The 72,089-nt window shown below is 42.7% G+C and overlaps 1 long non-coding RNA gene across 1 annotated transcript; it reads right to left on the reverse strand.

The window, feature by feature from the left end:
- Positions 1–21,510: 21,510 nt before the first annotated feature.
- On the reverse strand, positions 21,511–48,853 carry LOC310703263. The gene is made up of 4 exons (XR_014524046.1): positions 48,591–48,853; positions 37,618–37,797; positions 22,446–22,678; positions 21,511–21,808 (listed from the first exon to the last, which is right to left on the reverse strand). It is a non-coding gene; the product is annotated as an uncharacterized lncRNA (long non-coding RNA).
- Positions 48,854–72,089: the final 23,236 nt, after the last annotated feature.

A 72,089-nucleotide genomic window follows, 5' to 3' on the forward strand; every position in this document is an offset into this window, starting at 1 on the left:
TAGGCAAAGTGGAAACTGCTAAGGCCCAAATGTTACTTATGACTATATAAACCAAGGGTGGGGAATCCCAAGCTCTCCGATATTGTTGCCAGCATGGGCAGGGGTTGGGGGTGATGGGAGTTGTAGTCCAATAATATTGGGGGTGCATAGGTTCCCCATCCCTGTTTTATGGTGAGATTGGTCTGTGCTTGAACAGAATGTGTGATGTGATCACATTAATATTTCTTTGCGCCTTCCAAGTAGTTGCCAATGAATTTATACCAAGCAACTCATCTACAACATGTTGACATGCAGGGAGGATACAGGATGACATAACTTGTGTGTCCAGGGCTTGCTGCCTGAATTGAAGGACAAAATGGCACCCCAACCCCCAATTCCACATACAAAAACTGCTTTAATGTTGCTGGGGAAAAGGGATCCTCCAGGCTACTTACAGACTGCAAGGAAGACCATGTGGTGCACACAGTTCAGCCCTCCAACACTTTGCTTGCTGTTCTGCACCCCCAGAATCCATCGTCCGAGGCTGCCTAAGGGCCAGCCCCCCAACTGAGGTTTGGGCCTATGGTGAGGCAGGTAATGGTTGCAATTTAGAAACTGAGAGCCATAGCATGAGGAGGCAAGCCTAGGTATGCTTATTAGGAAAGTAAGTCAGAGGGATTTCTTACGAGAAAACATGTTTAGGAGTGTGGAGCTGCCAATGGGCTTAGAATGGTAAAAAAAAAAGCATATTAAAATGCTATATAATTGGCAGATGGTTATACATATAAAACATTGCAGCCTTGAAATGTGTCGATACAGAAAATGTCAGATGAAATTAAGTACAATTTTCAATAGGTTTTGTTTACTTGGAGTTACAGAGTTACTTTGCTGTAAATACCGGAAATACCTGCGTGGTATGGAAAAGGTGTGTGTGTGTGTGATTTACACACACACACACACACACACACACACACACACCTTTACTTAATGCAAAGGTTTCATCTCACAGTAAAATTCACTTGGATACACACACACACACACACACCAGAAAACACACTGCCCTGTATATGAACATTTTTTCTTCTTTGGGAAAAAATTCTTTCTGACATACAGTTAAATATAAGTGATATGATAGCACACAACATGAACATAACAAGGTATGAGCAGAAGGGATTTGCTTTTGACTACTTAAGAAATAGGCTTACCAATTCACAAATTTATTATAAGATTAGCCCTTAATACCTGATAATCACCTTCGTCAAGGAAAATTTCATCTCTGTAGAAGGCAAATGAAATGTCGAGATGGGCCTTGAGCCTCGCTACACATGGGCTGCTAAGACATCCAATATTTCTTTTAGTGATTGAGAGAAAAAAAGAAAGAAGTGTCATTTAAATAAGCAGGGTGCCATGTATAACTCAGCTTAACTTTATCCGGCACTGGAACCGGATAGGCGTGGCAAATGTCAAATGTCTGAAGATTATCATTGCTGAATTTACATAGACCAGGACAAACACTGAAGGACACCAATTTGCAAGAAAATCTAGTGATGTACTATTATTTTAAATCACTGTTTTTATGTTGGGAGTGAGACTGCATTAGACACACCCAGAGATCTCTGTGCAAGTATCAGTCTAAATGTTTAGGTTGTGTCTGTGTGTGTTTAAAGAACTTGTGCACATAGAATATTTATATAATTAAAATCCTAGAAACTGGGGAAATTAATCACATTTAAATACCACTGTATTTCCCCCCCATAATCAGTGAATTAAATTAGTTGCGACTAAATTAAGGCCCACTTATTTCAGTGAACAGGGATTAAGTGGACTGGGGCAACTGGCTTTGGAATTTGAATGCTCCTGTTTATTATCCAGAATGGGTTTATAGCCAGACTACATGGGTGGTTGAGTGGTGGTGTTAGCTACCATACACACAAAGTATATTCTGAAATATGGCCTTCCCTCACCTCTAAAATGAAGAGAGAGAAAGAGAAGTCTCAGAACTTGTCAGGGAACTGACATCGGAGCAGAGTGGAGAGGCTAGGCTCCCAGATTCTGCAGGAGAGGGAACGAGTAAGGGAAGAGAGAGAACGTCCTCTGGGGAAAGAAGTCCTGGTGACACCAGGAAGAAGGGAGAGGCAGAGAGCACTTCGGAGGGGAGGCTCCGAGACTCTTCCAGTGAAGTCAGTGAGGAGAGTGGAGGACCACCGCTTGGCATGCCCACTCTGCGTTAAGGAATTCTTATGCTGGAGGAAATTTAGGAGACACCCACTGACGGATTCTGCCAGCGACTGAGCAGCAGCGCAGAAGGGCTGCTCAGCCGGGGAAAGACGCAACCACCCCAAGCAGTTGGGAACGGCTGGAGGTTTACACACAAGCAACCCCAATTCCCATGATAGAACTTTTCTCAGAAAAAAACTGGCTCACGAGAAATTTCCACAGTAGTTATAACTCTATTGAGTTCTAGCTGTGTGTGAGTTGTTCATGGTACCACAATTGGTACCACGTTGGAAGGGAAAGCACATAAGGACCTCTCACTCAGCTGGGAGAATTACTGAAGGCCGTCTGAAATAATGCACACAGATTCCATTGAGCATGTGGACCAGCATAGGATTTAGGGCAGTGCGGATAGTTCCCCCCCACAGGGCGCCGAGTTGAGGGGGCACCCACCTCACTGAGAATAGTCAACATTGAGAAGATCCATTTGGGGGATTTGGCCTTGCTCAGGGTGCCATATTACCTAAGATTACCAAAGTCTGCCCCTGTGTGGACATTCATATCCACCATATGCCCAGGAGAGCTTGTCCTTCAAGGGTCTAAAATATCAGAAATCCCCTCTGCTACAACTCAGAGCAGGTCTTTCAGTGTGGCTCCTCCTGCCCTTTGGAACAGCATCTCTGTTGATATAGGTCAGGCACCCACTATCTGTCCCTTCTGAAAACAATTGAAGACATTTTCATTTCAACAAGCTTTTCCACCTTTGTACAAAAGGCCTTTGTATTGTTTTATACTGATATGTAAGTTGTTGTTGTTGTTGTTCTGTTCCGTTTTTAAAGCTTTTAAAAATGTGAATCACCTTGAGACTCATGTGGAAGGTGATCTATATATTAAATAAATACATAAATAAATATGCACCATATTAGTATTACTTATTATTCTTAGCAGGAACCAGTGGGAAGAAATTAGAAACAAGCATTGGAGTCCAACAAATTACAAACGAGCTGTCCATTTATCAAAGCAAATATGGGGCTAGGACCAAGTTGATGGTTCAAATATCTGTCAGGTAGAATCTACCTAGAGCTGTGATAACAACCAAAAAAATAAATATGGTTTTGTATAGGTTTTGATTTGCAGGGAAACCAGACATAGCATAAAACAATAATTCCATAAAGTTTTGTGAAAAACTAGTAGGGCCACTTAATGTAAATCCTATTTATTTAATTAATAATAGAGTGTGATTTTCTGATTTGGATTTAAAAAGAACTCTTTGTTTAATTTTTTTTATTAAAAAGATGCTGTGTTCTTTGAGTTCTTAACACTGAAAAATATCTCTGTGGTTTGAAATGTATTTTGTCTGGCCTGGGTACCTGTAGGAGGAAAGAATAAAGTAATATGAAAATGCCAGCTCAGCAAAGTGTAGGACTCTTAGATGCATAAAAGGCACAGGAGATGAAACAAAAGTGCTTTGGATGTGCAAAGAGAAGGGAGGGGATAGACTAAATTTGCAATAAAAGGAATTATCTGAGTTCTGATAACATCAATCCTCTATTTTTAGGTGAATTGGGGAGCGGGAAGAGATTTTTCTCCAGGTTCTCTGTTCAACAATATTAAAAACCAGATGTTAGATAAAACATGTGTTATTCCATGTGTAGCCCAGTCCCATGCATGTTCAGTCAAGCAGTAAGCATACACACAAGTGGACTGCTTGTTAGAGGACAAGTATGGAGCTGCTATTCCCTCTGTTGGTGGCGTAGTTTAAAAAATAATAGGAGAACAGAGAAGGGGAGATGTTTGATTGGACAGAGCCTTTCTTTTTTCTTTTCCTTTTGGTACCAATTTCTGTCAGAAGCAGAGCTTTAGGTGGTTCACAAGGGGCTTGTATGTCAGCTGCATCCCTAGGAATGAAACAACAAGATTTGCCTTTTTGGGGGGTGGGCGAGATGGATCTCATGTCTTTGATATATGTGCCCATGCCCTATTGAGGTTACTAGAACCTGCATTGTAGGACATTGACATTTTCTTGGAAATTACACTCGATGGCCTAGAGTGTGTGTCCTGATTCTGCTGTCCTGGATGGGCAACCTCAAGTTGGATGGGCAACTTCAAGGCCCCTCCTTCTCCCCCTTCCTGTGTTTCTTTATCTTAAAGCCAGACTTGGACTGGACAACCCTTCAAATAGGGGTCACCTTGAAACAGTGAATTGTCCCAGGTAACCCTTCACATAGAGCTCTGTAAAGTAGAGTACAAGGCCACCCAGCTCCACATATTCCAGTGATAAACCCTGTCATTTTGAACAGGTTTCAGAGCAGTGCTGAAAGAAAGTACTGGCTTGAATTCAGCGTTAGCAGTCCCCATGAAGACTGCGAGTCTGCTCCTTCCCCTGAACTCTGAATCAGCATTTTTTGGGTGTGTGGAAGCATTTCAGTGAGTCTCTTAAATCCAGGAGTGGGCAAAATTAAGATTTTTGTTTCAGTTAACCCCCCCTAACTTTGTAAGTGTGAAACTCCTCTGAAACTTTGTAAGTTTCCCAGCAGAAGCCCTTGAGAGGTAAGTTTCCCAGCAGAAGCCAGAGAGCCAGTGTGGTGTAGTGGTTAAGAGTGGTAGACTCATAATCTGGTGAACTGGGTTTGATTCCCCACTCTGCTGCTGGGTCACCTTGGGCTAGTCACACTTTTCTGAAGTCTCTCAGCCTCACTCACCTCACAGAGTGTTTGTTGTGGGGGAGGAAGGGAAAGGAGAATGTTAGCCGCTTTGAGACTCCTTAGGGTAGTGATAAAGCGGGATATCAAATCCAAACTCTTCTTCTTCTCTTCTTGTGTAAAAGCTTTATCCCAGAACAAGAGTCCAGTTACCAAACTAGTGTCGCTTTCCCTCAGAACTTTCTGACTAAAGGTTCAGCACCTCAGCCTCTCTTTGGTCTAAGACAGTCAGGTCCTGATCCTACAGAGCCCCTATGTGAAAGCAGGTGGCCGTGCATTGGGATTTCTGTGCACACAACCACACTCAACATGCAGTTGTGGGAAGGAGTTGCGGGGGTGGGTTCTAAGCGCACCTCCACTCTGCAGCAAGCATGGCTGTACACTGATAGGACTATTTCCCACAAATAATACCTTCCCTCTTATCGCTGTCCCAAGCCCTACCAAATGGTGTTTCTACAGGTTAGCTGATGATAGGGCTGAGAGACAGGGTCATGTGACACCTCGGCAGTGGTATAGCGTGGGTTGTCAGCACCCGGGGCAAGGCAAGTAATTTGTGCTCCCTAACCCGTGGATTTGCGCCCCCTAACCCATGGATTTGCGCCCCCTAACCCTAACCCCCAGATGTTGCGCCCGGTGCGGCCGGCCCCCCCTGCACCCCCCACACTACGCCACTGCACCTTGGTAGATCAGCTACCTCATGATTGCATTACAGCAGACATGGCCAAACTTGCCCCCCCCCAGCTGTTTTGGGACTACAATTCCCATCATCCCTGACCACTGGTCCTGTTAGCTAGGGATGATGGGAGTTGTAGTCCCAAAACAGCTGGAGGACTGAGTTTGGCCATGCCTGCATTACAGTAACTGTGCCAAAGGTTACATGTAAGGAAGGGAGCTCCTCTATGATTTTGGTGATAATACCCTCTTAGGTGGGGAACTGCCTTTTAGAACAAAGGATTGATTTGCCCGAGAAAGTTTCAGGAAGTTACAAAATGTCTTTACGTAGTTTGTTGGATCTGTGATTTCCAAGATTGCAGAAAACAAATACCAGGAGACTGGCTGATTTTATACAAGAGTTTATTGAAAGGGGGAGGGAGGGAATAAAATCCACCCACCATCTCCCTTGCTGAGGTTTACAATCAAGACTTCCACTGCCAAGTTCTGTGTTTAGGTAAAGCATGAGAAAAAGCTGTTTTGTTTTTCAAAAGTTAACAAAATAGGTCCTATCACAGGGGCAGTAAGAAACTGACAGATTTCTTTGCTTGGGAGACAGATGTTCCTTCTCAGGTACTATTATTAATATGCCCTAAGGCAATGTTTGCTCTGAAATATCTCTAATTGAAATAATTTACCCTGATCCTCAGAGATTTAGGAAACTGTTTTCATCATGTTCGCACACAGCCAAATAATTATGAGATGCCATATGGAAAAGACATCATGTGGTCTATGAATTTCTCTGAATGTATACTTTTGAAATAGTTCCCACCGATAAGTTACCAAGCTAAATTACAAAGAGGAGATGGATAACAGTAGTTCCTCGTTAGGTGGTTTTGGTTTAAAGCTGCCTCAGTCTCTGTAGGTTCGCAGTTGACTTTACATGGAATAGCTGCACTAGGCCTAGGACACAGCTCATAAAATAGTGGTGGAATTATCGGGCTGGAGTGCAAAAGGAACAAGGTGTCAAAATTATTGTGTTTTAATTAGAAGCATGGAGAAACAAATGCGAAGCTGTCTAAAAGGTCAAGTAGGCGCAGCAAGAGTTAATTTTGCATTTGTTTCTATGTGTGCATACATCTGATTATCACTGAAACAACTCAGGAAATTGTGACTACACACAAAAGATAATGTGAATTAGTGGACATTTGCCAGTTGTGTCTCTTGTAGCAAACCCTCCTTCCTTCAAAATAGGTGTTGGGATTGAGGTGGTTTTCAGGGGGGAAACAGTAGGAAGGGGCAGGGTGAAGTATCATCTTCCCATGCACTGCTTCATCACAGTACATGCCTCCTCACATTGCTTGGCTATGCAGCAATGTCAACATAGCTTCCCATACTTACGTTTGCTGCTAAACACTTAGGCCCCATCCACACTATATTTTTAAAAGCAGTGTTATACCATTTTATGCAGCATGGCTTCACTATGACCCCAGCCCTTAAGTGGACAAAGCTTATCCAACCCTACTCAATTTCATAATTTAGTTGCCCTGGATATCTGCCTTGTCACAAAGCATTCATTTCTAGCACTGAATTCAGCCTCACCCTCTTCCAATATTTCCATCTGCTGAAGCATTCCCACCCTTCATCTCCAGAACTCAGGATAGGCTGCAATTTTTAAAACAGCATCCATAGAAAACCAGATTAAAATAGGTAGCATAAAACACCAAAATGACACTTGTGGGTTAATACCCCATGAGTGCCCTGGCAGGCAGGCAGGCTGGTGCAGGGCAAGTCATGTGACGCACATAGTTCCATCTTGTAGCACAGGGCTGGTGATCCCTTGGCTCTCCAGCTCCCATCATCCATCACCATTGTCCATGCTGGCTGCTGCTGCTGGGAGCTGGGATCTGACAACATCCCAAGGGTCAAACTTTCCCCTAGGCCTGCTCTAACCTCTTGCCATTGCTCTCTGCTCGCCCACTCGCAAAATCTGTCACCTGAGGTAGCTCTCTCACTCTGTATAATGGTAAAAGCTCATCTCTCTACTTTTTATGCTTCTTGTAGAATGCAAAGTAGTGCATGGGAAGATCTAGCTCCTAGAGTTGCGCTGGGGCATGACTCTGGCTTTTCTATTTCTTAGCCTTGGCTTTTTTAAAAAAGAAAAAAAGAAAAGCACACACATTTAGTTGCACTGCTACACAACCAATAACATCACCCTTGTTGTTTCTGTTATACCACACACATTTCTATTTCATCATCTTAAAATATCCCATTAAAGTGTCCTGGACTGCCACACACTTCATCGTCCTGACAATTAAACAAAGGTAACATTTTCAGAGAGCTATGAAGTGTTAATATCTCTCTCTACACACACACACACACACAAGCTTGGAATACATATTTATGGTACCCTTGTGCTTTCTGGTTCGGTTAATGTAACACGGGAAAGGTAAAGCATCTCAAATTGCACAGTATTCCTTCTTTTAAAAAAAACACAAAACAAAAACAAAACTTGGGTCCTTTGGTGTGTATCTTGATTAAAGCACAGTGAGAAGGTCATTGCCCAAACTTCATCTTCCACACAGTTTCCCACAGCATGTATTCCTCACAGGGAACATTTTCTCAGCTCAGGTTATTTCCAGAAATGTTCTCAAACCAAAAGAACAGTCCTTGCAGTAAAACATTTCATTCCCACTTTTTATCCTTTATCTCACAGTCCTCTGTTGACAGCACTTATGTTTCTTCGATTGACTGGGCCAAGAACAACAGAATTAATGATGTTGTCTCTTTGTGAGTGCATTATGGTTTCTCTTCTCCCCTCCTTCTTCTGACCTTTCAAACATGGGAATCTTTTATTTGTAATTTTTCTTTAAAAGGGAGGGGAAGAGGACCTCCTCTGTTTACATTGTTGCTGACAGTTTCAAAGGTATCTCGAAACTGTGTACATGCAATAGGTGACCATATAACTGTTGGGAGAACTTTCCCATGCATTTTCTATTCGTGCGTGCTCCCACACTTGAAAACCCCAGACAGATGTGCACTGCAGACCTTACTCAGAAGTAATTTTCACTGGTTTCAACAGGACATATTTCTGCAGGGCTCTATTTTGTCCCCAGTGCTGTTGACAATGACCATTAGAAATCTTGGGGAACGTGACATCAGCATGCTGATAATATCCTGCTCCATTTCTCCACTACGTCTAATTCAGATGAGACTGGAAGACCAAGACTCTGAACCCTGGGAAGACAGAGGACTTCTGGGTGGTTTTTAGATCTGGGATACAGGCCAGTTGCCTGCCCTGGATGGGGTTGCACTGCCTCTGAAGGAGAAGGTATGTAGTTTGGTGGCACTCCTTGAGACTCAGATAGCCTTCTCTGGCTATGAGTGCCTTTCACGTGCTTTGGCTCTTATGTCAGCTACGGGCATTCCTGGATAGGATTAACCTGAGCACTGTAGTTCATGCATTGGTAACCTCAAGACTGGGTTATTGCTGCATGCTGTATGTGGAGGTGCCCTTGGGTCTGGTAGCTTCAGCTGGAGCAGAATGCTATGATAGACTGGTGACTACCACCCACACATGATACCAGAGTTAACAGACATCTGCTGCTGGACCAAATTCAAGGTTCTCACACTAGTGTACAAAGTCCTGAATAACTTAGGCCCAGATTGCATTAACAGCTGCCCTACCTTATATACACCCAAAGCTAATCACTGAGAAGCAGGAGAGAGGCTTACTAGTGGTTCCCTATGGGCCAGAAGCAAGACTCGTGTCAAATAAGGAGTAGCATGTTCAGTGTTGTGGATCTCCCTTCCTCAAGAAGTTAGACAGGCACCATTCCTACTGCGTTTCAGATGTCTGCTCAAAACTTTTTTTTTTTTTAAACGAAACATTTTTTAGGAGGCCTGTGGACCCCAATTGCTTCTCAGATGTTTTCCTTTTCCTCTTTAGATCTTCAGTTTCTGAAGTTTTAAAGTTTGAGAGGTTTAATTTATGCGTTAAACTTTGCGTATTGCATTTTTATAAGCCACCTTGAGACCTCCATGGTGAAAAGCAGATTTTCTAATCATGATCAGGAGAAGGTGATCGCTCAGGACTAGCACTGCATTCAGAGTGCACAAAAACATTTTTGAGGCAAAAAGGAGGCTTTGAAAAGGTATGAGAAATCACCTGAGAAACGTATTATCTCAGTGATCTTTTGGATTGCCCGCCCTCCCCCCATGTCTGTTTTCAGCCCCTTATGTTATTGCTTCAGTTTTAGGACTTCTTTCTTCATCACTAAGTGATCCTAGCCAATCAGGCTGTGTTCAGGTGTTCAAAGGATTAAAGTGGGGATGGAGCAAAGGCACGCATGCAAGACACCCCCACTTTGCCCACAGTGTGCCTGGCTGCTCTTCAGATCTTCACGGAATTATTGCAAAAGGTCTGAAGAGCCTGTTTAAGCGCATTCAATTAAACACACTTAGAAACCTCTCTGCAAGTGGGAACCCTGGCTTATCAGGATTTGAGGAGAGTTTCAAAGTACATTCAAAGGCACACAAAAATGCTCTTCAGCCTTTAATTAACCGTTAATTGCATGAAGATCTGAAGAGCAATTTGCACACCAGGGGATATTGTGGGGTGGGTCCTCACACACACCTCTGTCCCATCCCCAGTTGGGTGTCAGCTATAGCGAATGTGATGATGCCACAATAGCATAAAGGTAATCACATCTGGCTACCTAATGCCATTTTCTATCAACCCTTGTTTAAATGAGGAAACACACCCACATTACTGTGGCAGTTGATATTTGGACTAAGTGGCCTCCTTACCAATCTGGATCCTACATTGGCTTTCCTAGATTGCTATTTCATTCCCACACCGGACTTTACATGAATAACATTAGACCCAGGTGTGGCAACCTACCGCAATAAAGATGGGAATGTGGTAGCATGACTAAGATTGGGGTGGTTTTAAAAGTTAGACTCTCCCAGTCAGAACATTTAGGAGGTCTGTTATTATCTGTATGTGGTAGCATTTCTTAAAACCAGCATTGCTGGTATTGCAGTTATGGGAAAGGAGAACCTGTGAACACTTATTCCTCACCCAGAGGATTAAAGTAAGGATGAGGCATTTTTGGAACAAAACTAGAACTTTATTTATTTAAACTCAATGAGAGTTATATCTTAATGGTAACTCTGTTAAGGCACAACAGTTCATTTCAGATGAACTTTAAAGAGGTGGTTAAGACATTTCTGAAAATTCTAACTTCAGATTCCCCCTAGAATGGCTATAATTTTTACATTGCCAGGAAAGGTCAAAGGTAAAGGAGGTAAAACACTCCCAGGCAGTTGTGGGATCTTTACCTTCCCCCTCAGGGAAACAATTTGGGTTGCCCCTATTTCAGCCCTAATCAGGCTCTAAACACAACCCTATCTAGGTGCTTCCAAGCCTTAACCTGATAGCCAAGCCCTATCTGATCTCGAATGGACAGTCAAGCCCTGTCAGTTAAACTGCCAGAGTCTAACTTTCAACACTCCAGTCTCTCCTGATTGGATGACACTCCAGCCAGCCCTGATTGGTTTTTGGGTCAATAGGAGGCTGACCCAGGATCCAATCATCAAACCAGGGAAAGCTGGATTTAATTGATAGTAAACCTGAGGGTGCAACCTATTTTACCACTGAAATTTGTAAGCCGCTGACATTGTGGGTAGGGGGACTGAAGAGCAGAATTAAATACTATGCCTTGAGTTTGGAAAATGAACTGAGATTTCTACAAGTATAAGAGAACATATGATTATGTGGATTGTGGTGGTGAGCAGTTCTCAGCTGACTTCTGATTTGTTTTGTTGCTGCTGCTTACTTACTGGGATGGGGGAGAAGTGAGGTGGCAGCAAAGTTTGCCTCATGCTGAAATTGCCATAAACTTGTCCCTTCCCCTTTAATTCCCAGTAGGCAGCAGCAGTGCAACCAATGGGAGGTCAGGTGACCACTGTGGCTTCGTCATGCTACTGCTTAGTCTTGCAAATCACAGATATTTGAAGATGATAAGCCACAATTTCCTGTAATATTTTTTAAATCTTAAATGCAGCATCCAAATTACAGATACTTCATGGCTATAAATACCTGTATCAGTTTGATACTCATATCACAGCTGAAAGTTAAGTCTCCAGTACCAGCAATTAAAGGAGGAATTGTTCGGATTTGTAATTTCTTCTTGTTTGAAGTTTCTTTGCCCTTTACATTCAAACATTTTAATCCAAAAATTCAGTGAGCTCTTAGTAGCACATTGATTTTGTATCTAGATTCAGGCCTTTTTAATTCATGAAATCTGATAGTTGCGTTAATCTGGAAGTCTAAAACTAGGACTCACAGTAACAGATATAAACCTCAATGTGAATAGGTGACTCATCTATTATTATAATATAAACACAGTGAAGCTTTTATATTACTCTAGGACTAGGGCAAGGGTTTAATTTTTCCTGTTTGTGATGAAATTTCTCATTGCGGACAAAGAAATGTTGCAATTGCAGAATGGAGTATCTGGTCACATTTCAATCTGGCTTCAGGCCCGGTTTTGGCACTGAGCCTTGGCCACCTTTATGAATGACCTTTGTTGGGACAGAGACAGTGGGAGTGTGACCCTGTTGATTCTTCTTAATGTGCCAGTGGCTTTTGATACGGTCAACCATGGGATCCTCTTGGACCACTTCAGTGGGTTGGGAGTTGAAAGCATAGTGATACTGTTCTTATATGCAGTGCTATTGGGGATTTCTGCTCAGCCTCATAGCTATGGGATCTTGCAAGGTTCCATCTTGTCCACTATTCTTTTAAACATCTATTTCAAGCCACAAGGAGAGTAGCTGTTTTCTTGTGATGTGGTATGCAGAATAATTCAATAAATTATTTTCTGTTCTACAGCATCCTGCCCATATACAGTAGTACCTCGGGTTAAGAACTTAATTCATTCTGGAGGTCCGTTCTTAATCTGAAACTGCTCTTAACCTGAGGTACCACTTTAGCTAATGGGGCCTCCCGCTGCTACCGCACCACACAATTTCTGTTCTCATCCTGAAGCAAAGTTCTTAACCCGTACTATTTCTGGGCTAGTGCAGTCTGTAACTTGAAGCATCTGTAACCTGAGGTATGACTGTACAGCTCTATGTATATGATTTCCCATGTCAGTTGTTGACTGGCACTCTTGGCCAATGATTTTGAAGTTCTGAATCACTGTGTTTCAAAGTTTCAAGACCATCAGACTGTCTGTAACCCGAGGTACCACTGTACTCATACAGAATATGTAGGCCCATATCCTGCCCTACAGCTGTGGAATGTCCTTCCCTCTGAGGTAGGTGTCTTCAGCACCAGTTGAAGACATACTTCTTTCCTCAGGCCTTTTCAGTGGATTGATGCAACTGAGTCCAGCCACAAATTAATTAATTGTTTCTCTGCTCTGTTAGCTACAACTGTGTTGTTTTAATCGTAGTCTATTATTAAATGTGCTGTATTGTTTTATGGTAGCTGTGTTTTAGATTGTAACCTGCTCTGGATGGTTAATTTGGTGAACAGCAGGCTAGAATCCAAAATAATAAACAAACAAACAGGCAAACCTCCATGTAGCATTTTCTCCCCCCCTTTTAGTGTTTGATTATCCAGCTTTGAATCTAGATAACTATAAGTTGCTCAAAAAGGGCTTTCTCCTCCTCCTCCTCCTCCTCCTCCTCCTCCTCCTCCTCCTCCTTTGGATTTATATACCACCCTATACCTGCAGGTCTCAGGGCAGTTCACAGGATAAAATCAGAATATAGAACCACAAAATACATAATCAAAATAAAAAACAACAACCCAATAACCCCCGCCCCAACACATTTTAAAAGAGCATAGACAAAGTAAGGAAAAGTCAGAATCACAAAAATAACAGAATAAAAATTAAGATTGTGTTATGACTTCTCTGATCCAGTTTTTTCCTGGTTGATACGTATTTCCTCGATCTATTTAAATATTCCCCCAGTTCTGGGGTGCAAGTAGCCTTAGTCATTTGGTGTGGGTAGGTGACCAACCTACACTGGGAACAGGGTGGGTAGGGGGAGAACATTCTTGCTGATTCTGCTGAAACTCTCAGCAGCTTTTGGTACCACCAACTATGGCATCATTTGGGACTAGCTTCCAGAATAGGACTTGGTAATGTGGTGTTATGGGTGAGGGATGGATTCCAAGACGTGATGCTGAGAGGCACTTGCTTATGACACTTTGTCTATTGGGTTCCCATAGGAGTCCAGATTGTTCCCATTGTGTTCAATTTGTCCTCCATTGTCTATGCATGTACATCCACACCTTTGTAGACTCTGGGTACCTCCTCCTTTCCAGGGTCCTGAATCATATGTAAGGGAAACACATGTTCAAATGGAATACTTGAAGGTGTGAAGGTGAAAAAGGCCAGTGGGTACAACCCTGATCAGTTAACCCACATGCTTGTTTATAACCAAACAGAAAGCTTTAATACACTCACATATACACTTGGACATGCAGTGTTTCTTCAATTGTTCTTTGGATCACTACCAAAGTCACTCAAGCTGATATATATTTATATTGCACTGTTTTGACCCACAAAGCACCAGTTGGATTTAAGGTTTTCGTAAGAGAGAAGGCAAAACTGATATGTAAATTTTCATTGAACTCTGGAGATATGAATGTGGAGGAATGCAAATCTGAACTGTCTTGTTGAACTCTGCAGCAGTTGAAGTGGGAGACATAACACCAGGTGTTTAAATCTAGCCAAAACTAGATAGATGCTTCAGAAACTGAATGCACCCTGACTCCTATTTTGCCATATTTAAGAGGATGTAATTCAAACTTTTGTTTTCATTGCCAGTTGAGTCATTGTGCTAGATAAGCATTAATCTGTCCCGATAAGGCTATTGATATGTGGAGCAAAGCCATATACAGTATGTGTAAATCTCGGAGCGTTAGTCTTGTCAAATCCCAGCTGAATTCTTTGATTCTCTAATGAGCAATTCCTTGAATTTTGCTCCGCATATACCATATAGTTGCCTGCATAAGTATACTGAAATGGTTAATATTTTCTTTTCTAAACAAATATGGTTCGGCAAGGGGGGAAAAAGATGTGATGTTTAAAGAACTTTTATGTGGGTGCCACTCTTACGAAGTCTTCTAGGTCACATGTTTGCTTTTTTAAACATTTGGTAAAAGAAATAAGTGTCATGGGAATGGACCCAGTCCATCTGGAATTAGCAGATTCCTCCCTGTTCAATTATCCCTGCATTATGAACCAGCTCACTTGCACAAGTATTTTTATTTTCTTTATGCATAAATATTGGAAAGGCGTCAGGCAGAGAATGGAAGGGAGGTAAGCTTGTTTCCGATTCCAGCACAAGGGAGGAGACATGCCAGCTGCCTTGTTTGCTCTTTGTCATGATAGTTAATGCAATTCCTGTCTTAGAATGGCCTGATATTTCTGCTCACTTTCTTTGTTCCACTTTATGTTAGGGAAAGTTATTTTCAAACTTTCTACCTCCTGGGAATCCATATTGACTTTTCCATTGAGACTTCCCTATAGGTTGCAGAGAATTCTGGGAAGCTCTCATATACTGTACAGTACATAGTTCATTAAGAGTGCTGATGAGTCCTACTGATTATCCCTGTAGTGGTGAGGTAGCTGAGAGAGCACTCTAGAATACCCACCCACATTCTCTACAGTAGTCTGTAGCAGCCCTAGGGTTAGGTTCAAATGGTTTGACTGAACTATTTTGGCCCAAAATGGCTGCTGAAAAGGAATGGGGATTCCTTGTTTGGTGTCTTGTCTGAACTAAGGCACTGTTTTGGTCTCTGTTTTCAAACTGTTGTCTGAGGAACCTGGGGTTCTTCAGAATTCTATCAGGAGCAAGAAGAACAGTTTAAGATGGCTACGCTTCCTTTTAAGACAACTGGCCTACCACAACCTGTCTCTCTCTGCAATGAGAAGCATCAGGAAAGGATTGGATCCAAGCGAGCTTTCCTCTTGTGCTGCCCAGCTTGGAGGTGGCAAAGTGAAATGGCAAAATGAGGATGACTATTTCAGCTAATGGAAGGGTTTGTGCGGAAGAGAAATAGCCAAAACATTTGAGGGGGGGTACTTATCTTGCACATGTGTGCAGGATAGAGCATGGCTAGGTGCCATTTGTTTCTCAGAAGGCTTCAGCTTGATGTACTATAGGGTCCATCACCTTTTGGATGGAAAATGGTGGCCAGCGGGTTGTTTTTGCTCTCTCAGTGCAAAAGAATAGGCTTTTTACATTTGGGCTACTTGAAAAACAATTGCATGCCCAGCCACAGAGCCCTCCGCCCCGGTGCGCTGAACCCAAGCGGGTGAAATAACTGGACATGGCAATGGTCTGGGATTCAATTTGGCCACAACTTTATTGATTTCAGATGTAGGAGGCCTTGGCATAGGCATTGGGTGTATATCCCTCTCAGCCCCCCCCCCCCCCGCCTGGGGGGCTGGAACATGACAGCGTCTATTCAGGGGTGGATTCATCACAAAACACAGGTTTATGTGAATGGTCCCCAAACACTGAGGGAAGCTCTTTGGCCCATTGCTGGCTCTTTTGGAAAGAGACTTCCCTCCAGACCCCTCTAATGAGGTAGCCTGTTATCACCGCCACAGAGAAATTGGGGGGTGGGTGAGTCACCACTTCACCGCACCCTGATCAGATGAAAGACTATAGGATTCCGCCCAAGACCTAAACTGCAAAAGTTGTGACTAGTGGTATGGGAAAGGCGAATCCTGTAGTTCAGGGAAAATTCTTTCCTGCTTCCTGAATACGGCAACTGTCCAAAGACCACAGCAAAGCCCTCCTAGCTGAAAAGAAAAAATTGGTTAGGCACAAGGCAACAGCAGCTAAAGGGAGGGGGAGGGTGGGTGACACTCCTGGCCAACTGGGCTGTGGAGTGCAGGGTCAGCCGGGCTATCTTGGAGGCAGGTGGACCTGAGTGAAGACTGCTCCCCTCAGACCAGCCCACCAGGCCATGCCCCCAGGCTGCCGCAGATTGGCCCATTCAAATGGCAGGGTCTGGCGGGAACCCCATGGGTCTACATGAAACCAAGATGGTGCAGTGCAAAGCAATTTACCTGTTATATGTTTAGAAGATCAAACCATGGTGTGGGTTCTAAACTATAGTTAGAACATATTTGATAAGGTGTCTATACCGACTTCACATCAGCATGAAACTTCACATCAATTAACTTTATTTTAAAAAAAAATACAAATTGTAGTGCCAATTAATAGTACAGACCTTGCTTTGTTTAAATCCTGTTCTGAAGTTTGGTTACTCGACTCCAACTTGACCCCGTAGGTTTGTCAGAAAATATTGGGTTAAATAAATACTGGGTTAAAAGTTTATGCAGATGGACATTTCTGCAGGTGCAGCGTATCACTACCTCATCCCTGTAAAAGTTTAATTTTTGCTGAGGGAAAGCAGGCGAGCAAGGAAAGGGAAGCAAGATTTCTACCTTTCTTCTTCCCTGATGCACTGTTAACTACAATGCGTAAGATACTCAGGCCCAACAACCTGTCCTTCCGCTTCAAGTAGATTTATGGAAAGGCCAGTGCTTCCTCAATTACTTTTTAAAAAACCATTTTATTTTACCCACTGTCACAGTTTTGGAGATCCCAGCTCCTTGCTTCTTTCAGGAGTACCAGCTGCACATCCTTCTCCATCTTCCTGTCAGCCTGGCCACACCTACTCTCCCCCCACCAGTTCCCTTTAAGAGAGAACATCTGCCTTCCTCAGGTTTCTCTCTTGCCACCTTCCTCTTTTCCATAAATCCCTCTGAGGTTTATAAGCCATCAGCAAGAGGCCAGAAACCTGAAGCCTCCCATGAGCTCTAGTCTAAACCAGCTTTTGGCCTGTCCAGTCGGGTTGAGCTACTTGTGACTAAGTAGCAAGTCTAGAAGTTTCATCCTCACACAAGTATTTCTATATAATTATTGCACACCTGAACTAATATTGGATCAACTATTGGGCAAGGGAAATGTTTGCAGCTTATATGCTTGTAAATCTAAACTTATGCTTAGGCCCCCACTCATAGATATTTATCATCTATGATTTGCAGATATTTGGCACTCCTGCTGTGACTGTGGTATCACAATGGAAAGGTGAGATGAAGAGGAGCATTTACACAATTGCTCCTAAATCCTCTCTCTGGCAATGTGGAACCCAGAGTGCACCTTGCTTTTCTGGGGAGCTTCAGGTGATGAAACAATTCAGATGATGGCTTGAGTGCAACTGGCAAAAATCTTGAACGGAAGCCAACCAAATGCAAGTTTAGAAAACATACAGTAGCTATGGTGGCTACTGTATGACAGTTGTGGTGGTTAAGAGAGCTGCCTTCATTGCCAACATCATGGCCTCTCGTAGCTGTCGGACAGAGCTTTCTAGAGTGGTTAAGGGATTAGTGAGCCCTGGTTCACAGTGTAGAACACCAGAGCTCTCTAGTTGCTGGGACAAGCTTTCAAGGAGGATAAAGCCACTCATTTTCACTTCAGCCTTTACAGCAGTTAGCAGTTTCTGAAGAGGGACCCAGAGTACCATCTTGTTTGGAAGGGATAAGGCACTAGACTAGAAGGAGTGCAACCTACAACTTGCTCTCTTGACCCTTGCCCATCCTGGCTTTTAAAACCGAGCTGTGGTGGTCGCAATTATGAGGGTACACCGCATATTCAAGAGCACAGCTCTGGACCCTGAGGTGTGTCAGAATAACCACCCAATCACTATTGTCCCCCATTTGAGGCCGGTGCTTCAGAGGATGGTGGCCATTCATCCTCAGGTGTGCTTTGATAAAATAGGTTATTGAAGCCTGGGTTTGGCCCAGAGACAACTAGGAAAGAAACAGGAGGATCAGGACCCTCTTGATTCTACTGGATCTCTCAGTGGCTTTTAATACGATTAACCATGATACCCCCCCTGCAGCAACTCTTTGGGTTGGGAATTTGAGACATAGAGTTTGTTATTGTGGTTCCACTCCTACTTGCCCGACTGTTTCTGGGCATTGGCATTGGATGACTTCTGCTCAGTCTTTTGCCAATTGTGATGTGGATTCCTGAAAGGAATGTTCTCAATGCTGTTGAGAATCTACATGAAGCCATTGGGTGGGGAGGGATAACAGAAGACTTGGGGCTCAGGGCCATCCAAATGCTGAACAGAGGAGGTAGTTTTGATTGTCTTTTGGAAACAATGAAGTCAGGTATGCAGAATCACTATTTCACCCAACTGGTAAATGGTGCTGACCGAGCCTTGCATATGGGTGAGGCATATGCAGTACAAGCATGAAGAGATACTGTACTTTGTTTAGCACCCTTTTATGTGTAGAGGACCTGATCTGAAAGGAGAACTTTATGGAGAAGCCTGTACATCTCTATAGAGTGAAATAAACATTTAATGAGAGCTCAGATTTGTTCATCATGTTGCTGGGAGCCCATATATTGCTATATTGTGTTGTGCCCATTTTCTATAATCTCTCTCCCCCCCAATTACTTGTTTTAATATTGGAAATATATACATAGTGATGCTTTAGATTATTAAGCTTTTTTTAAAAAAACTTTTACAAGTTATAGTATTCCTCTGCTGTTGTTTCCTTTTATTTATCGCATTGCTGTAATGTGGTTAGAGCCACTACTGACTGGTGAGATGACCAAGTTGTCATTTTTAATTAGCTTTATGGGTGTGTGTTTTTTCCAAGGGCTAATTACTGTACTTTTTAAAAACCAAGATTACTTGATTGCCAATGACAAGGGTGCCATGGTTACACATCTTAGAGAATTCCCCAACTACAGAGTTATATGAATCCAACTTCCCTCTGGATCTTTGCACAGTAAATCCTTGGGGGGCAGGGAGGAGGGTAGTTAAGAAAAATACATATTGACAAATGCTATCAGCAAAAGTGAAATCACCTATTGTACAACCTCATGTATCTTAATCACCCATAGGACATCCAAAGCATCAAGATGGTCAGAAGGTCCAATAAATAATGGTGTTTCCTAAACTCCCACCGATATTTGGTGTCAGATAGCAGGGAGGCAAGTAGGAATTTCATAGAACAGCTGCTTGGCTAATGGAAATTCTGTTTTTCCACTTCCTCTATTTTTATGAACATTAGCAATACCTCTTTTACTTGCGGATTAGTTGCAATTAAGGCTGCAACCCTATGGGCAGTTATTTGGGAGTAAATCTCATTTAACTCAGTAGAAGCTTCTTCCAATTATTGTTATTATTAATTATGGCTCGGAGCCTACTAGGTTTCAACAAATGGAAGGGCTCCTCCTGTTTGTGGATGGAACTGGGATTTATTGAAGGATCCCTCTGGCAGAAGGAAGTCAATGTTTGCCAATTGCCCCACATCCCCTTGTATGCTTCTCTAGTGGGTCCCCCCTTTCAGAGAAGATTGGGGGGCCAGGCAGGGCTGAAGAGGGAAGAGTCACATCCTTCCACTGGCAGGAGCATTGTATCAACAGAACTTCCCGCCAATGGATGCTCCTGCCAGGAGGCTCCCAGTCTATGTATTAAGGGTGGCGCTGTGGTCTAAACCACTGAGCCTCTTGGTCGCTGGTTAGAATCCCCGCGATGGGGTGAGCTCCCATTGCTCTGTCCCAGCTTCTGCCAACCTAGCAGTTTGAAAGCACGCCAGTGCAAGTAGATAAATAGATACCGCTGTGGCGGGAAGCTAAGTGGCATTTCCATGCTCTCTGGTTTCTGTCACAGTGTTCCGTCATGCCAGAAGTGATTTAGTCATGCTGGCCACATGACTTGGAATGCTGTCTGTGGACAAACACCGACTCCTTTGGCCTGAAGCGAGATGAGTGCCGCAACCCCATAGTCGCCTTTGACTGGACTTAACTGTCTGGGGTCCTTTACCCTTTTTTACCTAGTCTATGTATTCAGCACCATCAATAGGCATAGTGCTATGCAAACTGTAAGAGGGCAGGTTTCTGTCCTGAGGAGCTTGCAATCTACATTTCAACATTGAGGGGTTAGAAGAAGGAGAGTAAAGTAGAGGCAGGAGAAAACAGGGAAAGAAAATGCATACTTTTTGTTTAAGCAATACATACTTAGGGTATGGTTCCAGAGAGATATAGAAACTCAGAGCTCATAATTGAAAGAGTCAATTTTGAGGACAGATTTGAGGCAATTTAATTTCCAAGTAAACATGCACAGGAATGTACTATAGAATTCACTTGTAGAGGAAAGCATTGTTTAGTAACACTTGGGAGGACTAGACTAAGGATACTTTGTCAGAGTACTTTAACAAGTGTTGAAAAGTATAAGTTTTGTCTACACACATATATCTGTATATTGAAAAAGCTTGTGTGTGTGATTGAAGTGGTATATAAAGTAGGAAACATCCATTTAAAATGTGGCCAGCAATCTCTGTATCTGTATATCCTAGACAAGAAATCCCCAGAAGTAGTAGTAGTTATTATTATTATTATTATTATTATTATTATTATTATTATTAATTTTAGAGTTTATTGACAGACACAATCAAGTTACGCATTATTGGACAGTGATCACTTTTTTGTCCTAGAGAAACATAAACTGGCCTGTTGGATTATGGCTGCTCTCATGATAAATGATAGTAGGGAACAGGGTGGTCTAATTAAGAGTTAGCATTTGAACACGTGTCATACAGTGTGGAGTGATGTCACCATGGACACATGGCTAATTAAAACCCAAGTCTGCGCAAACTTCTAGACAACTTCTAAATGAAACTGTCACCCAACTCTTATTAAACTTTCCATGACAAACACCATTACAAAAAATTATTGAGGTCAGGGGTAGCTAGAAAAGGTATATGGAAGATGTGAATGCACAGCAAATACAATACCTTTGCTTCCTCTGCAGGAGACCGGGGCTCACGTGTCTTTGAGAACTAAAAGCCATAGTGTTGCGAACGTCAACATTCTTCCAGCGAGACGGTGATGGGAAAATAAATTGCAACTGCATTTTTGACATGTTTAATGCATACAGTTTATACACAGGAAATCTTCACTATACTCCCGTTCTGTAAGCAACACATAAATAACATGTCAGTAGTGTGCTAAGCCTGAATTCTCTCAGGAGTTCATCCTGAAAGAGGAAAATTCAAAATGATTTACCGTCTACATCTGCAGTCCTCGCAGCTTCATCGGTTTCTACTATTGGCAGTGGCGGCAGGGGAGGCTGAGGCATAAAACAGCTCTTTAACAATCTCACTGAAGAGATATATGGTGAGCCTATGGATGAGGCTAGCCTATCACAAGAAGAAGGAAGGAAAAGCACGTGGTGAAATTGGTTCAGGCACCAGTGCTGTCTTCTCTTGCTCCATTCTTTTGCTTGCATCTCTGGGTGTTGCATGCTCCCCCCTGTCCCTGAAAAAGCTTTCCCATCACTTCTGTTTGTCAATCCCACTCTGTTGTGGTGAAATTAATGAGATGAAGGCATTAGAATGTTTCTTATATTCTCTCTCTCTCTCTCTCTCTCTCTCTCTCTCTCTCTCACACACACACACACACACACACACACACACAGACACACAAACGTGGCACCTCAATCATGCAAACACTCATATCCAGACTAGAGTACTGTACTTCATGTGAAATTGCCTTTGAAGACAATTCAGAAACTTCATCTGGTACATAAATATGGCCACTTGATTGCTCTTTTGGGGACAGATGGTAGGATCATATTGTGATACTGTAGCAGTTGCACTGGATACCAGTATGTTTTCAGGCCCCATTCAAAGAGTAAGGTAAAGGATAAAGGGACCCCTGACCATTAGGTCCAGTAGTGACCGACTTTGCCGGTTTGCAAAAATTCCCCTCTGAGGCCATTTTTACACCCGAAATCCAGGACATGTCAGGATTTTCCTTGACGTATGGCAAGCCTACCTTTAAAGCTTTTTCTTCTGGCTGTACTGTCAGAGGCCTCTGTATAACAGTTCATGGGAATCACAAGAGGAAGCTTTGTTGCACTCGGGTCTTGCTTGAAAGCTTCCCATATCCATCTGGTTGGATAATTGAAAGCAGGATGCTAGGCTGGATGGGCCTTTGACCTGATCCAACAGAGCTCTTATGGATTCTTATGGATCACCTTCATCCATGTGTCCATGCATATTGTCCTGCTGTTAAGAGCAGAAGGACTGGTAAACAACAGAGACAAGTCCTTTCTAGTTGTGGTACCTATTTTAATGGAATCCCTCCCAAAGACTATGTGGCTGGTCACATCCGTGCTAGTCTTCAAAAAGGCATTGAAGGCTATCTGTTTTAGCTGGGGTTTAATATATATATATAATGCTTTAGATTTTTAATCTGCTGGTTGTTTCATTTGTGGCAATGTACATACATCCAAGTCTAAAAAGAGGCACAAAATGAAGTTGATTAATCTGTTGTTATTGCCTGTTGGCTGGCATTGAGACTGGTGTTTGGATGTGACATTATTGAATTATACTTTCATTTCAGTATACCACCTTGAAAGGGCATTGCCATGTAAGGTGGCAGATCTTTTAAATATATGCATGTGAACAAAAATAATTATGGTGGCGCCAAGCTATGAGGAGCCTTTGAGCATGATGGACCACCTCCTCCTTGCTGTTGCTGCTGTCCTTTAGACCCATCTCCCAATCCACATAGCACTCCAGATGGGACAGAACAAGGGGAGTGAAGGTTCTGCTCATTTCAGTTGCTTACAAGTGACAAATGAACTGGCAGCAGGGCAAGGAGGCTGACCCCTGATGCCATCCCTTGGATGGAAAATGAAAAACTATTAATACACAACTGCAGTCATTGGTTAGGCTGTGTTCACAAGCAAAGAGCCAGTTCATGTCCTGAAGAAGTGTACCTGTGGTTCTTCTGGAACTGTACCTGACAATAGCGGAGGCTTGCAAGTATTTGAATGTTTCTCCACATTAAAAACACAGAAACAGTTTGATATACAGTCAAACCTTGGTTGTCGAACTTAATCCATTCTGGAAGTCCATTCAGCTTCTGAAATATTAGACAACCGAGGCGCAACTTCCGATTGGCTGCAGGAGCTTCCTGCACTAAAGTGGTAGCCGCGTAGGACGTTTAACTTCTGAAAAACTTTCAAAAACCGGAACACTTCTGGGTTTTCGGCATTCGGGAGCCAAAACACATGGTAATGGAGGCGTTCAGGAGCCAAGGTTTGACTGTAACCCTCCTCGCCAATATGCTAACTTTCCATGGGCAGGGAGTTTGTGTTATGCAAAAAGCATTTGGCCATATCTCCCCTGCAATTTGAGGTGGTGCAGTCACAGCAGAACCATGTCACATTGCATATTTTCAAAGTAGAAAAGCTATATACAAATCTTTTGAATAAAATAAATGATTCCTAAGTTTTCTGAATGTATAGATTCAAGTTCACAAAAAATCACGTTATCCATACATGTGCAGTTATCACTTGATACCACGCTTGTGTGAAATTTTTAGTCAGTCATCACACCACATGATGAATTGTCATGAACAATTTCAATTACACTTCAGTAAATTGCCTAACACTTGAAGGTGAAACCTATGAGCAGATATTTTTTTGAGACAGTACTCACCAGTATAGAATAACAGCACTTCTTTTTGCTGCCCATGGCAGCCATTTTGTGCTGGAACCCACAGCACTATTATCAATATATGAGTATTGGCATATGTTTTTTTACCAAACAAAGCACTGCCCACATGACAAGTTTGGCTACATTTCATCATATGGTGGCCATTATATAAATTCCAAGTGTGAATTCGCCTTGACAATGGCATGTTGGTTATTAAGTGTTGGCTCAACAAAACTGTGCTTTCTGCACTTCTAGTCTAATTCTTAACAACTCCACAGTACATGTGGAACACATATCAGGTATAAATAAATGATTCTGCATTCCTTCCTGATAACATATTCCCATGCAGAGCTCAAAATTAGAGGGAATATGAAGTGTTCTATTAATTGCATGAATGTTGATTTGTTAAAATTGTGCACTAATTGGCAAGATCTGTGTGTGGTAGGCTTCCTCAATATGTGTTAGATTATATTAACGTAACCTTATGTCCTGGATATCAGACATTAAGCATTTTGTAAGAGTAATTGTTAAGCTGCGTATAATTGGCTGATGCAGATTACCAGTATAAACCAAAAGTGACAAGATGGAGGTGTAGCAGGAATCGCTTGAGCAAGAGGTAGAGCTGACATGAAGGAACAGAAGTGTAATTTTCAGTCAAATCCCGCTCTTTTCACAGGGCCTTGGCATTATGCACTTAATAGGGATGTATGAAGATGTTGGTTAAAAAAGAACCCCCCAAAAACCTAGTACTGGAGGACAATTTTAATTGTTTAAATTTCTAATCCGTAGACACCACTCTGTAGTCTTGAAGGAATTAATAATATTTACCAAATTAAAATTGTGTGTGTGTGTTGCTTATTCTTCCTTGACAGATGTCTCCACCCCTCTCTACACCTCAGATTTGTCTATTGCAAAATAAAGTGTCTGGCCCTATGCATGCTTATTCAGTAAAGGCAACAATGGATAAAAAAGGGAAGGGAAGTACAGTGGTACCTGGTTTAAGAGCAGTTCAGTTTAAGAACGATTCAGTTTACAAACTCTGCAAAACTGGTAATAGTGTCCTGGTTTGAGAACTTTACCTCAGTCTAAGAACGAAATCCGAACATTGGAAGGGCACCGGCAGTGGGAGGCCTTGGTAGGGAAAGCGCACCTTGGTTTAAGAACGGTTTCGGTTTGAGAACAGACTTCCGGAACGGATTAAGTTCATAAACCAAGTTACCACTGTAGTAAGGAAGCTTCAAACACTGAAGGATTTGGGTTTAATTATTGGTGGCCACCAATTATTGGTGGTTGTTGTAAATCAAGGAGGGGGTGGGTCTTATGATCCCCTCCAGATATTGCCAGACTACAACTCCAACCATTTTATTGGCCATATAGACTGGGGTTGTTGACAGCTGACGTCCAACAACATACCCAGGGTAATAGGCACCCTATCCATGATTCACTCATTTGTGTATGATGTCTACTTTGGGCTGAAGTCAACCAATTTGCCATGTGTCCATTTACAGACCTTAAATGAATCAAATGAGATGTATATGTGAATATTCCCCCATCCCACTCTGTAATCTCTCTGTGTGTGCAAGTACACACTCTTTGTCCTTATTTTCATTCATTTATTTCACTGAAGAAACTGAATGCCATAAAAGCAGGTAAGGAGAAAAAAGGTCTGTGGAGGAGGCAGGAAGCAGGTACCAAAGAGCATGATTCAAATGTTTCCCATTTCGGTATTTCATGCAAAAAAAGAGTTTAACCTCTGTCAAAAGCTTTAATAAAATATAAATAACAAGGAAGAGCTTTAAGTGGAGAATGTTGAGGCAACAGCAGTGTAATTTAGAAAACCCCATCAAACTTGGTCGTCCTGAAAACTGCAGCAAATATAGCAGAAAGCCAGACCCCCCCCTTTGCAAGCATCCCATATGTTGACATTGAATCAAACAGTGCATAAACTATACTTGAGTTTTAATTAAAAGGAAAACTGATAAATTACTAAGATTCTGGTGTTCTCGAGATGGCTATCTGTTATAAAAACTCATTTTTGTGTCTAACGTGCTATCTCTAGCATATGAAATGGTTTCTGGATTAATTTTTATCATAAATGGAAATTATGCCATAAATACATGTATATCATTAAAAAACATTTTCTCCCTAGTTCTTACCAAGCAAAAACAATAAGATTAGCAAAAACTATAGCACATCACAGTGCACGGAAGTTTAGGAATTGAGGTGACCATCAGATGCTTATGGAAAAATTAGCAATTAACAAAAAATTAACCAGAAGGAAATTGCCTGCTAATTTTTTTTTAAGAAACAAAGGTTAATCTAAAATGACTACCAGCCCTTGAAAGGTTAACTGTCAGATTAAATAACAGGGACAAAGAGTGGTCACTGGGTACCTGGGGGAATGAAGCATTGAACTTACTCCAGTTCACATAATTTACAAAGAGATTAGCTCCTTTATGTCTCTTGTAAACTTGTGCAAAGAAGGTCTTACATTCCACAGAACCTAGCAAACACCAGGCCCCAATTGGTCATGGGAGATTCTGAGCTAAATGGTAAATGTTTCCAGCAATGTAAAAGTAAATTAGAGAACAGGAAAAGTTATTACTCTGGAGATTGTAGGACTTAGGGGAATAATAAAAATCAGGTTACCCTAATTTCCTTTGAAAAACTAAATATATACGGGTCGTTATTGCCTTTAATAGGCAGACCTGAAAAGTGCAAAATTCAGTGCTGAGCTAAAACCTTTGGGAGGAGGGGAATCCCAAACTACGGTTGAGGGGAAAGACAAGAGGTAAAATGTGGTCTTGCTTAATGTGTGGCTTGGACATTGAACATAAACGAAACATATAGCCCATTGTATAGTAAGTGTACTACCATCACTTTGGAACTTCTCAGGATGTTGGATGTGTTTAGAAGTTGTAAGTACAAAATTCAATAAATGAACGAGGTGCATTCTTGAGCTTTTGTGGGCTACTGGAGTGACTTTTTGCACTGTTGTGGGTTTTTTTTTATTAAGTATATCTAGAATGTGCAGATTCATTCGAGCCTGATGTACGAGACCTAAATGAGCACCTTAGCACTCCAATTCTGGCATACTCGCTACTGCTCTGCAGATATTAAAAAGCTTTAATGTAATTTTATTTTATTTTGAGACGCAGGATTGAAGTGTGCGCGCGATCAAAATAATCATTACCCTTTGCCGGGGTCAAAACCTAAAGGCAATCTCATTTATCTAAGGCAGGACCTCCAAAATATTAATCAATGAGCCGTAGGAGTTACTTAGGGATACAGCAAAGTCTGCAGGATTTGTGCTTTCACGAGGAACCCATTGGTTTTCAAAGTGTAGACCCATTCATAGACACCAGGAAGATGCCGAGCTGGCACATAGTTGCACTGCAGTACACTCCTCCATGGCTTCAAGGCTTTGTTCGACAGCTCCAGAACAGAAGTTCCAATGTGGACACATAGCTTAATGTCACACACCTAGATAACCTGGAAGACTTTACTGTGCCGTCCAACAACCACAGGTTCATTACTTTTTGGGAAGATTCTGAAATTGCATTTCCCCCTAATTTTCTCTAAATCTCATTGTGTGGAAAGATGGTGTTTTCCCTCTCCTCTTGTACGGATACAGGGTTTTATTAGTCCACCTGCAATGAGAAACTAACTTTTAAACATTTGTATAACCCGTTCCTATGATGCTACGATAGTGAGATGTGGCACAAATGCCGTAGCGCCAATGTAATAGGCCTGCAGTGCCTGGGTGCTGGGACCAGATCCCTTTTCCTCTCGGCCACTGGCCCACGGGCAATGGTCTTGAGCCCTCTTCAGACATTCTGTATTAGTTCTAAGCCAACACATGAGGGGGCTGTGAGGATTAGTGTGCCAGCTCTGACCTTGTCTGTGCTCTCGTCACTTTTTGTGAGCCCTCCAGGATCTTCTGAAGCAGGGATCCTTCTGGAGGCTCCCCCTACATTTTTAAAGCCTGGAAAAGCAAGGGTTTTAAAATGCACAAGGAGCCTCTACAAGTACGGGACCCCTCCCCTTCAAACTTGTGGAGGGCAACTGGAATGGTGACAGGGTGGAATTAGCACCTCTCCATGCCCCCCCTCACATGTGGTTATTTAACCTTCATACATAACCTGTAAAGGGTTATAGTTTTGCTATACACCAGTTGTGGTGTAGTGGTTAAGAGCGATAGACTCGTAATCTGGTGAACCGGATTCGTGTCTCCGCTCCTCCACATGCAGCTGCTGGGTGACCTTGGGCCAGTCACACTTCTCTGAAGTCTCTCAGCCTCACTCACCTCACAGAGTGTTTGTTGTGGGGGAGGAAGGGAAAGGAGAATGTTAGCCGCTTTGAGACTCCTTCGGGTAATGATAAAGCAGGATATCAAATCCAAACTCCTCCTCCTCCTCCTATTTATCTTAGAACTAGGCCAGAGTAGCCAGAGTCAAGGACTTGTGCTTGCACAATAACTTTCCTCACTCTCCTCCTACTGCAAGCACCCCACATCCTCCGGAAAGCTGCTCCAAAGGGTTTGGAAAACCTCCAGAACCTATGTAGAAGGTACACCAGGTGGTGGAGAATGGGGAAATTTCCGTTGTGCAAGCAGAAATACTTGCACTTAGGGGGTGGGTGAAAATTCCCCCCCAAGGACTGTGGGAAATTTACCTGAGTACAGCAGACTCCATCCTCTTCTTCCTTGCATAGCTTTCTGTGGTTTTGTGTATGGCAGTGGCAGCAGCATAAGAGCATTTTTTAAAAAAATAAAAACTATTGATTTTTTTCCAAAAACGAAGGGGTGGAAAGAAGCCATTGTGACAGGGTAACCCACCCCCAATCTTTGAGTAAATTTTCCCCATATGCCTCTGAGGTCTCCCTTCATCCACTTTCAGCCAACCTCACTGCCGCCCTGGCCAATCCTGCATTGCAGAGAGTAGGACTAAATTACTCGTGGTTTTCCTTCCAACTATACAGTTCTAGGATTTTAACCTCCAGATTCTTACTAGAAGACTTTTGGTTCAGCATTACCTTAAATATGTTAAATGACCGACTCTATTCCCCCCCCCCAACACAAAATGCAGCGAGACTGTTCCAGAATCACACAATGTGTAGCTTTTTAATTTTTATTGCCACGAATAAACTGTATCCAGGGAACGAGCTAATGAAAATGTGAAGGCAAGAGATACGTCCTCTCTCTCCCTCCTTGTTTGCTTCCAAATAGTCCACTCCCACATACGTAGGTCACTTGGAATTAATTTGTCTACATCCTGGATGGCACGTGGTCAGAGGGAGGGATGGGTGAACTGGAAGGGGGGGGGGATAAAAGCCTGGGATCTTCTCCGAAGGAATGTGACAGGGCATGGGAATCACAGCATCACGGTGACCACTTGAGCGTATTTTGGCTTGTCTTAAAACAAAACCTCAAAGAAAAAAGAAAAGCACCACTGGACCTCCCCGATGCAAATCAGTCCCACTTATCAGACTACCTATCGGCAATTGAATGCTTGAGAAACAGTGTGTGGGTTTTAAAACAGTGCCCCAGGCTTTGAAGGCCCTCTCTCAAGAACGGCTTGTCAGTTGACTTCCAGTAGTCTACAGTGACCTCGGCAACAACCCAGTGTCCTGTTACAGCTCATTTCAATAATTAAACAGCTCAGAGATGGCAGAGTTTTCTGACTGTTGAGAGCAAAACCAGTGCTCTAGGTTCCTTCCACCCACACTGGGAAATCAGAACTGTTTGCTTTTCATTATATTAGCTGGTGACTATTAGCGCTATTTCACAACCGGCTAAAGAAATGTTTGCAAACAGGGGGTGGGTGGGGGCGAAGAGGCACTGGCAACCCGTAAAAGCAGTTCATTTCTTTCTTATGGTCTTTCAAAGAGCAGGACCAGGTGCCAGCAAAGTCATATGTCTGAAATTTCGAGTCCTATAAAGGCAGCCTCAAACGGCAGAGTTGCTCTTCCAAGGAAATGAATAGCTCTCCCATCTGGAGAATAATTAGAATCATCAGGTTGGAAAGGTCCAGAAGGCCATTGGGTGCACGGTGGCCGTTGAGTAAGGCAGGTCTGGGTTCGCATCACCCAACCAATGAAATCCACAGCAAAGAGCCAGGAGAGGAAGATGCACTGCTTAAGGGTGTTTGCAGAACAGATGACTCAGACAAGTGAGGCATGCCACACACTCGCAGGGAAGACTTAAGAAAAGGAAAGAAAACCACAGCACTCAGGGGTAATAACCGTAATGTGGTTAGGAAATGGCTATTAGGCATTAAGCAGATTTTTGGTTAATCTTCTCAAAGGCCTTTTTATTGACTACAACTCTACTCCACCCCTCATTCTGTTTTAAATTTCTGATGCCCCAAAGGAAGGAAAAAGAAAATCTGAAAGCTTGGGGGGGGGGAGGGAGAGGGAAAGGAGATACATTCCCTTTCTGACCCATTATCCCAAACTTCTTGTTGGCATCCGTCTGTCTCAAGAAACAATGGAGTCAAACTGTTGGAAGGAGTCAAACTGTTGGAAGGTTGCAGCATCTGCTGTATCTGTGCAGACCAATATGGGAGATAGATGTTTAGTTGGGGCAGATGAAGGCATCTGGTTGTGCTGCTGCAGATGTACCATGAAATTTCTTCTCTATGGGCTCCTCCCAGTGTGGTCATTCCTCCTCTGGTCACTGCTATGAATACACAACCTGACTGCCTGTCTCCAGTCATCCGTCTGCAATGGATTCTCACATGGTGGGGTTGATGTTTGCATCATGTCATGTTTGCAGACATCTTTGTAACACAGAGTATATGGTCACCAATGCTGATACATAGGGTGCTGGTGATGTCTTGACCCAGGATGCTGTTTTTTGTCAGGCTGATGGTAAGGCCGAACACCCTGCAGGCTTGGACAAAATGGTTGATGATCTCTGTAGAGCGACTTTGGAGTGTCAAGGTTGCGTCATCTGATAGCAACATCTCTTGGATAAGGACCCACCACACTTTAGTCTTGTTCTGGTCTGTTCATCCACAACTGATGCATCAAAACAGTATACATAATAGTTGTGACAATACGTTTATGATAGCTAAAATTTCTCGTACTATCAGTTTTGGTCCCGGAGATATTTGAAGCAATGCAAAACTCCCAAACATGTTTGCCAACTAGATGTTTCACAAACCCTTCACTCTGAAAAGCTGTTATCTATCTTTAAGCTGGAATAGGGGAAGAGGAAGGAGATGTGTTTGGGAGGGACAATCTGTGGGCTAAACTATGTGATGAACTGGAATTCAGCCAGGCACAAAAAATAAGCCTAGAATATGTTTTTTCTTCTTCTATTGGTAAAAATTACAGCTTCACTTGAGGGGGATTTCTAAATCAAGGAAATGGCATGAGTTGAACCCCACTCTCTCATGCCACAATCTTAATCTGAAGTGGACTGCTCCCGTGGATGCTATTGGAAAATGTTTTAAAGAGATAGAGATGCATTTATGAATCTCCATCATATGTGTACTTTGCCACTGAACTGACCAAAGAAAGAAGAGGTGGCAGGACAAAAAGTTCAAGTAATTTCCTGGAAGTTTCTGCAAGAGATGGGGAGATGAAAGAGCTGATCATGTCAGGGATGGATAACCTTGGACCCTTCAGATGTTCCTGGACTGCAAGTCCCATAATCCCTGGCTATTGGCCATGGAGGCTGGGATGAATGGCAGTGGAAGTTCTGAAACATCTGGTGGTCCACTGGTTTCCTATCCCTGGTGGTGGTTAAGTGCCCGTGGTCTGGCAATGACTGAATAGGAGCAGAAGACAAAAGAGAGTTTGAACAGAAAACAACAACAAAGCAAAGCAAAAAAACTAGTAAGAGAACTCTGTGTGTGGAGAAAAGGGTTTGCATGAAAAAGAACAGAACTTTCTGTTCATCAAAACCAGTGGACACATCCAGCTGTTCTGAGAGAACAAATTAAGAGAGGGCAGAAGGTGAAATGTGGTGGCAGGAAAATAATTTAGAATTAATCAGCCTAACTGTGGTTGCTTAAGAATTTATGGAAAAAATAGGTGACATCATCAGAATGCTACAAATAGATTAAATGTTGCTGTGTTACAAGGTAATGTGAAATCTGAAACCATTTGTAGCCCTGGCTGCAAAACCCTAACAAATATGTCTCTATCTATCTATCTATCTATCTATCTATCTATCTATATCACTTATCTATTTGCAGGTAGGTTGAGGAAGGCTAGAGGTTTTCCCCCATTTCTCTTCTTCTCCTCTTAGGTCCCTTGCTTTAGTCTAATGTTAGCTCCCCTTGTAACCATAGACCTGATTTCATGAGGAGACACGTGGTTGGATGCTGAACAAGCAACAGGCTTGAGTGGGAGAGAGGAAGAAGAGGCAGCTGAGGAGGAGGTGGGGCTGAGGCTGTAGCACATTCACAGGAGTCTGCTTGTCCTACTGCAGCAGATATTATCACTCTGGCTCTGGAAAAAAGTCCTAGAGCCATGCAGCCATGCATTCCTAATCCGTAACATGGGTTAGGGGACTTGGGTAGAGCAGTGGTTTAAACCACTGAGCCTCTTGGGCTTGCTGATTGGAACGTCAGCAGTTCGAATCCCTGCAACGGGGTGAGCTCCTGTTGCTCTGTTCCAGCTTCTGTCAACCTAGAAGTTTGAAAGCATGCCAGTACAAGTAGATAAATACGTACCACTGTGGAAGGAAGGTAAACAGTGTTTCCGTGTGCTCTGGCACTCATCATGGTGTTCCATTGTGCCAGAAACGGTTTAGTCATGCTGGCCACATGACCTGGAAAGCTGTCTGTGGACAAACGCTGACTCCCTTAGTCTGAAAAGCGACATGATCGCTGCACCCCATAGTCACCTTTGACTGGACTTAACCATCCAGCGGTGCTTTACATACATACCTTTAATCCGTAACACCACTGGACCTTAGCCATGCTACAGCCATGTTGGATGAGGACAGCATGAAAATGAAAAAGAATGCTAGGGCTGAAAACTTTCTATTAAATACTTTGCCCTGATTGAAATAAACATGTAGCTTGAAATGCAATTCGGCTCCCATAGAACAAATCAGTCTCTCATTCAAAAGGGGAAATTCACAGGGAAAAAAATAATCCTCAAAAACTATGAAGCAAAATCAATGTTATCCTGTAATATATAAACTTGTCATTCATCTGAGCCAAAAATCTGATCTCAGTTCAGCCACTATGAATCCAGCCAAAAAAATGAAAGTCCTTTTAGAGCTATACTTCTGCCATCAAGGTGGAGAATGAACAAACTTCCCCTATATTGCAGCCCAGAAATCCTTCTCAGCATGTCCATTTTTTGTGTGGGAGAGAAGAGAAGCAAAGTCAAGATGAAATATTGGGAGTCACTCATTCTTTCCAGGTGTACATGTGCCAAGTAGTGCAATAATGATAGAATCCCAGCATTACAAAATAATGAAGAAATGTTTCAGTTTGGGAACTATGTCCCATTTCTGTGGCATTCCTTATAGCAGTAATAAAACTTGTCACTCCTTTGGCCTCTTTGAACACAATGGGCAGCAATACCAAGGAGATGTGGAAAGCAGCTGAGGAAGCAGTTTACACCAGAAGCCTTAAATCCTACTGTTGAGGAAAGTCTACTCTGCATGTAGAGAATTTGGGAGTGCTTTCTTCACATGGCTTATATGGTTGCGATTCTCCCGAAAGCCTCTCATTTAGAAAATGCAAGAAGGGTATGTCCTAAAATGAGAACTCTTTACTTGCTTTAGTTTCCAGTGCCATAAAATACAAGCAAATTCATTTTTGGTGAATTATTGTTCCAAGCGCTTAGAATCAGCCACACTGGGCTTTGCAATCAACTGATCTTTCTGGAATCCTCAACAAACCCAGTTTGCATGTCAACACTGACCTGAGGAAAGCTAAAAACATGAGTTTCTGATTCTGCTTCCCCAGCCTCTACAGGACATATTTCAGATCATCCGAGGCTCAGGACAGCAAAAATCCACAACTGCCTCTTGGTCAGAGGAAGTGAAGCACACTGTTCAAGCACACTGCTGCTTTCCCCATTTCTGGGCACAGTACTGATTGATTTCTGGTGCCAATAATGGTTTCTTGGAAATTATAGGAATCTGTATACCAACCCAAGGGTGCTGGAATGCCACCAGTCCATCAACAGGTTAAAGTTTGCCAAGACTGATGCCTCACATTATAGTTGTTTAAAACCTGAGGCAAGGAACCCTTCTGAGACTGTTTTATTAGAACTTTTTTCAGATGCCAAAAGTGAAAGAGGTGATGTTAAAAGCAGCTCAAACTCTAAACTAGTTTGCCATTTTGGCAATGCGCACGTTTGTGAGTAAGCACTGTCAGAGGGCCAATTCTGAAAAAATAAAAAGTTTTTTCTACCCTCCACAGGAGTGCTTCATTCCCACGGAGTAACACACATGGCTGTAAATCCACATGTATCTTTCAGGAATCTTCCATAAGCAGGAAACAGCAGGAGCCCAGTTTCCCGCTTTCCAAACCTTCTTTAAGAATCCATCTGGACTCTCAGGCTTTGCTAGCCCTGGCATTTCCTGCAAGCTTCTCCCCATAGGAATCATTCCAACAGAAATCCTGGGGAGAAACACATTATGTTGGGGGCAGTTTCAAGAACTTAACCAAGTGGCTGCCCTACACTTATTTCCCAAGAATGACCAGTTTTCCAACACATTGAATTGGCTGTGAAGAGGTCAACCGCATTTCTGCTAACAGTATCCAACTTTCAATATACGTGTGCCTGTTATTAGCTGTAGATCAAGAGATGGTGAGACATTTCTATGCTAGCTCTTAGTGTGGAACAAATCTCAGGAATACAGACTCCCGTAGTGGGCCTTTAGTCATGCCAAGAACTGGGGCCAGATGAAGAATATTCATGTGAGGAGACCCAGAGGTAGTGGAGGCATAATTTCCCCCAGGTGCTTCTTATTATGATCATCATCATCATCATTTAGAGATACTTTTTAAAAGAATGAGCTCTGTCTGTAAAAAGCACTTGAGGTTATTTCTGCCTGTTCAACTGTACTTTTGCAAAAATTGCACATGACAGATAATATTATGTGGGCTCTGCATATGATGAAACCAAGCATTTACCCTTCTCTTTATGTTGAAAGGAACAGCAAAATAACTGGGAGCTTTTGTCCTCCCTCACACTTTGTTGTGAGTCCAAAAAGAGGAAAAGATACCTGGGCTAGGATTTACTAAGAATTCCTCCATTAAATTAGCAGCTTGTTCACACTAATAAAATGATTTTCAGATGTAAAATGGGCAAAACATTTCATATATGGCATTCCATTTGACCAACTACTACATTCTTCAGAGAAAAATGAGTCCCTATTCTGTCTGCTTGTTTCACTGACAGATTCCTGTTGTCCAAGGTAGCCCCTTTACTGTAAAACCATGTAGTCATTTTTATTCTGGAGGAGTGTTCTTTCATCTTGAAAAGCTTCAGCCTAAAGAGGCCTGAACAGTACTACAGGATTCCTGTTTCAACCTGCCTGGAGCCCTGATCAGGATTATTCATTTTAGGAGCATTATGTAACAGATTCCACAGCCATGGAATTAATCTAGGTTTGCAAATAGCCACTTGCCTATGACGGGCTTCCAGGCAATTAAATAGGAAAGCTCTTCAAGAGCCACAAAAAACTGAAGATCAGTGTGTGTGGACAAGCAGGAAAGTTTTTTGTTTTTTTAAAAAATGGGCTAGTAACTGTGAGTTGTTATTTGCAAGGCTGCATTAGACATTCAGAACCAATCTGCTTTTGTTCCATTCAACTTCCTTCTTATTATAACGTAGAGAAGAAAAGCTGGCTGTGAGCTGCATTTGAAGGATTTTGCTATTCAGTACCTTACGCCTGGAGTTAATTACTGTCCCATACCACCCAGTGTTTATTCTCCTCTCACCTTCAGTCTCTTCATGGCCTAAAGGGAATAGCAGAAACTTGCCTGATTAAGGTTTGTTTTGATACTTGTAAGTTAATATTCAGATGCTAAGCCACGAAAGGGGAAGAGGGACATCCCAAGAGGATTTTCTTATTACAGCTGTCAGTTGAGAAACCTATTGGGTAGGGGGTGTGTGTGTGTGCATGTGCAAACACACGTGTGTCCTAACAACTACCTTTCCACAATTGAATGTTTGCTGGTGGTACTTGGGAAGATCAGTAAGGAGTACAGTTGCCAGACTATGATATTCTCTAACGCCATACACATGTGCCTTTGTGTTTGTGTGTGTGTATGCAGGTCTGACTTTGACTTTTCCAGAGCACATGGACAGATCCTTCCAGAAGTTATGCTCAACGTGTGTATGGAGTGGAATCAAGAGCAGGAGCCATGATCCTACTACAGCTCTGCACATCTTAACTGGAAAATGTGTATAGTCGTTACATTAAAAACATGGACTAAACGATATCTGAAAGGTAGCACACTAGCTTGCATGGTTTGCTATTTCATGCTTCCCCCAATGTTTTGTTTTGTTTTTGGTATGCCAGTACATAACACAAAAATACAGAGGGATTAAATAACTACACATTTCAACAATTACATTCCTTTTGTATTAGAAATGAAGCTGCAAGCTACACCCTAGCTGGTAAAATGGAAGGTGGGTGGCAGACTGTATTGTCAGATTTGCTATGTAACACACAGGACTCCTTCCCTGTCTTCCTGCTTTTTTTCCATTGTCATACTTATTCAGTCAAAAAAGTGCATGTGAAAACCATTGTGCATTGACCCTGGTTGTATAATTGAAACCCATATAAAATTGAGAAACTGGCTGTGAATGTGGGGCATTGCGCATCAGATTTTACACACGTACAACCCACTCAAATAGCATGCAAATCTGGGGATGCCCAGCTGCTTCAGAGGATAGTTACAGAGGGTGCAGAGGAAAGAAAGGTGCAGTCTCTCTCTCAACCCCACAATCCCATGCTTAGGACAGCAATCCGCACAAGTATATTATCCTGTCTGGTCCACTGTAGTAAAGAAAACTAAGGTATACTATTGGGGCTCTGAAATAGTGGCTTGGAGTCGGAGGAAGATTCTTAAGTAGTGCCCTAGATGAAGTTTGAACTGCAACTCCCATCAGCCCTATCCAGCATGGCCAATGCTCAGGGGATGATGGGAGTTGTAGTTTAAAGCATGGGGAAGGTATCAGGTTGGGGAAGTCAACCCTAGCATATGGCATTCAGAAGTATGCTGTCTCTGCACCTGGAGCTGTTCTGGCTAACAGCAGCAAATAGATCTGACTTCCTCAACCTAGTGTCCTCCACATGTTGGACCACAGCTCTTACCAGTCCTGGTCAGCATGGCCAACTGTCAAGGGTGATGAGACTTGTAGTTCAAAACATCAGGAAGACACCAAAACTTCAGGCTGAGGGAGGCTGTAACAGACCTATACTGTCTGAATTTGTTTAATCTCCTTTGAAGCAATCTGAGCTAGGTTTCTGGGGGCATCTGGGCAAGTTACTCTCATTGCCCACTCAAGCCTACCTTCACTCAAAGGAAAGAGCACCCGACAGCTGATTTGCACTGCAGGAATGCTTTCACTTCATAATTTGATTCTGAAGTTTTGATTTCACAGCTTCAGTCCTTTCTTGGCAGTGGTGACAGTGGAACAAATGTTTTGCAGTAGTAGCTGTATCCTTGTTTGGAATGCTTTCAGAAGAGATCCTGTGAGAAGTCCGGGGGGGGGGGATGGGAAGACATTAGTTTATATTTACTACTGGAGCTGTGCAGAAGTGGACTCTCAAAAGTCTCCATCCTATTTGCAGGCAAAGAAATGGCAGGCACCATTTCACCAAATTCTCCAGCCCAACCTGGAAAAACTGGTGGTCTTCAGCCCCCTCCATGTCTGTTGGGCCAGGGCTGAGGGGCCTCCTTCCAACTATCAGCTTCCTCCTGATGTGACAGTCACAAATGCTGAGAGGGCAGAGGAGGCCGAGTGTGGGCCTCTTGAGTTGGAGGCGACCATATACCCAAACCCCCAAAATCTGGAGTGGCGGCAAAAGGACAGCTCCCCTTCCTGTCACTGCTGCTGCGGCATCTCTGCCTCTGCAGCACCTCCCAGTCCAGCCTCCGGGGCAGGGTGAGTGGGGACTACAAGTCCCATCATGCCTCGCCCCAGTCTGCACCTTCTACTGAGCTCACTTCCTCCACAGGGCCAGTCACGCTCAGCCTCCTCCCACTTTCGGCATCCTCACAATGCAACAGCCACACGTATTATGGGTGCCTGCCGGGGTTTCCCAATGTTGGGCACAACTCAGCGCCTCTGGCTCCCTTACAGCTTTATCCTCCATACCCAGTCATACTTTTCATGGCTTCCCATTCTTCCTGCTAGAAGAGGTGCTTGTCTTTGTGCGATATCCCTTGTTTCAGGCTGGTTTGCAGGAAAACCAGGAACCAAAATGGGCAACTCGTGTGTGCAGGAAGAGACGCTTGCTTTCCTGTTTGCAGATATGGTGCATCAATCTAGTCTGTGCTGTTCACGGTTATGCCAGCCATGGGAATCCTGAACTAGGCTTGGCCTGTTACTTAATGTGAGCATGGTTTATGGGCTTACAAGGTCCAAATTAAGATACCTTAGCCTAGCATCAATGCCAGCACAAAGGCCAATGTGGAAGTTCCTTGAAACTAGTTTATGGCAGGAAAAGTGTGTGTGTGTGTATGAAATCCTCCTCAAAGTTACTTGTGGTTGTTTTCACTCCATGCAAATGGGAGCACACAACATGAATTATTCCAAAAACAGAAAAGAACAGCATTAAAAGAATGGAGCCATCAGGGAAAAGTCAAATCCAGGACACAACTAAGAGCAGCCACAGAAGGCAGGGAGTAACATCAACAGCAACATATTAACAGGGAAATTGGGTTATTTCAAAGGGAATAGGAAATGAAAAACTGACCTAAAATATTTCTCAACTACAAGAAATTATTTTGGAATTGGACTTCTAGTCAGGATTTTGTAGAAATTGATCAAGATTTTTCGTAGTCAATTTCTTCACATGTGTGAGTCTTTGGCACTGTTAATGCTAAGGTTGAAGACACCCCTCTATTAATCTACATTAACTCATTATTGGCTTTTGTGCAGATGCTGCTGCTGGTTAGGCTGGTGGCTGAAGTAACTTATTTGGCTCCCCCGTTTCTGCAATGAGAAGCTAATGGCACTGTACTGTTTTAATGACTCCGTTGGTTCCACCCATGGTACTTCACAGTTGATGGAAGAATCCATCAGAGGCAGAGATTGTATTACTCTAGACTGCTTTGGCCTGCTTGTAGCAGTTGTGTTGGTTGCAGAAGTGGCCACTGGGGAGGACAGTGGTTGGCCTCTCTCATAGTAAAAAGGAGACCAATTGGGTTGATCTCCTTTCTGGTTTGGAACTTGCCTCTTGGTGGGAATGTCTTGCCCACATGAGGTTTGATTACATTCTCAGTCGAAGGACTGAAAGACTGAAAGGAAGCCATGCTGACCTATTGAGGTCCACCAACCTCAGTTATGTATACAAAAGCGGGATCTTATAGTTTCACCTGCTTAGTTTGCATATTGGGAAGAAACAAGCTGTGCCACGAGGGCGGGGTGGAATCTGTTGAGAAGGTTGCCACTGCTCACCGGAAGGCAAGGAGGGGGGCAGTGGCGAGGTCAATGCTGTGTAAATACAGTGGCAGGAGTGCCAGACTGGCATCACCAGTGTGTTTGCACCACATTGATTTCACTTCTGCCTCACTCCTTCTCTCCAGGGGACATGACTGACATGATTGACCAAAGTGGTGCCTCACTACATGGCCTGCTATTGGATTGCAGGGAGTAGCTCCATTGCTATGAGAAGCCAACAAAGGCAGAATATTCTGCTGGGGGTAATTCAGCAATCATAAATTTACTGTGTCATTTTTGAAAAGGGAAATAGCAATGATTTATAAATGCAGGGCAGCATTCAACTAAGTTTTATTCAAGGGTAAACCTGCTGAAATTAATGGATGTGGCTGAGGGCCATTGATTTCAGTGAGTCTGAGGAAAACTTTATTGAATCCCAACCACAATAGTTTAAAAACGTTGTGTTCCTGTTACTCTATTTACAGTAGGTAAATTATGTCATGTGACAAAGGTCTTTAAGAGCAGAAGCAGTAAAGGGTTGGAAAATGCTGAAAAGTGCAATTCATTCTTCTAGCTCAGGCTTCCTCAACCTTGGCCTTCCAGATGTTTTTGGCCTACAACTCCCATGATCCCTAGCTAGCAGGACCAGTGGTCAGGGATGATGGGAATTGTAGTCTCAAAACATCTGGAGGCCGAGGTTGAGGAAGCCTGTTTTAGCTGACTCACTCTGACTCATTCCTTATACAGACATTGTTTCAATTACAGGAAGTCACATGGATACTTACCTGGCAGGGGAGATACCATGATCACATGGAGCCAGGAAGGATAAATACATGGGCTCAGTGTGCTCTTCTTTTTACTTTGCTCTCTTCCATTATTGTTTGTACTGTACAGTGTTTGTAAAGAAGTCTGTTTGCCTCAGTAAAGTTTTTCTTTTTTACTGTGAATTTTGACTCTGCATTTGACTTTGCTGCGCTACAGATTAATCCTTAACAGGCAAACACAGCACATCATGTTGGTGAGGGAGGGCAGGAAGCAATATCACTGCATGTAGGATCTTGTATGAAGATTCTTTAGCCTAGGCCCTAGACAAATAGAAGATATGGATTTTGGATAGGTTCTGTGACCAAAGGGCCTATAAGTGCATAGGGGTTGCAGCAGGGCCCCAATCCTCCATCCATGCCTTTCTTCATATCAGAAAGAATAAGCGAACAGAGCTTATGTTTATATATAATGTCGTACAGAAGGCGTAGGGGCTAAATTGCTCTGTTATCCTAAAAGTTCATTGCTCCCAAACAGCTTTTAGTCTAGTCTGTAGATAGCTTCTTAGCAAAACCTTCTGTGAAGTATTTGAAAAATGAAAACCAACGGGTATTTTTACGTTTTAAAAAAGTTTGGATAAATGTTTGAAAGTGTTTGTATTTTCATTGCAGAATTACTTCCATAGTAGGTATGAGCACAAAAGCACCATATAAAAGCACACAAACTGTGGAATATAGAAACTATATAACAGATAAACCCAGACATATGTACCAGACACTACAGCTACAATTAAGGACATTACCCATTCCTCCCTCTAGATCATTGAATTAATTGTCCCCTTTAATTGGCTTGGATATAGGAGGAAATAGATTATGGAAAATGAGATCTGTTTCCCAAAGATGAGCCCCAAAATGTGTTTCCAGTAAAACAGATTTACAATTCTACTGTCCATCTCAAAAAGTACCACAGAACAGTGTTATCCAGTGGCCAGATGTTAACTTAAAGTGCACATTGTTTGGGGAAAAAAGCTAATTAACAACTTATTAATTGGATCGAAAGTCTGAAACTGTTGTACTTCTAGCAAATACATAATTTTCTTCAAGTATTATTAAAGCGTTTTTGTTGTACCTATTAAAGATTCTTGTCTCTAAGTTAATTTCATTATGCTAATAAGCTATCATCGTTACAGAACCTACGCTTTGATCCATGTTAATTGTCGTGATCTTCAAAGACAAAGTCACCACTTACTTTAAATGAATTTTACATCTTTTTAAAGAATCACACGGAAATTAGGGGAAGTAATTAATTTTTTATTATGTGTCTCAATATTTTTAAAGGAGGAAGTCAATGGTATTGGCTAGAATTCATTTTAACATTTAACTAGGGAAAACAGCATGAGGCAAAAAAACGTTCAGATGCAAAAGATTAAAGAAAATTTGAAACTGGGACCTAATTTGTCTTGATAAACTTTGGTGTTTAATATGCTTCTTTTGTTCTCAGTGTGAAACTGCAGGGTTTTGATTTGTATAAACTTTTTGAAGAATTAATTCTTTCTAATTTTATTCCTTTCTTTGCTTTCCTTTACAGTAAGACAGAGAAGTTGACCTTCAAACCATAACACTTTAAAAGATCTACAAAACGTGCAAGGTTAAATCTATTAGTGGCCTGAGGTTAGCTATTATACACTTACAAAAAGTGTGTATTTAGTGGGTTGAAACTTTGGACATATGATAACAAAACGGGGGTGGGGAGAGAATCCTTATGGATTGTAAGTACTGCTGAGATTATCCCTCAGAACACAGAGATCATCATATGTACTAATTGGGGGAAAAAATTCTTCATTTCAGGAACTGGGACAAGAATCACAGCTGCAGTGGTAGCATATTGAGTTTGAACTAAGTGCATATAATTTCACACATGGCACACACAGAAGCCTAGGGGAAGTAAACAAGTGTACATGCTACATTTAATTCCAAATACAGACAAGATCAAACCAAGATCTATGGTGTTTACCCCTGTCAGAAAGTGGGGGTTGATTATAGCACAATTATCCAGAGGTACATGTTTGCAAACATAGCACATAACATTGATCTGAAAGGTATGGGGTTATGGATTATATATTTAAAGCATAGATATTAATATCAGTGTATAATAGCAAAAAAAAAAAAAGAGGATTTGGGGCCTTTTAAAACATAAAAATCTAGGTAGAAGAGGAAAGAGTTTAAATACTTGCGAGCAGTAATGAAAATCAAAAGCCAGATTACCTACTTCCAATTTAAGCTTCCTAGTAAGCATCAGGTTTAAACTGAACCTATACAAGTAGGATTTCTGCAATCCACTGGACAGGTGGTGAGCTCATTGCAAGGATTTCTCAGTATTAACATTGGACTCATTTGGGCTAACACCAGGCATCAGTGACCCTCATCTGGATTTAACACATGACCTGGCAATCCAGGGCATATTATGAGCTAACCACTATACCATCATTGTTTTTTGAAGGCATTGACTCTTTTAACATGTCTTCACGGTAATTTGTGCTTTTTCTAGAAGCAAATGTTATTATATGAATGAGGTCTGTTAAGGTGACTAGGCTCCCAGATGCCAGCCACAAAAGAAAATCCTCTCGGTCGTCAAAACTACAAGCGAGCCCTGCAACAAAATGTTTCATTATGGGGCACTCCTGCAACTGGTTCTGGCTAGCCATGCCCTTCTCTAGGAAACTCCAGTTCCACCCACTCCTAGTTTTCCATATTTTGCCTTCTATCCAAGAGATATTCAGCATTCAGTGCTCATTGGAACAGGGGTAGGCAACCTAAGGCCCGGGGGCTGGATGTGGCCCATTCGCCTTCTAAATCCGGCCTGTGGACAGTCTAGGAATCAGCGTGTTTCTACATGAGTAGAATGTATCCTTTTATTTAAAATGCATCTCTGGGTTATTTGTGGGGCATAGGAATTCATTCATTTTTTCCCCCTCCAAAATATAGTCCGGCCCACTACATGGTCTGAGGGACGGTGGACCAGCCCACGGCTGAAAAAGGTTGCTGACCCCTGCATTGGACCCTCTTTCCCCCTAACAATATTAGTACTTCTGCAACTTGGATTTCCCATGAGCATGCTGGCATCTGCTCATGTTTCACGATGCCCGCCCCCTGCCTATAATCCTTCCAGTACTCATTAGCTGGTAAAGGTAAAGGGACCCCTGACCGTTAGGTCCAGTCGTGGCCGGCTCTGGGGTTGCGGCGTTCATCTCGCTTTATTGGCTGAGGGAGCCGGCGTACAGCTTCCGGGTCATGTGGCCAGCATGACTAAGCCGCTTCTGGCGAACCAGAGCAGCACACGGAAACGCCGTTTACCTTCCCGGCAGAGCGGTACCTATTTATCTACTTGCACTTTGACGTGCTTTCGAACTCCTAGGTTGGCAGGAGCGGGGACCGAACAACAGGAGATCACCCCATCGCGGGGATTCGAACTGCCGATCTTCTGAACGGCAAGCCCTGGGCTCTGTGGTTTAACCCACAGCGCCACCCGCGTCCCTCACGTAAAATGATACCTGTGGGGATTATTTTGCCGACAGGGAAGGATTGTGTAGATCCTGAATGCCCAGCATTCTACATGCTCATCAAAACTCATGAACTGTGGCCAAGAGATATGACACACTGGGGCACCTGCACATCACATTTGTGGCTTTCTCTCTTAGGAGACCAGAGAAGCTTCCTTAAGTTTGACAAGGAGTTTAAGAGATTCAGCATGGAAGCAGTTAAACCAGAAAATTATGGACTCTCCTGCCCAATCTCCAACTGGTGATTTTTTTCAAAAAGGTGTTTTTTTGTGGTAAGAAAATGTTCAAATACAAAATAGAACAACTCAACAATGATGAGACATACCATGTCATGGAAGATCACTCCAGAGAAGAGAACATCAAAGTTTCTCTTCTTGGGTGTGTTAAATGGCTGGGGATATTTTGATGACTTCAGATTCGTGGTAGCAGTTTAAATCAGTTGCTGGAACTTCAGGGGAAAGCTGCTCTTGAATCTCTTGGGGTTGTTGTATGTGCTGCAGAGGCACACGCTGCCAATAGGACCTGAGAGCTCAAAGGTAGCAATGTTGTACCATGTGCAAATAATTACATTTTGAAATCACCACGCAAAACAAATGTGTCTTTTCCCCCCTTGCATATATCTGATCAGCTACATTTGTCAGCATGTCCGTATGTTGGTGTAGATGGTATGAGCATGCATATATAAGAACTAAAATATCTTTTCTCTCCCTGCGCTCCTTTGCTGTCCCACCCAGTAGGAGATTATGAAATGCTGGGGTTAACTGTCAGATGCTTTACTCTTCTAAAAACCTTTGCTTTTTAAACTAAATGCTTTCTTATCTTTTTAATTTAACATAGTCCCACATTTCTTCTTTGAAGTAATTTTGGGCTATCTGATAACATATAATGGAAAACATGTTTATGTCTTCAACCAGTTCGTGTTGCATATTTCAAATGCTTAGAACAACAATTTTCAGAAGCTTTCATTAAGGTTAATTTTTTAAAAAAACTACATTAAATATGAACAGATTTTCTCACAAACAAAATGCAATGTGTATTTAACAGACTTATATTTGATAAACTACCTCATATAAATGCAAATTTTTGACTTTGTGCCAGAACCAGGTGGTACGGAAAATATTTCTATTAAACAAATAATGCTGGGTGAGCAAACTCAAAAGTTATGGTTTACTACACTAAGTAAAGAAAGAAAGAAAGATGCTTTTACTCAGGTTACATAGATTTTGTCTCCAGGTAGCCCCATGCTTCAAAAATAAATAAAGTGAGGTGAAAGAAGCACAAAATGAGATATGGACCTCTGATGTGAATTGTGTGTATATGCAAATGCCCACGTGTGTGTGTGCGTGTGTGTGTGTGTGCGCGCTTGAGCAAAACTGAAACTATTTCTGGTATCCTACATAGTTACTGATCTGCTCTGCGGGGCCCTAATTCTTCCTAGGAGATGAGCAAACAAAACTTTCATATGGGAACAAGTGAGTTTCAGATCCACTCAGTTGCACCCCAAAGGCCAACCTGGAGATTTTTCTTTACAATGTATTCTAAAGATGTCTAGGCTTATACAGCAAGTATTTAACCCCCCCCCCTTTTTTTAAGAGATGGAAAACTACAGTACTTGGATATCTAACGTATCTCACTGGCAGAGAAGTTATGTCCTTTTAAAAAATCTTCTACCTCTTGTTGATTTGTGAGAGTTGGAAAATTTGCACATGATGGGATAATATGCTTGGAAAATCCAGATAAAGCAATGGAAATAAAAGGTGACCACAGTCCCACACAAGGCGACCCACCAAAAGGCAGGTCTCTATGATAAACTGTTTACATTATGGAGCTAACGAAGTTCAGTGTAGCTTAAATGAAATGCTTTCAATATTAAACTGGCAAAGGCCACCACACACAAAACAAGCAGGAACACCTTAATGCATTATTGTTTCAGAGGATGCTGTTTTCGTACATCCGCACTCTCGGTGTCTGCCAAGTTACAAATGTCACATGAAACGATCCATAAAACCTAGCTAAACTGGCCTAGATTTTGGATTTAATGAAAGCAGACAGTATGAAAAAAATTAGCTCTTGGAGGTGAAAGAAACCTAACCTGATGATAAAATATAAATAAGCTCTGAATTAATACAATTACATTAAAATGGCTGTTACTGGCTACACACACACACACACACACACACACACACACACATCTGCACTCCTCAAGAGATATTCCTTCTTTACCAAGTATAGAATTTTATTGTGAAAGACTGTTTTGTGTAGGAACAAAAATGGCTGGAACCAGCTTCAGCTTATAGCACTATTCAGTCATTTCCCCCTCATGAGATTACCATCACATGTGGAGAAGAGAGTGGGCCATGCTCACTGGCCCCACTCCACCATCATGTGCCCTCAAGGCCCCCAGGCATTATGGGAAAGTCTGAAGTGTGCCCCTGTCTCTGGCATTGCTGTGCAACCAGGTTGGGCACTGACTGAGAGCTCAACAGAGTCCCATGCTGGCCCAAGCCAGCTGTATTACTCCAGCACCCGCCTTGCTGGACTTCCAGGCAGCCATTTTTCCACATCACATGATGGTCATTCTTGAAATAGTGCAAAAGTGTATTCAGAAATGTAGCACTGGATTTCATCCAGCAAAACGTCTAGCACTATAATTTTAAGAGAGGTTTTCTAGCAATCTGTACTAGTGGGGATGATAATCAAACAATAATTTCAAGATTAAAAAATAATAATCTGTTTGCACCTGTTATGCACACATCCTTCCAAGTTGCATCTGGGACAGGTTCTACCCTAACCTCATCCCTGGTCCTCGGAATAAGATAAGAGCTCTGGACTGAATACCCTAATGACTGGACATACCCTTATTTAATTTCAACTGTAAACAGCTGGATTGATAAATGCCACAGCTGACGACTTTGGCTTTATTTGGACAGAAATCTACCAAAACAGTCACAATGTCGGAATGATGCTATTAACCAGAGTTACCTGGTCTCCTTGAAGTAACAGAGAAAATCGTCCAGTTTCAACAATATGTGGTTAGACTTCTTGGCATCCTTAACATCCCAGTGGTTTCCATTTTTCTTTGAAACACCTTTCATTCATATACCTGGCCATCATGTCTTCTCCCCTTTTCAATATGTGCATTTTATTTTCCCACGCTGCACTTATGCATTTTTGTTTCTTGTTTTTCCAAGTCTGAGCTACTCCTTATTGTATGCTGCTGCTTGTTAAAGGTTTCCTAGGGCTGAAGGGGATCAGAAAGTTCTGAAAGTTATTTTAACAAGCTAGCCCTCTGCAATATGTGGTTGGCCTCTACCAAGTATCACAAATTATTTGTGTTAGACAAATCTCTTGTCGCTCTAATAATCACATGGGGGTGGGGGGTGGGAGAGAAGACTCCAGCATGTGATGCAATCAGAAGCAAAAAGACAACTTTTAAATGAAATCACTTGCTGTATGCCACTAGATGGCAAATTCTAAAGCTGGCACCACAGATAATTTAAAGGATTAGCCATTTTACAGCTCTGTTTAAAGTGGAGATATACAGATACATATACACATACCTCAAGTTCCTAACACATTTATTTAAATACTACACAGGGCTATATATGTATTTCAGAGATCCTTTATTCGAAATGCTTTATTAGAGACACAAACTGTGGCAGTGAGGATCTATGCCACGACATTTCAGTTGAATATGACACGCAGCGTAAATTAATAATGCAGAGTCTTCTTCAGTAAAACAATAAAAGCTCTACTGAGTTAAAACTTCTTTGCAAATAAGCAGCATAGTGGACAGAAGATTTAAACTAGCTTCAGAGCATACACAGAGTACAGGCTTCACTTCTGAGTCAGGTTCCATATACACACACTGACTCCACTGTCACTCATGGCTCCACAGAGTCTCCAAACCAGGGGCTGGCAAAGTTTTTGTGGCTTGGAGCTGCTCACGGTCCCGCAGAGGCTGCGGTGGGCCGGAGTGTGTGCGCACGCACGCACGCATGAATGTGCAAATGCTATTTCCGGCATTCCTTCCGGCATGGAGATGTGCGCAGCCTCCCATTGGCTGCAGGAGAGTCGACCGAGCGTGTGGAGGGGTCCATGGGCCGGTTAAACGACCCCCATGGGTCACTTGTGGTACATGGACCTTAGGTTGCCAACCCCTACTCCAAGCTATCTCCAAACTGACAGGCTCCAAACTGTCTGCCTGCAAGCAGATACAGAGAATGAGTCATCTTCAAGATGAGTCACAGTGATTCAGCATACAGAGTGATTGTGCAGCTTTACAGCATTTCTCAACATTTCTAGACTGCTTTACTGCTTCCTTTACTGCTTCTGCTCTCAAAGACCTTTGTCACATTACAGAATACTCAGTGAATACTTCCCCGTTCTTCCTTAGGTATGGTTCACACATACATGTACATTCGTTGATTGATGGGCTGGGTGACATTTTTCAGCCTAAAGTCCACTTTCCATCACAAGCCCTCTTCTTGGGGCTGTATGACATTAGGGGGCGGTACCTGAGGCAAAAGAGGATAGGGGAATGAATGTGACGCTTACCTTTGTACAGTTGGCTGCATTCTACCCACATGAAAGCCAGAGATTTCCACACGCCAACCTCAAAGAGGATCAAAGGCAGCAGTAAGCCTGTGAAATAGCTGTATGCAGCAAAACTGAAACCGTCTGGACCACATTTTGTACATAGACCATCAAAGCCCTAAAACTAAAATCCAGATCCTAAAGGGGAATTTAGATCTTAGTGACCTCAGTGGGTAGAATCCTGTGTATAGCTAAGGCCCTTGAAATGGGTGCAGTGTGGACCACTATTGATACAGAAGGATTATTTCCCCCCACTGCAGATTCCAAGGGCCAAGAGAATGAGCCACATAATCCATTGTGCTCTCATCAAACAGGTTCCAGATGGAACACCTGTCTTCCTGCACATGGAAAGACAAAAATGTTCCTGATTCTGTAGCATGTTCAGAACACTTAATCACAGGAGTGGATGTAGCATTTTCACTCAGAAGTAGAAACCCGTAGATATCTCAAGCACACACCCCCACTTAATCATATTGGTGGTTATATGCGTACCCATCCAGTATCCCCCCTTCTTTCATCCCCTTTATTGTTGGATTTAGTGCAAGATGCTGGAGTGTTTTAATTAAATTAGATTTGTATTGTCATCAGGAAGGCCCTTTCGAAGTCACACACAGTTTCTTCTAGCCCCATAATATAATCATGCAGGTTTCCCATATGTGGAGCTTCTGTTCACATCTGTGAGAGATGTTTTATGGGATAGGAGGAAGCCCACAGACACTCTATGCAACAGATTCATTTTGGAAAACAATGTGGAGGATAGAAACCTACAGAGAAATAACTTCCAGAATTTGAAAACAGCTACTGATACTTTTGAAAACAACAGCAACAAAATCCTGAAGACACAGGAACATTAACTTCACCTGAGTTATAGATCTTTTCTGTCCTTACAACTGATGTGTGCAGGTAGAGGAGATGAGCCTGTTGTGGCAATGCCCACTTCCATTCATTGGCCATGTGAATAAGAAAAAGAAAATTTTGTGCCACTTCCGGCTTTAGCCCAAGCCTAGATAGGATACAGAGAGCCTATCTCAGGCCTAGTAAGTGCCTAAGGAGCATATGAAGCTGCCTTATACCGAGTCAGAATACTGGTCCATCTAACTCAGTATTATCTACACTGACTCACAGGGGTTCTCCAGAATGTCAGGCAGGGGGCCTTCCTGGAGATGCCAGGAATTGAACATGGGACCTGATTATCTACCACAGAGCTATGGCACTTCTGCCAAATCTATAGGACCTGGTTTTCACAGGTATCTCACCAAAGTGACCCTTTCATTTGTCATCTACTCCACGAAGTTAATGTAATGTGGAGAAATACTGGAGCTCTGTCTGATGACTTCTTCCCTGCCATCACATCTCCTGCCAGAACCACTCTCATGTTGTCCAGGCATTGAGGTCATATCTATAGATGGGAAGTCTGCTTCATATGCCTAGTCACTCCTTGTGAACTGGATCCCTCAATTATGCCCAGTGCAGTCTTCAAGGCCAGTTCAATCACTATCCTTCTGTCCCAGGAAGCTATGGGAATGGTTGTCCTTTGACTTCTTTCCTGGAAATTTCTTAGCGCTTCACAAAACTACAGTTCCCAAGGGTTGTTTTTTGTGTGTGGTAGCCATGACAACTAAACTGGAATAAAAGTGACATCTTCCATCATTTGCATTGCTCCAATAACAAAAAGGGCTTTTAAATAGTGTGATTCTCCAGGCAACAGTGGGGGTCTCTGGACTGTCCTGTTTATTTCTGATAGGACAACTCCTGCTTTCCCAGGTTTTGTTTTATTTTTAAAGTGGAGGGGAGGAAACCAACTGCAACCATGTGTTGGTTGGAATAAAAACAACAATCAGTCTGTGAAATACATAGGCAATGTTGGTATAACTAAGCACCAGCAGTGATGTAGGCATGGGAGAAATGAAGAAAGTCTCTAGAACAATGCTTGCCCTGCAACCTGACTGATTATGTATCCCTGGCCTTGACTAGTAAATAAGGTAGCCTAGAAGTCAACACAAGGCAGTACCCAAAGGATAATGTCCTTTCCTGAGTCTGTCAGCATTTTACTCAGGACATGAACCCATGACAGCCTTTGGGAATGAATCACAAACATAATGGGGAAGGTCTGTGGTGATGCCTCCTTGGTATGTAATGAGCTAGTGCCAGGGATCCACAAGGCATCCCATTTCTAAACACACTGGGATCTTGGGTTGTTTAGAAGAAACCTTTGCGGCTTCCAGAAGTCTGAGACTCAAAACGCCAGTGCGTGTGGCATTGCAGAGCAACTTCTAAATAAGCATTTCTGTTTAGTTATTTACTTGACCATTAAGGTTAGATTCACAGCTGTCTTCCATCGCTGGCATGTATTTGTTACTTCTTCAGGTCAATAGGAAACAAGGCTAATGACTAAACACTAAAAGTTAAAAAGCTTTCAGAGTCATAGCATTATTATTACATACTGTCTGAAGCTTCTCATTAACTATCCAGTTCAAGACTCCTTTCCCTACATGTTACTTTCAGTGTTTCATTTAAGTATTAATAAATATACATGCACACACACACACACACACACACACACACACACACACACACACACTCCTGTTATATCCTCTCTCTTTTTGGTCCATTTAAAGACATCTCTAGATATTGACAGTTTCTACATTTCATGGGGGGGCATTACTGGATCATTAAACTGCCTATCCATTGAGAAACCCCCAAGTTGCTTCTCTGCAGCGCAAGCTGGCTTGTTTAAGCTGACTTTATAAAGCTTTTGCAGAATTAGAACAGCCTGCTCAGTGCCAGCATGCCTGCACTTCCTGTGCCTTCATGTTAAATCCTATAGTACTGGGGGTCTTATAAATGATTGAGTTATTTTTAAACCACTGGATGGCTTCGAGTCCCTCTATTTCACGCTGGATTAATTATGTAAGAATATTGACTTGTTCATCACTAATGTTACAGCTTTTAAAAACAACATGCTGTTTAAATTCAGGTTTGGCAATTGTTGCCTGAATCCCCTGAAATTTATGGCACCACACCCAAAGCATAATAAAATCTTTTAGTGGCCCTTTGTCTTTTCTATTTTTTCCCCTCCAGGGTGTTTTATGCCAAAAGATGCATGCAAAAAGTTGTCCAGATGTTATTTGTATCAGAGCAGGGATTTCAGTCCAGCTATCTGTGGTTGCAAATGTTTATTTTTAATGGGTTATTTCACAATCCTTGCTGTGTGGACCTTAGTGGCCTTGTATGTACGCTTTCAGCATTGCCAGGACAATTCCCCCCCCCCCCAGTTATATTATTGCAGTCCAATACAACTGTTATGGGTTGCTGGGGGGGGGGCACAAAAAGGAGCACCTGTAGTAACTCTATCCCTCTCTCTTTATATGTATACACAATATCCATCCATCCATCCATCTATCATCTATCTATCTATCTATCTATCTATCTATCTATCTATCTATCTATCATCTATCTATGCCAATTGTCACCTGTTGACTTTGTGCAAGTCTGCAGCCAATGAGCTCTAGGTAAGATAAAGGAAGGTATGACCGAAAAGCTAGCCATGGTCATAGTTTCAGGGATGTACTAAACACAAGGAAGTCAGTAAAAGACTCAGATCCTGTGCAAAGCTTTCCTGTGAAAAACACAGGGTTTGATCCAGTATATGCTAGAACATTATTTTGCCATTGCTGTTCTTACAAACAAAGGGGTGGGTTTGCTTTACTGCACTTATTTGAAATTCTGATAAAACCTTAACTGTTTGTGTGGCAGTGAAGCATGCTGATGACTAAAAACACATCATCTGTAACACAACGGGGAATGCAACTTTCATCTCATTAAAATCAATATGAAAACCAAAAGTTTCAAATATTCAGAAGGAGGATTATGGTTGGCATAAAAATACAAAATGTTAGCCGGCAAAGTGGCCTAATCCAATTGCCCATTGCAAGCCTTGCTTTCCAGATTGTCCAACCATGGTCAGCACCAGGACTGCCCCATTTTCACGCTCGCTTCCCCTTGTTCCTCCCATTCCTTTATGAGAGCTAACAATGACACAGAATTAACATCAGCTAAAACATAATTATTAGGCAAACCCAGGGTTTACTTCAATGTTGGAAGTAGATTTGCAAACCTTGTTTGAAGCTAACCATGGTTTTGATCAGCCATGGTGCACATATAATGTTATATTGTGCTTAGGCCTGAAAGGTGGAAAAGGAAGAGGGAGGTGTAAGAGGGAGGAGCACAAGTCTTGAGGGGCTTCCAAATGCCCAACTTCCAGTTAGAAGAAATGGAACATCATGTCAGCACTGGGCATGTTTGGATCAATACAACAGTGTGTGATTAGTTTTAGATGATTGGAAATAGGCAATAGTAGGTGTAAATAATCATGGTAATAATTTTATTATTTAAAGCTCAACATCAAAAAACTGAAGATCATGGCCACTGGTCCCATCACCTCCTGACAAATAGAAGGGGAAGAAATGGAGACAGTGAGAGATTTTACTTTCTTGGGCTCCATGATCACTGCAGATGGTGACAGCAGCCACAAAATTAAAAGACGCCTGCTTCTTGGGAGAAAAGCAATGACAAACCTAGACAGCATCTTAAAAAGCAGAGGCATCACCTTGCCAACAAAGGTCTGTATAGTTAAAGCTATGGTTTTCCCAGTGGTGATGTATGGAAGTGAGAGCTGGACCATAAAGAAGGCTGATTGCCGACGAATTAATGCTTTTGAATTGTGGTGCTGGAGGAGACTCTTGAGAGTTCCATGGACTGCAAGAAGATCAAACCTCTCCATTCTTAAGGAAATCAGCCCTGAGTGCTCACTGGAAGGACAGATCCTGAAGCTGAGACTCCAATATGGCCACCTCATGGCCACCTCATGAGAAGAGAAGACTCCCTGGAAAAGAACCTAATGTTGGGAAAGATGGAGGGCACAAGGAGAAGGGGACAACAGAGGACAAGATGGTTGGATAGTGTTCTCAAAGCTACCAGCATAAGTTTGACCAAACTGTGGGAGGCAGTGGAAGACAGGAGTGCCTGGCGTGCTCTGGTCCATGGGGTCACGAAGAGTCGGACACGACTAAACAACAACAACATCTGAGTGACTCCCTGCAGAATAGTGAAAACATCAAACATTAAAAACTTCCCTAAACAGGCCTGCCTTCAGATGTCTTCTAAAAGTCAGATAGTTGTTTATTTCCTTGACATCTGAAGGGAGGGCACTCTATAGAGAGGGCACCACTATCAAGAAGGCTCTCTGCCTGGTTCCCTGTAACTTTGCTTCTCGCAGTGAGGGAACGGCCAGAAGACCCTCAAATGAGGTACTCATTGCCACTGAAGACACCTGTGCCACAGCTATCCTTTGAATCAAACCTTTGAACATTATCTGTCACATTTAGCACACACACTCCCAGCTTTTTTGCTATTACTGGCTCATCAATGGCTAGCTAGAATACACCAAATCTGAGGAGGGAGGGATTATTTAATTCAGTGTTTCCCAACCGGTGTTCCGCCGCGAGATGTTGCCTGGTGTGCCGCGAGATGTTGCCTGGAGGGAGGCGGGCGAGTCCAAAAAAGGTTGGGAAACACTGCTCTAACACTCGCCAGCCGGGGTCTGCCTCCGCGTTGCATCAGCTTCCTCGCTCTCGGCGCTCTGCTTGCCAGCCTGGTGGCCTCTGCCCCGCCCCGAGACTGGAAGGGAGGGGCGGGGCTTCCACTGCGGCTGCGTCTCTGGCTCTTTCGACTCATTCCTCCTCCGAGTGGGCTTGAAAGAGCGGCCGATGGATGAATCGGCCGGCGACCCTGAAGCCTTGTGCAAAGTAGAGGAGGCGGAGAAGCGACGGCAGGGAGCTTAGGTGCCGCATCCGGCTCATTGCGGGAAGTCAAGATGGCGGCGGGTAAGTGTGGGAAGCAGCTTTTTCCCTCCGCCGCCCCCCTCTCACCGGGAATAAAGGGGGCCCCGCTGGGGGGTGACATTGTAGAACGCAGAGTTCTTATTTTGGGAAGGTTTGAGGGGTCGGACTAAGCGGGTTGGGGGCTGGTCTGGGCTTCCGCTCCCTCCCCTCCCCACGGAGTGTACCTGCGGTGCAAGGAGGCGCTCTGAGCCACTGCTCTGGGAAAGGAAGGAGGGCGAGGCGGCCTGGCCAAGTGCAGGGGAGACCCGTAGTGGGGAGCAGGGGGAGGAGGAGGCACCGAGGAATGGAGGCGGGGGAGACTCCCTCGCTTTGCAGAAACTGCAAAAAACGAGGCAGGAATTGGGTTTGTTTTTGTAGCTCAGGACGTGCTTCGCTTCTGGTGTGCCTAAGGCGGCCGCCCCAATTATCCCCTAGCCCGTCTTTCCAGGTGCTGCCCCCCCCTCCACAAAGGGCCATAGAACTGTAGAGTTGGCAGGGGTCCCAAGAGTCATCTAGTCTTAAGTTTCTCTTTCAAAAAGGAAACGTGGGTTAAAGCGGCGCCGCCACCCCCCACTCACTTTCCTGCTCTGGCTTCCCTAACAGTTTTCCGAGTTGCGTCACTGGATCCAGCCCCCTTTTCCACAGGTGACACGGGGCTGGAGGGAGGGAAAGAGGGCTTTACGTCGCGCACAAAGGCAGCCTCCTAGAAGCGCTCTGGGCTGGCGCCGTTTCGCCGAAGGCGCCGGAGGACCCCCACCCTCAGCTCCTTCAGAAAGGACTGGAGCGGAATAGTCCTTTCTCTTCTTCCCCAACCCTTGTCGTTGGAGGAGTCCCTCAGTCCCTCGCTTTGCTGCCTCCTCCCCCCCCCCACCCCCAAAGCTTGGAGGTTCCCCGGCAAGGGGGAGGGAAAAAAATTGAAACTTACACTTTCGTGCATCCCTCCCGGCGTGACGCTGCACGCTGACGTCACGGGGCTGTAATGGTGGTGTGCCTCGAGATTTTTTTCATCAAACAAGTGTGCCTTTGCCCAAAAAAGGTTGGGAAACACTGATTTAATTCATAGCTTGCCTTACGGTTCCAGTCAAACACCCACTATAGCTCACATAACAAGATGAGAATATTCATTAAACATAAAGTAATACGAATCATAAAACACAACTGGAATGTTTGCTGCTACATCCAAGGGATGGAAGTAGATAAAGTCAGTTTGCAGTATCCAAATATGTAAAGTAGAAGAAGAGTTTGGATTTGATATCCCGCCTTTCACTCCCCTTCAGGAGTCTCAAAGCGGCTAACAATCTCCTTTCCCTTCCTCCCCCACAACAAACACTCTGTGAGGTGAGTGGGGCTGAGAGACTTCAGAGAAGCGTGACTGGCCCAAGGTCACCCAGCAGCTGCATGTGGAGGAGTGGAGACGCGAACCCGGTTACCCAGATTACGTGACTACCGCTCTTAACCACTACACCACACTGGCTGCATTGTAAGTCTGTCTGCATTGACAAATACGTTTGAAGATATTTTTGTTTGTTTAGCAGGGGATGGCAACCACAGGATTTGATGGAATCAGTGTACCTATGCCACTTTCATGCCATGCCAACCCATAATATAAAGCTTGTCTTGGTGAATATAATGACACTATATCAATTTTCACCTGACAGATGTTGGGTGGTGTGAGTTATAGCTATGTATTAGATGCAATTTTAGGCCACACTGTTAAAACAAGAAAAAAGAGGTTGATGCTGTTAAACAAAATGAAAGGAGCGGGTGAGGGAAGGCATGACATACTTATTTAAGATACCACACTTGTTTGTAAAAACAGCTTGTAGAAGTCCACCATGGTGCATAGGCTTGGAACATCTGGGCAGCAGTTTCATCCCATTTCCTGATTTGGTATCTGAAGGATTTGATTCTCAGCTCGAAGTTGGAAGGAAATTGGAAGGCTAGCAATTGGCTCTCAGAAGAAATGGAGCGGGATCACAGATTAGGACTCCTCCGTGATCTTGAGAGTCAAAGATCTATAGAGCTGGAAGGCAGAGCATCTTATCTAACCCTCAACACCCTGCTCCGTATGCAGCTAATCCTTTCTTGGTTGCCGAATGCTTTTTAAAGACTTCCAAGGAAAGCAATTCCATCCTACCATGTCCCTTGGCCATTGTCTCTTGCAGTTAGCAATATTCCCACATGTATCTCGCTGCCTCTTCCCTTTCATTTGTGGTGTTTTTCCTCCCACCCTGCACACATTTGAAGACTGTTAAACATCCCCTTCCTACAAGTCTAAAGATACTGAGTTCCTTTAGAATGACTTTATATGCCTTGTGTTGTAAACTCAAATGCAGCGTAAGTTTTATGGATCTTATTCAAATTCTTTTTTAATTTAATTTCCATTTAATTTTGTAACTAACTTCTGCATTTTTTATATATATAAAAAATAATGTTCAGATCTTTTCAATCTGCATGCGCACACCACCCTGTTCCTCCCATTGAAGTCATTAATAAAAATAATGGACTGAACCAGTGACATAGTCTTGTTTCTGAACTGGGGGTCTCTAGATTCCTCTTCAGTATTGCTGCTGTATTGTTTTTAACACTTGATTGGAAGCCACCCAGAGTGGCTGGGGAGGCTCAGCCAGATGGGCGGGGTATTATTATTATTATTATTATTATTATTATTATTATTATTATTAATCAGGTCTTTCTTGTCCCAAGGTGCAACATGACTCCTCCCTTCCTCTCAAAAATTGAGGGTTAACTTCTGAAATGAGGTGCCTGTTCTAGCCAGGTAAGATCCTCATACAACATGGAACCCTCTTACTTCAGGATCCTAAATCACACAGGAAACCTACAGGGAGAGAAGGCTTTATATACTAGAAGTTATTCCTCAACATGTGAGGAGCCAGGAGAAACCATGTGACCTCAGGGGTGTGGCTCTGTGGTCCTCCTGTCTCTGTCTTGCCCCTTCATACGAGTAACATATAAAAAAAGGCTAAGGCATCTGCTCATAAACACTTCTGAATGTCAGAGGTGTGCCCTAGTTATAAGAGAAGTGATAACAAACACAAATGCTTTCTAGGTCAATGTTGAGCCCAGGGCCTTTTTATGTGTGTAAAACACTGTTTTGGGGTTATAGTCACATCACAATGAGTCATTCATAATACAGTGGTACCTCGGGTTAAGAACTTAATTCGTTCCGGAGGTCCGTTCTTAACCTGAAACCGTTCTTAACCTGAGGTATCACTTTAGCTAATGGGGCCTCCCGCTGCCGCCTCACCACCACTGCACGATTTCTGTTCTCATCCTGAAGCAAAGTTCTTAACCCAAGGTACTATTTCTGGGTTAGCTGAGGCTGTAACCTGAAGCGTATTTAACCCGAGGTACCACTGTAAGTCTCTGTATATGGCATCTCAGGTACTGAGGCACTAGCTTAATAATGGATTCTTGCAGCCTTTAGTTCCAAGTTTCATATGGAAAAGGTCCAGTAACCCTCTCTGCCAAATATTGAAAATGCTCTACACATTTTCCTGCCCACAATATAAATAGCCCATATAATCCACTCCATACAGATGATGTACCCTGCCAATGGTGAGGGATGATGGGAGTTGTGGTTCAACAATATCTGGAGGGCACTACACCGGTCTCCTCCTGCCTTAAGGTAAGACAACAAAAAAGTTCAGTAAAATGATTTAAAAATACTTGGGAAAACATGGTATATTACATCCTCAGCATGATCATATTTTATATTTCCAAGGATAGAGGTTTTTTCTGATCAGCATTAGTTTGATTTTACAATATCTATCACATCCATATTGTTTAATGGGTTAATTTTATTAATTTCCCTGTGACTATAGTCAAGTCAATATATTTTTGGGTTTACTGGCCTTCCTTGCAGTTCCCACACCCACATATATACAGACTAGCATTGCTCCTCTCAAGTTATCCTGGACCTTCATTGTGGTCCCTGAGTTTTCGGATAGTATTGCAGAGGGTGTGGAATTGTCCTGACCTAATTCTTTCAATATCCTGGGCATAATTCATCTATCCCTGGTGACCTCAATAGGCCAAATATCTTTTGGCCTCCTCCTTTTCCTGTCCAAGCCATCTGTCCAGAAGAATGTCCCTATCATCTATGACAAGAATTTGTGACTTGTTGTTGAGGAGTTTCCATCAAGATCAATTCATGTTAGAGGAACTTGCTTTAAAGCCCAGGAAATTAAGATATGACCTCTTTTCCCCTTGTATGTTTCAAGAGAGTGTAGAGAAACTCTCCTGCAAGGTTTCCAATACAGCTGCTGCATTCTTAAAATGCAAAGGCAAGACTTGGAAAAACTGGTACGAAGGTGACTTTTGAAAGAGAGTTCATGGATTTTGGTCCAGTAAAGAATAAATGTGTTATATAGATTATTTGGACTTACCTACATTAGTTGAACTGCTGCAAATTAGTAACATTTGTTGCAGGTTAACCTCACCTGTACCTTCCCCCATTTTTTGGTTAAATCATCAGGGAACTGGTAAAGTTACCACCAGACCATTTTTTTTTTTAATGCTACCCTAAGAGACTTAAGACAAAAATCTTACTTGGTACTTCCATTGTGTTTGCCATATAAGGACCAACGTGGCCTCTTCTCTGATCGTATCATCTTTACGTATTCTATCTGGCAAAAAAAGGTGACCGTATAACCTAGTGACTCTCATCTATCCAACTCTTGGTTGATAAGTGTGCACACATAAACATGCAGCAGGCATCTGGCAAGACACACCTCCGCGCAGGGGTGAAGGAAGGGGGGGTGCAGTGGGAGCGGACCGCCCTGGGTGTCTTCACTGAGGGGGTGACATTTGGCAGTTGCAGGCGGGTGGCGCGCTGAATGTCCGCCATCGGTGGCTCGCTCCGTCCTCATGGGCTCCACCCCCGGCTGCAGGGCATGCGTGCCGCTCCGTGCACCTGAGCGGCTATCCTGCACTTGGGAGGGCACCCTCCGTGCCCCGCCCCCCCTTGGGAGTGCCCCCTCCACCCTCGGGAGTGTGCCCGCCCTAAGCAGCGCGGGCATCTACTCTGCCGCTGCCTCCACATTTCTCCATGTGAGAATAATGTAACTAATCTAATCAGAGTTGTCATGGAGAGAACAGTGCAACTCTCCAAGGGCAATGCAAGGGTGCACTGCTGTAGGGTCTGCTCACAGTTTTCACTTTTGCGCTTTCAGTTCCGTTTTCAGACTGTTCCATGTGCTTTCCTTAGCATGAACAGGAGAGGCTCTTAACTGTCCTTGAAGCAAGCTGGAGCATTCTACCAAAGGATTGGGTCCGTTGAGTTAAGTCACACCCACACCATACATTGAAAGCACTCTTATACCACTTTAGCAGTCACACCTTCCTGCAAAGAATCCTGGGAACTGTAGTATGTATTGCTGTCGACTCCTCACAAAGTTACAATTCCCAGCACCCTTAACAATGTACCATCCCCGAGGTTTCTCTTTTTCCGGACGTAACATGAGCACAGCAAAGCAAGAGGGGTAAATTGCTGTGCTCTTTTCACTGAGTGACTATTATCTGAACACAGATTAACTTTTCAGCAATGGATGGGCTCTGCTGAGCAATATATGGAAAAAAAACAAAGGAAAGAAAGAAAGAAAGAAAGAAAGAAAGAAAGAAAGAAAGAAAGAAAGAAAGAAAGAAAATCTTGCTGTTTTACTTGTGGCGAAAAATAACGCCAATGATTGTTGACCACAAGGATGGATTGTGGGTCAACACTTCCTCCAAGGTTTGTGACTCAGATGGCCGCTTCACCAGGAGTAAAATGGCAACCTGGATTGTATCAACTTACTTCCTGGCATGCCAAGAGGTTTTGGGTGACTCATGTCTCCGAATTTCACAGAATTGGCAAAGCACAGCCAAACAACATCGCCATTCCCTAACCACTTGTGGGATTTAAGCCTACTGAGCACACGGCAAGGGATCAATCTTTGCAGCCTACCAAAATGAACTCTGGCGGTGCATTAGGCCCAGTCCTCATTGGCTGGCATGTTTGCCTGCTATTCTGCTTTGCCTGCCATCTGACTCTTCCAAGCCTTCACAGCTTTGTATATAACCCACCAAGCTGAACATAGCCTACTAGCTGTGCATAGTGAGCCAGGGGGGATTTGAAAAACCTTCTAGTTTTGTTGCCTGACAGTAACTGCAGGAAGAGATGAATTGCCAAGCACCTGGCTGGCTACAACACACAGCGGATGGGCTCTGTTTGGCTTGGGGCATCACTTCACCTAGCCTATTGCTCCTGCTCCAGGTTGTACCGTGGCAAGAGCAGTCAAGATAAGTTGTAGCAGGCATTTGCTTAATCACTCGAAGGAAATGGACCATTAGCTAGTTTTGCATTGCCTTGTATCTGCTTGCCAAAAAACACCTATAGCCACCATCACTTTGTAACCTAATCTATGCATTTTTCGAAGCTGAAATAAATGGCTTTGGTGATGATGATGTGGAATTACAGCAGAAGTTTCCCAGAAATTTGTCTTGGGAGCAGTTTGAGTAAAGAATAATCAAGTCAAACTGTGCTAATAGCATGGCTTTTTTTTTTTGTCTCATACAGATAATTTACTCTCAGTTGAAGGGGAAAGTGCATTAGAGTTAAGACCATCAAACTCATTCCACCTTTGTTATATTTAAACTAATTAGTTGCAGAGATGAAACACATATTTCTAAGATTCCAGATAATCTTAAACAAAACACTCCATGCTAATTTTTATTCCACTCCTATCTGTGCACAGATTAAACAAAGCCCACAGTTAGTTTCGTCTGCCATTCTTTTAAGAGAAATTAAAGCCTGCTGCAGAAAATAAGGGAGGAGGAGATCAAATCTAGTGGCAAGGTTCGCTGGGCTATGCCTTTGCTCATCGTTAGTTTATCTGCCGCAAATGAGCACGTATAAAACAGTCCACCTACTGTTCTAGTTGCTACGATATAATGCAGTTCCACTGAATGATCCTGTTAACCTAACCTTCAATTTGCTGGGATTTGAACTCTGAATTACAGCTTACTAACATAGTTTAACAGCTGGTACAAGGGCTTCTTTTGAATTTTTAATCACATGAATTAAAGATTGCTAGAGATGCTTTTTCAGGCCTCGACTAGCAGCGATCCAGCATGCAGAAAAGACAAGTATAGGTAGCCCCGAGAGAATTAAGAGCACAAAAGGTACGGTGGCTCGCGAAGCCCTGCACTTGGCAAATTAGGAATCGGGAGTGCAAATTATTCATAAGAAAATAAGTGTGTTGCAGGTTCAGTAGGACCAGGAGACATTATGGCGAAAGACAGTAAAAAAAGACATACAATCTGAAAAAGGGAGTTTAAAACAAATTCATTTGGCACTGGAGCTTTAATGCATTATTAGCGCGATGCTTTCCTTTTCGACACATGCCCATTCAATAATGCTCATAATCTATAGCTGTTTACGCTTGGTGCATGGAATGTTTTGAAGTTCAGGAAAGCTGTCCATATTTTGCTGCAAGGACTTTCAGCTTAGTAATTTTTACAGCTTGCGAGATGTATATCTCTTGGATCTTTTGGTTCTCCAATGATTTATTACACCCCCCCCCCAATACACCACATCACTGCAGCCACATAGAGGGCCAAGCATAAAACTGTAACCACAAGTGGAAAGTGTCTCCACTTATCCATGCTGACCAAAAAAAAAAAAAAAAAAACTTGGGAAGAGGGGTTAGAAATATGCTCAGTGCTACTCCTGGCTGCTACCCTGAAGCACAGCACAATAAAGTTGACAGGGATGTTTAAACAAAGCAAAAAAAAGGGAGAGGGAGGGAGGGAGGGAGGGGGGAGAGAGAAAATAGGGCAGCAGGAAGCAGAAAGCATGTTGCTTCTTAATTATGCTGTGTTCTCTCTCTAATGGATTGCCCTCCCCAAACACTCCAAGTACAGCAACTGGCGTGTGGCATCTTCGGCTGACAGAGAAGGGAGAGAGAGAGAGAGAGCGGTGGCAAGCGTGCAGCTGTTCATCCTGACACACAGGTGTTTGATTTTTGGACTCGTTAGCTAGACAGATTTTTTAGGAGCGTACAGGGGAATCAGCCGCAGTCATTGCATGGAAAGTGAGTTGTCCAAATCCACTGGAGATAATTATTAGGTAACTCCCATTGCCAGATTCAAAGCTTTGCATCAGATCCGTGCCTGACTTTTCTTTTTGCCAGCTCTGAAGCCCTACCTTGCTTCTGGTCCAACTCATTCCCCTCCCCCCCCCAAGTAAAAAGTGTGTGTTGGGGGGGAGAAAGTGTTAATAGCAAACCATTATCAGAAGGTGTGTGAGGGGAGGCTGAGGTGGAAGGAAGCCAAGGTGAAGAGCTGATCAAAAGTGGCTGTTTATTTATTGCATCCATATCCTACCTTTTTCTCCAAGGAGGTAAGGGTGGTCTTTGTGGTTGCCCCTGTATTTAATCCCCACAACGACCCTGTGAAGTAGGTCAGGCAAAGAGGCAGTGACTTGCTTCATGACCATGCGGGGATTTGAACTCTGGACTCCCACGTCGTAGTCCGACACTCTAACCATACAGCACACTGGCTCTCTTATTATGACACTAGGAACTGATTTTCAAGGGAAGGATTCATTCATTCATTTATTTCATTTCATGAAAATTATCTACTGCTTGACTGTAGAAAAAGAAACCATAGTGGTTTACGAAAAGGTTGAGGATAGACTGACTTAAGACAACGTGTGATTCCGTCAGACAATGCGGACATCATTTTCTAAGGCTGTGCAGGGGGCAGCATGCTCCAATAGGTGGCTTGCTTGCCTATTGATGCAATATAACCCCAACGTCATGAGCATTTAGGTGCGAATTTCTCCCAATATACACAATCTTACAATGAATTTCTGATATAATGCATTTTTGTACACTGCTTTCACTACTGCATGCATTATTTTGCATGCTTCATTTTAGTATCTGCATGTTTGTACACATTCTTTGGATTTTTTTTTTAAAGGATAATTGTGTTTTGCTTTGTGTGTTGGTTCAAGAAGAAGACAGTTTCTCATTAAAATGTAAACAAGACTGAGCTTCTCCTTGATGCCTAGTGCCCATATGATCTATGTGCTGTCTGCTATCCTGCTAACAGTTGATAGGCAACTTCAGAGGGTCTGACTGACCTTATCTGTTATCTGTAAACTAGACTTGGACTGGGCAGCCCTTTGCAAAACAGGAGGCAGTCCATGGCTGCAGCCTCCTTTTCCCAGCTTGTCAGTTGTCCCCTGATAATCAGTGTGGTCAACTCTTTCCTCCCTGCAACTCCAAGGAATGCCACACCACAATGCTATTAATTGTTTTCCTAAGCTTAATAGCCAGGATGGGTTTTTAAAAATCAGGATGGGGTAGATGAATTTAGCCTCACCTCTCTCCATGGTCACTCCTGTGCAGCACAGCAGGGGAATGGAAGCTGTCATCCCGACCACTTTCCTCACTGCTCAGCTCACAAAGAATCAGACAGTGGGCTGTATTCAGCCTGTAGGCAATGGTTTGCTCACATCTCTGAATTGAGATAGAAACCAAGGACCCTTTTCTTGAAGAGTGGGCACATTGCCTGGAGATTGTGCAAATCGCCCAGAGAATGTGCAGGCCACAGTTGAGATATTCACATTCCTCAAGGCCTTCTGGAGATAACACATGGCAATCAGGAAATGTGAACAATTCCCTCTTCACAGATAGAGTATGAGCACATTATCCATGAGCTATGGTGAACGTGCACTGACAGTTAGAATATTAGGGCTCTGCATGAAGCATCTGTCCCAGATTTGGTCCTGCATCCAACTTGGGGACAGGAGGATTCAATCCTGCAGGGTGCTTCTCCTTCGCAAGTGCCTTCTATGCAAGGAAGACCCTTGTGAAGGAGCAGTTAAACAAGCTGGTAAGCAGAGGATTCCATCCTGCATGGTGGAAGAGGCATTAGGTGGGAAGGAGGAGAGGTCAGGTGAGGAAGCCAGCTTTGCATCCAAAGGCTTCCAAGCTCACAGTCCCTCATAGAATCATAGAATGATAGAGTTGGAAGAGACCACAAGGGCCATCGAGTCCAACCCCCTGCCAAGCAGGAAACACCATCAGAGCACTCCTCATCCAAAGACATCCATCCCTACCTTCTCACAGGAAGACATGGTCACATAGGCACCTCCCACTCTCCTATGCTGTTTCACAGTTTCTCCTTCTTGTTGCCTGCCACCTAACTCTCCTCCATGCCTGACACATAGACATCCCTGGATTTCCCCTGATCACAAGGTGATCTGAGGCTGCCTCAACCTGACTCAAGGGATCCCCCCACTAATCAGCTCAATTTCAGTTCAGGTCTCAGCCAAATCTGGTGCACAACCTCCTCTTTTAAACAAGCAAAATTAGGGCTGCCATACGTTCAGATTTTCCTGGACTGTACCAAGGTTTCAAAGGTGGAATTGACACCCAGGGGGAATTTTCAAAAGACGGAGCTTTGCCCTGGATCTTAGGCAAGTCCATCAAAAAATTGTGTTTTTTGTCTACAAAAAGCTCAACATTTTTGGTGGTTTCTTAAAAAATAGCTCAACAATTTTGGGGTCTTCCCAAAATTTAGTACTACCATTGCTGACCATCACCTGTCATATTCACCTGGACATTTTTTTAAAAAAACGTATAAAGTACTAGGAAAATCCTCCGCCAGCCCTCATTAACTTTCAAATTTTGGCTCCATTAAAGGACCCTTTTCCAGTAGCTGAGCTAGGATAGCTCAGTAGGTAGAGAATGAGGTGTCCTGGTTTTTACGTTTTGAAATATGGCAACCCTAGCAAAATAAAACCAATGTGCCTTCCCTGTTCTCCTATAGCATTTCCTCTCAAATCAAACAGAAAAATGTGAAAGACCTTTCTCTAACCTCTGGCAGCAGTGATGCCAGACTACAACTCCCATCATCTGTAGCCAGCACAGCCAGTAATGGGTGTTGTAGCCTAACAATATCTAGAGGGCCACAGATCTGTCAGCCCTGCCGCAGGAGGTTAGATGCTGCAAATGTGAATGGCATAGCTGACAAATACATCAATATTATTATAATTATTTAGCTGTGAGTCTGATAACCATCACTGGTTTGAGTCCTATAGAGCAAAACATGATGCCAATTCAAAGCTGAGTAGTCCTCCAAGGAAATGAATGCTTGACTATGATTTGAGGGGAGGGGAGGGGGAGATTCTATTAATTTCAGCTCTACTAGGAAATCAAACCATTTTTCTTTCACCTCTATTCACAGCCATGCCAGTTCCAAATCCTTCAGTCACATCTGTTGCCTTAACATCACAGCAGCTTTCTTTGCAGTGCTTGCTAACCTTTAGATTTCCTGCTGCCTGAATGATCACTTTTCAGCTTGTGGTACATCACGCTACTGCCGAGTGAATGGTGCTAAGTGCTCCAGTTTGGCACTGAGTCACTCATTTACCTGGGCTCACTTGCTGGCAGGATGAGCCTTTCTCCGCAGCTCTAATGCTCACTTCCTTCGGTGAACTTGCAGCGAGGCTGCACGTGCCTTATTACAAAAGCATCCAGCCACCGGGAAACGGGAAGAACTCAATTCTCTCTCTCTCTCTCTCTCTCTCCAAATATGGGGCAATTGCAGCAGGGAAAGAAAGCAAGGGGACTTTGCAGGAACACAGCGTAACAAACAGCACCACAGCTTTTATTGCAAAATTATCAAGCCACAGCACTTATAAGACAAGTTAGAGAAACACGCAGCATCAGTGTTTCACTTTGCAATAAGAGGACAGAACGTGGAATGTGGTTAAGCCTTCAGAGATCTGCATACATTTGAACAGGGACAACCTGGGAGGAATCGGCCCAGTCTACATTTTAAAGCGCACCAACGTCATGTGCCAGGCATGAACGTAAACACAGGTCATGAACACAGCTACAAATCAGGTGATACCTTTCTTCACATTTTGTGAAGCAGCATTAGTTCCTTCCTTCATATCATTTCATTTATATGCCACTTTTCCACAAAACAGTCATGTTCAAAGTGACTTACAACAAGGAAACACCGTTGCATTTCAAGCAAACACTATGAAACAATTTCATAATAACATAGCAAAACAGTAACATAGTTAAAATTCCATAGTAACCTAGGAAAACAAAAATATAACAACATACAGAAACCACATTTCAATACTATAAATATAGCAAGATTCCTTAAACAGCACGCAACATCCAATAGCTAAAATAACAAGGGAGAATAACTGTTTCACCTAGAACCCAATCCTAGAAACACCCCTCCCAGAATGGTTCAAAAACCAGTACACAAAAATGTCATGCTTAGTAGGCACTGTAAGAAAAGGAAAACAGTCTAACAATTTTTGAGGGGCAGCTTTGGAACCTTTTTAATTAGCTATACCACCAGCATGGATGCAGGCTAGCCATGGTCAGTTACACAGAGATGTTCTGGGCTGATAGCCTAAGCACAGCATGACAACAAACCTATTGGTTTGCATATACAGAACTTGTAGTAATTCTTGGACTTCTGTGCCACAAATTCTTGCATCTTTGTTTCCTTGTTTTGTTACATGCGTTTGAAAACATAAAAATAGAGCTTTAAAAATGCATCCTATGGGAGAAAAAGGGGTGTGTGCCTGAAAAAAAAAACCCATATGAAAGCATATTGGAGAAACTCTGCAGATTTTATTTTCAAGTAAAATAGTTTAGGATCTAGTTTGTGTGGGGCTTCAGACAGTGTGACACTGATGATGACAGGAATGGATAAAATAATAGTCAGTCTCCCCCTGCCTTCTGATGGCACACAAGATGAGGAAGGGGGGAAGGACAGCTTTATGTTGCAGTTTTTACTTTTGCAGAAGTAAAAGGGAACCATGAAGTGAGTCAGTCCCAAAGAGGGAAGAGTGCAGATGAGTTGCCATCAGCCCTCGCATATCATGGCATCCTTTGCTACGGGTGCTCTTGTGTCCTATTTTGCAAAAGAAAGAAAGCTGTTTCCCTGAACAAGTCAATTAAAATACCATAAAAAATATGTGTGTCGTTTAGATACTGGGTTACAAGAGAGGCGGTTGGGCTTGTGCTCTACCCATCATTGATGTGGGCACTAATTGTTCAGTGGGGCACTAATTGTTCATGCAGGGCTGCTTTTCAAGCATACCTCCACCTCTTCCCAAGTACATTTACTGGAAAGTGCATTCTAAAGAGTGACAGAACCCCTACTCATATTACAGTGTAGACAGTGATCACTGATTCCTAGTCTAGCCTCAGTCTCATGCATAATAGCAGCAGTTGCTTTGCAAAGCAACAAAACCTTAAAGGGAAAACAATGTTGTTTTGTTTATAGACCACACTGTGTCTGGGCATATTATTTCATTTTGTCTTTTCTTCAAGGAAACAATAAGCTGTTCAAAGTACCAAAGCTCTATCCTCTGGCAATCTCATCAGCATCTTCCTGGTTTCAGATTAGGCTTTGCACAAATATTTGCGAGCATATCTTCATATCTTTAGGGACTAGAAACTTCTTCTTCTTTTTTTGTAAAACCACCACCATCAAGGCAATGCAACATTTAATGATTTCAGACTGCACACGGCTTCTGATATAACCCACTATACTTAATTTGTCATATAAAGTTTCAAACAGGCCAAGGAATAGATGATAGGTGTATTCTATTATTTTTAAACAGAAAGAAATGAGTGCATTCTACTATTTTCAAACAGAGAAAAAAAATGTAAGTTACCCCGATGCATCAGGCTATTTACAAGATTGGGAAGCCTATGGGAAACATGTAAGCAGTAGAGCATAAAAGTTATAACATACTCTGACATTCAGATATAGACTTCCCCTGGATTTGGAAGTTCCATCATGTTTCATGGCATATTGATAGACCTGGCCTTATTATATAGAATAGGTACATACTTATTATTTTGTTTGGCAAAGGTATAAATAAATGAAAATATATATTCTTATCCTTAAAAACAACAACACAGCAGCAAAACGTCCTCATCTAAGCTAGATGGGGAAATGTGGCCCTCCAGGGGTGAGTGTAATACATCTCCCATTATCTCTCACCGCAAGCCGTAACCTTAACACGTGATTGGATAGCATCAATTGCCAGTAATTATGGGAGAGGGAAATAAAACTGTGTCTCTCAACTCTCCCATCCCCTTTGAAAATGCAGATCCCTTTTTCAAAAGGGAAAATATTAAGTTGGTAACGGAGCTGAGTGTCAGCCCAAAACATTTGCATCATTCCTTCACCTGCATAATTGCCTGCAAGAGTCCTGAAGTAACAGAAGGAGCTAAGGATCAATGGCAAGTTGGAAATACAGAAGAACTGCAAAATTTAATAGGACATCCCCACGGTAAGTCAAAGGATGAAAAGAGAATCGAGGGAAGAACAACAGCCATGGGAGCACACTGAAAAATCCAAAAACATCTCTTTGGACTTCCTTTGCAAGTAAGTACTTAGTGCTTGCATAAACATAGAAAAGAGATTCCAAGAAAACAGATCCTTATCCTTACCAGCTTCCAAAGCTACTCACTTATAGCTTCCAGAGCACTCTTGTTCACAGCTGCAACAATGATTCATCTTCTCTCCACTTCCAGCCAGTAAGAACATAGCAGGCACCTGGTGCTCTAAATAATCCATGAGAAATATGCCCAGTGATCATTAACTCGTGATTTTCCTGTAGAAAGCAAATGTACTCCATTAGAACTGTTGTTTTTTAAAAAGGGATGCGGGGAGAGGTTTAAGACCCCCAGGAAACCTTTGTACTGTTGACAGCTGCTTGACAGACTAAATCCAAAGGTGCTTACTTCCTCAGAAGAAGAGGTTGCAACAGGGGAATCTTTACCTGTTGGATTTCTCCTCTTATCCAGCTGTTAAAGGCATGGAGCCTGTGTCAGCAGCGCCGTCACAAAGCTTGTTTGTAGCATGGTATTTGTACAGCAGAGCCTGCTTAAACTGTTCCACATTTGTGCAAGTACTGTTCATGTCCATAAAATATGGCAGCCTGGGGTACCATATTATGCTGATTAAAGTGAATTATCTCAGTGTTGATTTGCAAGTCAAAGCAAACAAAAGCTGTTGCACGAGAAGGAGAAGAAAATAATCAAACTGCCCCAAATGTTCAGAGAAAGGCTATTTCATCTAGAGAGCTGTGGGCTGAAAATATGATGTGGAGCAACATTTAGCAGAAAACCAATTTTCAAAATGTAAAGAGCTTGGCCTATAATACAAGCAATTGTGGGAAAGAGATGGTGGCGGAAAGTGTGGCATTGGGCTGATACAGTAGGCTACTTGTTCATCCTCAATAGTCTCTTGCAATGCTATCTCTGTCATGTGACAAAGGTATTTGAGAGCATAAGCCGTAAAGGAAGTGGTAAAGGAGTCTAGAAATGTTGTGAACTGCTGAAAAGCTGCAGAATCATGTAGCATGCTGAACTGTAACATGCTGAATACAGAGAATTACGCATTCTCTGTATAAGTATTGTATCTGCTTGCAGGCAGACTCAGTGGCTCAGTGACTCATTGCCTGTGTGAGTGGTGGAGCCTGTGCTCTGTGAAGCCTGTGCTCAGTGGAAACTCTGTGTATGCTCTGAAGCTAGTTTAATCTTCTGTTCACTATGCTGTTATTTGCAAACAAGTTTATTTTATCTCAGTAAAGCTTTCATTCTTTTACTGAGGAAGACTCTGCAGTATTAATTTACACTTAATTTAATAATGTTGAATAATAATAATTACAAAATCAAGCCTGCCCTACTTACATGCCTTCAACAGCAGCTTGAGCTGCAGAAATCAGAAGGCGAAGCTTTTCCCAGCATAGAGGTACAATTCCAGATAAAGCTGGGAAAGACTCCTGTCCAAAACTCTGCTGGCAATTCTGAGCTACATGAGTCACAGGTTTGACTGTATATAAGGCCACTTCCTTGAATTCTAAAAAACCCCATGGCAACTCTACTCTAGAATGCAATGTAGATAATAACCTTTATGGTGTCCCAACTAAAGAAGATTGGCAAGTTAAACCAATGGAATATGCTGACAATGAAACTAAGAAGAAGAGATGACAACAGATTTAAAGAAGAATGGAAGACATTTATTGCATATGTACAGAAGCATTGTACACATGTTAATACATTAGCAGGGTTTTAAAATTACTTGTAATTTTGTTGTGGATGGATAATAAGTAATTTAAATACGTTTAAAACTGAACAATGGACACACGGTATATTGATAAATAATGGAACCAAGGAAGGGTCTAGAGGGAAGTCAATTTTTTGTATTGTTATTGTTTTTTTTTATTTCCTGTTATCTTTGGAAAATTAATAAATTGTTATCAAAAAAGAGAGATAAAGATAATGACCTTTACTATGCATAGGGGTCTTCAGCGACCTCTATAATGTAATTTATGGTTTATTTTGAAGGTAATTTTAAAAACTTACCAAATACAGCAGGTCTGTTTTAAAACTTCCGATGTGCAAACTAAAAATAATATACCAGCGGTAAAAATGAAACTATTGAAAGTAAATACCCGAAATCAGTAGGGAAGGAAGTCGTTGTTTTTACGTTCTTTGTTGTAGTTTTTTGTCTCCCCTCTTTTTTACCTTATTTGATTTTTTTTTCCTCACTTCTTTTTTTTCCTTTTTTCTTTTTAGTATGAATGTATTTGTTTTTTCTTGTTGTGTGTATAAAAGGAATTCAATAAAAAGAATTAAAAAAATATATATAATGTAATCCTATACAGAAATAAGTCCCACTGACTCCAGTGGGTCTCTCTCCCAGGTAACCGTGGCACAAGATTGCCTATTAATTTGTTGTTGTTGTTTATAAAAAAATCTACGTCAAAATATAGGAAATGAGTCACTTGGCCCATGCAGGTCAATATTGTCAGCACAGCCTGGTAGCAGCTCTGCAGAGTTTCAGATAGGGGACATTTGCATCCAGGGGACATAGACATCCCTTGGAGGTGCCAGTGGTTGAAAATGGGACCTTGGGCAGATGCTGTGCCACTGAGCTGCCTTGGAGGGCAGTGCCCGTCCATGCTAGCATACAACAATTTTAAAAGAACAAACACACAAAGAGGAGAAGCAAACAAGACAAAAACAAATACCATCAAATCCACCCAGAAGTAAAAGCCAACGAGATGTGCTCAGCCAATGAATTAAAGCTTTTCCCATAGCAACTGTAGTGACAGTCCGGCCAATAGCCTAGCAGTCAAAAATAAGCCACCTGGAATATATATGCCTTTAAAACCCTCCAAAATGCTTGAAGCATAGTAACCTACCATTGATCAACTGGCAGGGAGTTCACGAAACCATGGGGCCACCACAGAGAAGACCCTTTGGCCACCAACCTCACTGATCTAGGTAGCAGGCAGGACACACAAAGAGGGTCTCCGCTGGAAATCTCTGTATGCAAGCAGGGCAACAAATAGCTTGATCCCAAATATTTTAAGATTAAAACAAGCACTTGAAATTAGGCTTGGAAACTCAATAAAAAGTTTTGGGCACAGCAGTGTAAAACACTAAAAGGGAGAAGCTGACTGGTTTTCCACCAACAAAGGAAAAGGATCGTGCCTGTGCGCTTTGATTCA

The sequence above is a fragment of the Podarcis liolepis genome (assembly GCF_965112155.1).
Source record: "Podarcis liolepis genome assembly, chromosome: 1".
NCBI classification, from domain to species: domain Eukaryota; kingdom Metazoa; phylum Chordata; class Lepidosauria; order Squamata; family Lacertidae; genus Podarcis; species Podarcis liolepis.